Genomic DNA, 72,089 nt, shown 5'->3' with positions numbered 1-72,089 from the left:
GTGGAACCCCAAGTCTGCTCTTCTTGGCCATGCTCTGTTTCTGTTTTTTGTTTGTTTGTTATTTTTAGATAGGATCTCCTGTTCCATATTTTAGATTCAACCAATAATTGATATCATATGGTTTATGTCTTTTTCTTTCTGGATTACTTCACTTAGTATGAGAGTCTCTAGCTCCAACCACGTTGCTGAAAATGGGATTATTTTGGCTTTTTTATGGCTGATTAATATTCCATTGTATATATGTACACATTTTCTTAATCCATTCATCTGTAAATGGATATTTAGGCTGTTTCCATGTCTTGGCTATTGTGAATAGTGCTGCATTGAACATAGGGGTGAATGTATCTTTTTCAATGAAAATTTTTTCTGGATATATGCCCAGCAGTGGAATTATCCTTCTATTTTAAAAGATATTCTTGCTGGGTAGAGTATTCCAGGCTGAAAATTTTTCTTTTTAGAACTTTGAATATATCTTGCCACTCTCTTCTGGCCTGTAGTGTTTCTGTAGAGAAAACAGCTGATAGTATTATGGGGGTTCCCTAATAAACAAAGCTTTGGTTTTCTTTTGCTGCCTTTAGAGTACTCTCTTTATCTTTAACTTTTGCCATTTTTATTATAATATATCTTGTGTATGGGCCTGTTTGGGTTCAACTTATTTGCCCCCCCCGTACTTCCTGTATCTTGATATCTGTTTCCTTTAGATTTGGAAAGTTTTCAGCCATAATTTATTCAAATGTATTTTCAATTACCTTTATTTTTCTTTTCCTTCTGGAACCCCTATTATGTGTAGATTGGTGTGCTTTATATTATCCCATAGATCTCTTATATTGTTTTCATGTTATTATTATTATTATTATTATTTGGTTTTCTGTCTGCTGTCCTGATTGGGTGATTTCCATTATTCTATCTTCCAAGTCACTAATTCTTTCCTCTGCATTATTCATTCTATTCTTAAGTGCCTTTAACTCAATTTGTTTCTCTGAAAGTGAATTTTCTAATTTTTCTTAGCCCCTCATTATATTTTATAGTTCCCTTATAAAGCAATCTGTATTACTATTTATATCTGTTCTTAAGTCCTTAATTTTACTCTTAATTCCTTCAGTATTTTCACTATTTCTTTTTTGAACTCAGTGTCTATTAGACTGCATTGGTCTGTTTCATTGTTTGCTGCTTCAAGTGAATTCTCTCTCTCTCTCTTTTTTTTTTAAACTGGGAATGGTTCCTGAGCTTCTTCATGTTTCCTTATATGTTTTCTTATTCTGTGAGTTTAGGGAAACCAACTACTATAGTTCTAGATGGCTATTTGTATGCAAGAGTGTCCCTTTGTATTTTGTGGGGGCTCACTATTTATTTCTGGTGTGGGAGTTTGGGTATTTGCTATCTCTTTCCTCAATGTGAGGGAACTGTTTTCCCCTTGATAGGATGCTGAGTGTATTTCCAGGGAGAAGAATGCAATGTCCAGGCCTAGTATTGTGTGCCTGGTTGCTGGTTTCTTGAGAGTGGCAAGGACCTGCAGGAAGATGGCACAGGCTACTCCTAGCTGCATGGCACTGGGAAGTGTAATGAACCTCAGGCAGATTTGGGCAATGCCCGGAGCCTTTGGCCCTGGCAGCAACAGGCCATGTGAATTCCCAAGTGAGTGAGAACAACAAGAGTCAGCACTCAGTTACAATGTCTTCCTACATGGTGCTCTCTGAGGTGATTGGGTCACAAGTGGTGCCTGTTCACAGACTGCTAGCAGTGGCAGGCTATGCCCACTTCTGTAGTCAGAGATAACCATGGTGGTTTGCCCCCACCTCCTATAGTCCACACACAAACACTCTGTCCTCCTTAGCCACACAGGAGGTGATGTACTGGCTGCACTTAGTCACAGGGTACTGGGATATGACAATGATCAGGCATGTGTAGGAGGTGCCCAAAGTGTTTGGCAGTGGCAGCAGCAGGGCAGGTGTGTTCCCAGGGGAGTGAGAGAAAAAACAGGTGGTGCTTGATTTCAGTGGCCTCTTCTTTGCTGACCAGTGAGGTGACTGGGGCCACAAGTGGTGCCTGTTCAGAGACCTCTAGTGCTGACAGGCCATACACACATCTGGTCCCTGAGATGACTACAATGGTTTGTCCCCACTGCCTGTAGATCACACGAGAGGCACCTCATTGTGCCTAGCACCCTGTTGCCATTAGCCCACATAAGAGGTATCCAACCACCCATTGCCTGGACAAGAGGTGCCCAATTGCCCATAGCCTGAGCAATTGGAGCCTCACCACCTATAGCTTGTGCCAGAGGCCCCCTGCCTTCTGAGAGTCCATGCATGTACAGGGAAAGAGATTCCTACAGTGGTATTCCCCTCCTGCTCTTGCCCTCCCCAACAGTGGTGCCTTGTTTCTCCTGTGGGCCTAGACCTCCTCCTGGGTTCCCTTGGCTCTGGTGTTTCACTCCCCAGCCCATGGCTCACCACTCCCTAACCCCTTAGGCTGTCTGCAAATAGCCAACCCTAGTCCTATCCTTGGAACTGACCTCTGGAGCCTGAATCTCAGTACCCAGCCCCTGCCCAAGCATCTCAGGCTGTGGTATATGAGGGCAGTGGTACGGATCATCTGTGTGGCTCTCACTCTGCTCTGCCCACTTCAGTCCAGCTGCTGCACTTTTCTCCACGACTTTGAGGTCCCTCTGTCTCAGCTGATCTCCCTGTCAATTAGGTGGCTTCCCAGAGTTTGCATTCCTTTCCTCTTCAACAGCTTCCACTCAGGAGTGCTAGTCCCATCCTGATTCCTTTTCTCTCTTTTTTTTTGCCTTATGTTCTCACCAGTTACATGGCTAGTTTCTTGCCCTTTTTGGAGGTTAAGTTCTTCAGCCAGGGTTCAGTAGATATTCTGTGGGAATCATTCTAAATGTAGAATTTTTTATGTTGGTGGAAGAAAGTGAGCACCATGACTTACTCTGCCATCTTGATCCATCTACCTAGCTGGCTTTTAATCACTGATCTCTATCTTCATTCCAGTACTTAGAGGAAATCCAATAATTGGATGAACATAGCCAAATCCTAAACACCCTTGATAAAGCCAAAGTTTTTATTCAGAATATATATAACTGGTCAACTCACAATTTTACTCCTCTTAACTGTATGAAACTTGCAAAAATATTATATGTCAAGTTTAAACTTTAAGAGGCAATTTAGCAGCTCCAAAAATCTCTGTACAATTCCCAATAGAGAAAACAAAAATCTTGATTTGTTGATTTAAACGTACTCTGTCAGTTGGCCTTCAGCTTACCTAATTGCATTTCCTCCTTATAAAAATTTACATTACTGGATAACTATATCCCAAACTCATTTCTTCAACCCAGCTTTCTTTTCCAACTTTCCATTTTCATTGAATCATAGAAATTTGGAACAAGAAAAGACTTTAGAGATGAATTAGTCCACATTTCTTATTTTTTGTCTAATTAAATGGAAGAAAATTGAGATTAAATGACTGGTACGAGTTGTATATTATTTTTCCTGTTCATTAAAACACCATTAGCATTTAATTTAATAATAAATATTATCATATTATATAATTGTATGCACATATTTTTTATTCATATATATAAATAACTTTCTTATCTATTACATATTACAGTTTTACCTCTTTTTTTCTTTTTTAAAAAAATATTTTAGGAGAAAGAGAAGATGGTGGCATGCACATCTACTGCCAAAAATAAATCAAGAATGCAACTACATGTGGAACTACTCACACAGAAAATTTACTGAATGCTTACAAAAGACCTCAGAATTCTAATAGACCAAAAATACTTCACTATATCTGGTAGGACAAAAGATAGAAGAAACAGAGAGAGAGAATGAGAAAGAAATAAAAAAGATTATAACAGAAATAAATGAAATAGAGGTAAAGAAAAAAATAGAGATCAATGAAACCAAATGTTGTTTCTTTGAAAAGATCAACAAAATTGATAAACCTTCAGCCGTACTCATCAAGAAAATAGCAAGAGGACCAAAATCAATAAAATTAGAAATGAAAAAGAAGTTACAACTTACACCACAGAAATACAAAGGATCATAAGAGTACTAAAAGCAATCACATGCCAATAAAATTGATAACCTAGAAGAAATGGACCAATTCTTACAATGGCACTATCTACCAAACTGAACCAGAAAGAAATAGAAAAATATGAACAGACCAATCACAAGTACTGTTATTGAAAATGTGATTAAAACACACAAAAATAGTCCAATGCCTGATTGCTTCAACAGCAAATTCTATCAAACATTCAGAGAAGAGTTAACACCTATTCTTCTGAAACTCTTTCAAAAATTGCAGAAGAAGGGACAGTCCCAAGCTCATTCTATGAGGCCTCCATCACCCTGATACCAAAATCAGACAAAGATACAATAAAAAAAGAAAAAATTAAAGGCCAATATCACTGATGAATATAGATGCAAAATTCCTCAACCAAATACTAGCCAACCAAATCCAATTTTATATTAAAAGGATCAGACACCATGATTGAGTGGGATTTATCCCAGGGATGCAAGGATACTTCAATATCTGAAAATCAATCAGTGTGATACTTACATCAAAAAATGAAAAATAAAAACCTTATGATCATCTCACTAAATGCAGAAAAAGGCTTTTGACAAAATCTAACACCCATTTCCAATAAAGAAAGTGGGCATAGAGGGAAACTACCTCAACATAATAAAAGCCATATGTGCCAACCCACAGCTAACATCACATAAAACCCACAGCTAACATCATTCTCAATGGTGAAAAACTGGAAGCATTTCTGCTAAGATCAGGAAAAAGACAAGGATGTCCAATTTTACCAGCTTATTAAACTTAATTTTGGAAGTCCTAGTCATGGCAATCAGAGAAGAAAAAGAATTAAAAGGAATCCAAAATGGAAAATAAGTAAAACTATCACTGCACATGACATGATACTACACCTAGAAAATTCTAAAGACATTACCAGAAAACTGCTATAGATTATCAATGAACTTTGTAAAGTTGCAGGACACAAAATTAATACCGAGAAATTGATTGCATTTCTATATACCAACAATTAAAGATCAGAAAGAGAAATTACGGAAGCAATCCCATTTACGATCATATCAAAAAGAATAAAATAACAACAAATAAACATACCTAAAGAGACAAAAGATGTCTCTGATAACTCTAAGACACTGATGAAAGAAATCAAAGATGATGAGAACATATGGAAAGGTATACAATGCTCTTGGATTGGAAGACTCAATATTGTCAAAATGACTATAGTACACAAAGCAATCTACAGATTCAGTACAATCCCAATCAAGTTACCAAAGACGCTGTTTATAGAACTAGAACAAAATATTCTAAAATTTGTATGGAAACACAAAAGACTCTGAATAGCCAAAGCAATATTGAAATAGCAAAATGGAATTGGAGGAATCAGAATTCCTGACCTCAGAATATAATTCAAAGCTACAGTCATGAAAACAGTATGGTAGGTACTTGCACAAAACAGAAATATTAGTCAATAACATACAAAGCCCAGAAATATACCCAACACCTATGGTCATTTAATCTATGACAAAGGAGGAAAGAATATACAGTGGAGGAAAGACAGTCTTTTCAATAAGTGGTGATGGGAAAACTACTCAACATGTAAAAGAATGAAATAGGGAACTATATCCAAACTCTTGTGGTAGAACATGGTGGAATATGCATATGTGTGTGTGTGTGTGTGTGTGTGTATAAAACTAGGTCACCATGCTGTACAGCAGAAATTAACTCAATGCTGTAAATCAACTATATTGTAATAAAAGTAATATATACATATATTTTAAGATAATTTTGGGTCCACATGAAATTGTAAGCAATAATAGAGATATTATGTGTACTTTTTCCCCAGTTGACTCCAATAGCAACATCTGGCATTACTATAGTACAAAATCACATCACGGGAAATGACATTTATAAAATCTATCAAACTTACTCAGATTTTGCCTGTTATACATGGACTTTTTGCTATTTATTGGGCCGCTCCCACAGCATATGGAGTTTCCCAGGCTAGAGGTCGAATCGGAGCTGTAGCTGCTGGCCTATGCCAGAGCCACAGCAACGCTGGATCCAAGCCGCGTCTGCAACCTACACCACAGCTCACAGCAATGCTGGATCGTTAACCCACTGAGCAAGGGCAGGGATTGAACCTGCAACCTCATGGTTCCTAGTCAGATTCGTTAACCACTGCACCACGACGGGAACTCCTATACATGGGCTTCTGAGTGTGTATTTAGTACTATGAAATTTTATCACATGTATAGACTAGTGTAACTATTACAAAAGTTGAGACGAAAAAGATTTCCATCACGAAGATGCTCCACACCACCCATTTTTAACTACAGCTTCCTCCTTCCCATTTCAGGTACCTAAACCTTGGAAGCCATTAAAATATAATTTTGTAATTTCAAGTATGTTACATAAATATAATGATCTAGTATGTAAATTTTTGAAAATGGCTTTTTTAACTCAGCAAAATTCCTTTTAATGCAAATAGAAAACTTGGCTTGTATCAATAGCATGTTCCTTTTTATTGTTGAGTGATATTCCATGGTATGGATGTATTATTGATTTTTAGTCAGTCACCATGGAAGACATGTGGTTTGTTCCTAGATTTTTAAGAATTGTGAATAAAACTTCTATGCTCTATTAGCATAAGTTTTTATTTTTCTGAGATACATATCTAAGATTATAATTGCTCAATTAAACAGAATTTCCCTGTTTATTTTTGTAAGAAACTGTCAAATATATTCCAGAGAGACAGCATTGCTTTATATTCCAGCCATCAATGTACAAAAGAACCAGTTTCTTTGCATCTTGGCCAGCATTTGGTAGGGTCACTATTTTTTAAATTTTAGCTATTCCAATAAGTATGTAATGATATCTTATTACAGCTACAATTAAAATTTTCCTAATGGCTAATGATCTTTTTGTGTGCTGATTTTCTGATTGTAAATCATTTTGTGAATTGTTCCTGCCTTTAACCATAATTAAAATTTTCCTAATGGCTAATGATCTTTTTGTGTGCTGATTTTCTGACTGTAAATCATTTTGTGAATTGTTCCTGCCTTTAACCATTTTGTTGGCTATTTTACTGTTGAGTAAATAATTTTACTTTATATTTTTGAGATACAAGACTTTTGTTAGATATATAATTTGCAAGTATTTTTTCCCTTTCTGTAGCTTTTCTATTAATTCTCTTAAGAGATTTGTAGAGCATATTTTTTTTAAAAATTTAATAAGGTTAAATTTACCAACAGTTCCTATTTAGAATCCTCTTTTTTACCACGTATAAGAATGCTTCAGCTGATAAAAGATTCCAAAGATTTTTCTATTTTTGGTAACAGTTTAATAGCTTTATATTTTACATTTTAGTTAAGTTTTCATTTTGAATTAATTTTTGTGTAATAAAAAGGTTTAGGTATAGGTCATTTCTGTGTGTGTGTGTGTATGTATAATGTGTGTATAAGTGCCTACCATTGGATATCAAACACCCCCAGCACCATTTGTTGAAAAGGCTATCCTTTCTCTATTGAATTGTTTCTGAGAAGTGGGGTAAAGATGGTGAAGGAATAAGATATGGCACTCATCTTCTCCCACAAAAACTTCAAAAAAACCCATCTACATGTAGAACGACCCACACAGAATGTCTACTGAATTCTGGCAGGATACCTTAAACCTCAAAAGGGAAAAACTCCCTCCAAATTACAGCGTAGAACAAAGGAAAAGGAAAGAGAGAGAGAGAAGAGAAAAAAGACATAAGTACAGGACCAGCACTCCTGAGAAGGAACTGTGAAAGAGGAAAAGAATCTGTACCTTGGGAGGCCACCTACCTGACAGGGAGATCAGCAAAGATGGAGAGGGAGCCTCAATGTCTTGGGGAAAAGCACAGCATCTGGACAGAAGAGGCCAAAGCAGAGACAGAGATGAACAGACCATTGGTGCCACCACCCCTGAACAACACAGCCTGAGATGCTCAGGCAGGGCCTGGACATTGAGACTCAAGCTTTGGAGATCGGTTCCAGGGAGAGGACTAGGGTTGCCTGTATGGATCAACCTGAGGGGCTCAGGAGTGGTGTGCCATGGGCTGGAGAGTGGAGAGCCACAGGAGTATGGGATGAAGCTTGGGCCCATACAAGAAGCAAGCAACATTGTTGGAGATGGTTAGAGGAAGAGGAGTGGGGTCACCATAGGAATATGTTTCTCTGCACCTGCATGAGTTTTTGGGTAGTAGGATCCCTCTTACAAAGGCTAAGGGAAATAGGGAACCTCTTGCATGGGCTCTCAGGTGGCAAGGGCAAGCCTTGCCAACCATATCAGAGGTGGGTGTGACCTGCCACCACTAGGGGCCCATGAAAAGCCACCACCTGTGTCTCCAATCACCTCAGGGATGGCACAGAGGATGGCACTGCAACCGAGTGCCATCAATTGTTGTTCTCGCTCCCCAGGAATGCACCTGCCCTGCTGTTGCCACTGCAAAAGTCTCTGGGGTCCACCTACACCTACCTGAGGATCACTGCCTCTTCCCAGGGCCCTGCAACCAGGACCAGCCTGTACCAACTGCCTGCAGGTCCTCACAACTGTCAAGTGAATAGCTACTGGCGGCTGGCTACAGGCACTGCCCATCACTTTCATCTCCCAGGAAGCATGCACAAGAAATGCACTAGCATATCCCTTATCAAGGGGAATAGAATAAGAGCTTGTACACACTGAGGAAAGAGATAGCAAATATCCAAACCAAAAGCAGACTTTATGCCACCCAGGGGCACTGTCACATATACATAGCCCTCCAAGACTACAGTAGTTGTTTCCCCTAAACTCACAGAATAAGAAAAATATAAGCAAAATGAAGATGCCCAGGAACCATATCCAGTAAAAAGAAAAAGAGAATTCCCCTGAAGGAGCAAACAATTAGACAGTCCTCTGTGTCTAAAAGACAGCAAGTTAAAAAAGGTGATAGTCAGAGTTCCTGTCATGGCTCAATGGAAATGAATATGACTAGCACCCATGAGGATGCAGGTTCAATCCTTGGCCTTGCTCAGGGGGTTAAGGATCTGGTGTTGCTGTGAGCTGTGGTGTAGGCCAGCAGCTACAGCTACAATTTGACCCTTAGCCTAGGAACTTCCACATGCTGCAGGTATGACCCTAAAAAGGTAAAAAACAAAACAAGACAAAACAAAAAGTTGATACTGAAAATTCTGAAGGAATTAAGAGCATATATTAACAGTAATGCTGATTACTTTAGAAAGGAACTAGAAAATATAAGGAGGAGCTACAAAAAAAAATAGAAAATTCATTTCCAGAGTCACAAGTTGAGTTAAAGGAATTAAGGAGCAGAATGAATAATGTGGCAGAGTGAATAAGTAAGTTGGAAAATAGAGTAATGGAAATCACCCAATCAGGAAAACAGACAAAATAACAAATGAAAAAAAATTTATGAAAGCAATATGAGAGATGCATGGGAATATATAAAGTAGGGCAATCTACACATAATAAGGGTTTCAGAAGGAGAAGAAAAAGAAAGGGGGGTTGAAAATATATTTGAAGAAGTTATAGCTGAAACTTTCTAAATCTAAAGGAAAACACAGAGACATATTATAATAAAAATGGCAAAAGTTAAAGATACGGAGAGGATTCTAAAGGCAGGAAGAGAAAAACAAAGAGTTAATTATAAGGGAACCCCCATAAGGTTATCAGCTTATTTTTCTACAGAAACACTACAGGCCAGAAGAAAGTGGCAAGATAAATATTGTTCTAAAAGGGGAAAAAAAAATTAGCACCTAGAATACTCTATCCAGCAAGAATATCATTTAAAATAGAAGGGAAATAAAGAACTCCAACAATAAAAATAATAATAATAATAAAGGAATGCAACAACACAACATATTCTAAACATAATCCTGAAAAGTCTCCTCTAAATAGGAAAGAAGTAAGAAGACATAGGTTGGAGTAAATCAAAATTGGAAAATATACACTGAAATAAGCCAGTATACAGACCTAAAAAGAAAAAAAAATAAAGAAAAACCTATTTGTAAAAGTGAAGATAAACATAAGAAACAGGAAAGGATAAACATGAAGTTGTGAAAAAATCATAAAATGTGGGGAAGAAAAGTAAGAAAATGTGCACAATTTCTTAAGAATTTGTTTGAGCCTATGTGACTACCAAGCTGAAGCAAGCAGCTGTGGGAAGGGGTTAACATACTCGAACAACAGACCGCCACAAATCAAAATTAAATAATACATTCACAAAAACTAAAAGTAAGAGGACATAAGCATAAAATAAATTCATCCAACCAAAAAAAAAGGAAAAAAGGAGAAATGGATCAAGTGGAAACCGAGCCTTAAAATGGCAATAAATACATATTTATCAATAATTACCATAAATGTAAATGGACTGCAGGCTGCAATCAAAAGACATAGAGTAGCATACTGGATTTTTAAAAAAAGGCCTAAAATATGCTCCCTACAAGAGACTCCCCTTAGGGCAAAGAACATTTATAAATTGAAAGTGAGGGGATAGTAAAAGATATGCAAATGGAAAAAGACAGGAAAGCTGGATTTTATATACACATAACAGACAAAATAGACTTTAAAACAATGGCCATAAAGATAAAAGGACACTATTTGATGATAAAAGGATCAAGTCAAGAAGAGGATATTATACTCATTAATATCTATGCCCCAATATAGGAACACCCAAATAAATAAAAAAAATATTAACTGGCATAAAAGGAGGAAATGATGGAAATAAAATATTAACAGATTTTAAAAACCCACTCACATCAATGGACAGATACTATAGACAGAAATTCAACAAGGTAACATAGACACTGAATGACACAATAGAAGAGAGATTTGATATTTTTGGAACTTTATATCCAAGAAAACCCCAGAGTATACATTATTTTCAGGTGCACATGGAACATACTCAAGGATTGACAACATACTAGGGCACAAAAATAACCTCAACAAATTTGAGAGTATAGAAATTATTTCAATCATTTTCTTTCACAACAATGACATGAAACTAGAAATTAAACATGGGAAAAGAAATGAGAATAAACTGACTATGAGGAGACTAAACAATATGCTATTAAAAAGAATGGGTCAACAAGGAAATCAAAAGGGAAATTAAAATGTACCTTGAGACAAATGATAAGGGAAACAGAACTATTAAAAATCTACGGGATTCTGAAAAATCAGTTCTTAGGAGGAAATTCACAGCGAGAGAAGCCTTCCTCAAAAAAGAAGAAAAATCTCAAACCAACAACTTAACCTACCAGGTAAAAGAATTAGAAAAACATGAATAAATACAACCTAAAGTCAGCAGAAAGAAGGAAATCATAATGATCATAGAGAAAATCAATAAAATAGAGATAACAAAAATAATAGAAAAAACAATAAAATTAACAGCTAACTCTTCAAAAGGGTAAACAGAATTGCAAAACCTCTGGCCAGACACAAAGAAGAAGAGAGAAAGCACCCAAATAAAATAAGAAATGAAAAAGGGGAAATCTCAACAGATACTGCAGAAATGCAAAAAAAAAGACAGAACACTCTATGATTATATGCCAACAAATTTGAAAACCGAGAAGAAATTTAGAACTTTCTAGAGATATACATCCTACTGAAACTGAATCATTTGAACTGATCAAGCACTAGAAATGAAATTGAAAATGTAATAAAAACATTCCCTACAAACAAAAGTCCAGAACCAGATGGCTTCACAGGCAAATTCTAACCAATATACAAAGAAGAACTTATACCCAACCTTCTTAAACTTTTCCAAAAGGTTGAAGAAGAAGGAATAATCACAAGGATGTTCTATGAACCCACCATCACCCTAATACCAAAACCAAACAATGATACTAGCAAAAAATAAAAGTATAAATCAATATATTTGATGAATATAGACACAAAATTTCTCAACAAGAATTTAGCCAACCAAATCCAACAACATGAAAAAGATCATACACCACGACCAAGTGGGATCCATCCCAAGTTCACAAGGATGTTTCAACATATGTAAAGCAAACAATGTCATGCACTACATTAACTGAAAAAAGTAAAAAAAAAAAAAACCCACAAACAAACAAACAAACAAAAAAACCCACGATCATCTCCATAGATGCAGAAAAAGCATTTTGACAAAACCCAACATCCATTCATGATAAAAACACTTACCAATGTGGGTATACAGGGAACATATCTTAACATAGGTAAGCCATTTATGACGAGCCCACAGCAAATAAAATATTCAATGGAGAAAAGCTGAAATCCTTCCTGCTAAAATCTGTAACAAGAATGCACATTCTCACCACTTTTATTCAATATAGTTTTGGAAGTCCCAACCACAGCAATCAGACAAACAAAAAAATGAAAGACCCCCAAATTGTAAAAGAAGAGGTAGATCTGTCACTCTACACAGATGACATGATACTATATATAGAAAACACTAAGGATGCTGCACAAAAAATTACTCGAACTGATCAAAGACATCAGCAAAGTAGCAGGATATAAGTTTAACATTTAGAAATTGGTTGTATTTCTATATACCAACAATGGAATATTAGAAAAGAAGTCTAAAAAACAATACCTTTTAATATAACACCCCCAAAAATTAAATACCTAGGAATAAACCTGACCAAGGAAGTGAAGGAATTATATGCCGAGAAGTATAAAACATTAATCAAGGAAATTAAAGAGGTTTCAAATAAATGGAAAGATATTCCATGCTCCTGGATTTGAACAATTAATACTGTTAAAATGGCCATACTACCCTAAGCAATCTACAGATTTGATACAACCCCTATCCAGTTACCCATGACATTTTTCATAGAACTAATATGATCCAAAAATTTATATGGAATCATAATCCTGGGGCAGGGGAGACAAGCAGGAGGTATAACTCTCCCAGACCTCAGACAATATTACAAAGCTACAGTAATGAAGACATGTGGTACAAGTACAAAAACAGACATATGGACCGATGGAACATAATAGAGAACCCAGAAATAAACCCAGACATCTACAATCAACTAGTCTTCAACAAAGGAAGCAATAATATAAAATGGGAAAAAGACAGTCTTTTCAGCAATCAGTGCTGGACAGCTGCATATAAATTAATGAAACTAGAACACTCACACTATGCACAAAAGTGAACTCAAAATGGCTTAAGGACTTAAACATAAGACAAGACACCATCAAACTCCTAGAAGAGAACATAGGCAAAATATTCTGTGACATCAACCATACAAATATTTTCTTAAGTCAGTCTGCCAAGGTAATAGAAATAGAAACAAAAATAAACCAATTGGACCTAATGAAATTTAAAAACTTTTGCTCAGCAAAAGAAAACATTAAAAAAAGACAACCTATGGAAGGAGAAAATAGTTGCAAACAAACAATTGACAGGGGTTAATCTCCAAAATATACAAACAACTCATACAACTCAACAGCAAAATACAAAAAAACCCGATTGAAAAGTGAGAAGAAAAGCTAAATAGACATTTCTCCAAAGAAGACATATGGATGGCCAATGGGCATATGAAAAAATGCTCAATGTCACTTATTATTAGAGAAATGCACAATGCTCAAAATCACAATGAGGTACCACTTCACACCAGTGAGTATGGCTATGATTAATGTCTACAAATAAAAGCTGGAGAGGGTGTGGAGAAAATAGAACCCTCCCACACTGTTAATGAGAATGTAAATTCATAAACTACTATGGAAAACATTATGGAGGTTCCTCAGAAAACTAAATATAGAACAACAATATGATCCAGCATTCCAACTCTTGGGCATTTATCAGGAAAAAAATTCATTAAAAAAATACAGGCATCCCTATATTCATTCCAGCACTGTTCACAATATCTAAGACATGGACACAACATAAATGCCCATCAACAGATGAATGGATTACGATGTGTACATATACATGCTGAAATACCACTCAGCCATAATAAAAGAACAAAACAATGCCATTTGCAGCAACATGGATGTAACTAGAGACTCTCATACTAAGTGAAGTAAGTCAGGAAGAGAAAGACAAATACCATATGATATCACTTGTATGTGAAATCTAATATACAGCACAAATGAACATTTCTACACAACAAAAACGAACTCATGGGCATAGAGGACATATTTATTGCCAAGCGGGTAGGGAAGGGATTGGGATTGGCTGAGAGATTGGGGTTAGTTTATGCAAACTTTTGCATTTGGAGTAGATAATGAATGATGTCCTGCTCTGTAGCACAGGGAACTATATCCAATCACTTTTGATGGAACATGATGGAAGATATTATGAGAAAAATGTATATATATGTATAATGGGGTCACTTTGCTATACAGCAGAAATTGATAGAACATTGTAAATCAACTATGATAAAATTTAAAAAAAATTGCTTTTGAATAGCTGTCAAAAATCAGTTGGACATATTTTTGTAAATCAATATATGAATTTCTTTTCTGTGTCTTTGACATATATGTATATTGGCCTGTAAACACCACACTTTAATGATTTCTGTGGCTATATACATTTAAGGTAGAATAATTCTTTCTATATATACTTCTATTACAAAGTTTTTTTCTGGGGGGAGGGCTGCACCTGGGCATATGAATGCTCCCAGGATAGGGATCAAATCAACTGTGCAGTTGCAGCCCTATGACAAAGCCACAGTAACCCACTGAGAAAGGCCAGAGATGGAACCCACTGAGAAAGGCCAGAGATGGAACCCACTGAGAAAGGCCAGAGATGGAACCTCATGGACACTATGTCGCATTCTTAACCCACTGAGCCACAACAGGAACACCTCAAAATTGTTTTAGATATTCTAGATACCATTCATGTCCTTATAAATCTAAGAAAAATCCTATGTATTTCTATGAAAAAAAACTTGCTCCAATTTTAATAGAAATTGCACTAAATTTACAGATTAATTTGGAGAATTAACATCTTTTTCTTGTTGAGTCCTCTAATGCATGAACACAGTATATCCTTTGGTTTAATCTTTTTAAATTTTTTCCATTAACATTTCCAATTTCCCAAATGCATGTCTTGTACATGCTTTGATAGATCTATATCTAATAATTTTAATTCATTTATAATATTATAAATTTTAGCTCTTTTATTATTGTTGTGAAGCACCACAAATAGCAACTATGTAAGATGACAAACTTAATGGATAAATGTGTGTGTTTTTCTGCTTCACCAACTGGCCAATCTCTTGTCTCTCTCCATTTCCCTGGACCTCCCTATCTCCTGAGACATAACAATATTGGATAGGCCAAACAATAACCCTGCAATGGCCTCTAAGTTTTTGAGTGAAAGGAAGAAATATATCTCTCACTTTAAAACAAAAACTGTAAATGATTAAGCTTAGTGAGGAAGGCATATCAAAAGCTAAGACAGACCAAAAGCTAGGCCTTTTGAACCAAACAGCTGCATTGTGGTTGGAAAGAAAAACTTTTTCAAGGAAATTAAAAGTGCTACTCTAGTAAACACACAAAAGGTTAGAAATCAAAGCAGCCTTATTTCTAGTATTGCGAAAGTTTTAATGGTATGTATAGAAGATCAGACCAGTCATAACACTTCCTTAACCTAAAGCCTAATCTAGAGCAAAGCTAACTTTCTTCAATTCTATGAAGGCTTTGAGAGATCAGGAAGATGCAGAAGAAAAGCTTCAGGCAGCAGAATTCAGTTCATAAGTTTTAAGGAAAAAGCCAACTCCAAAATAACAAAGTACAACATTAAGCAGAAAGTGCTGATGCAGAAACTGTAACAAGTTTTGCAAAAGATCTAGCTAAGGTAATCAATGAAGGTAACTACACTAAACAACAGATTTTCAATGTAGACATAACAGTTTTACATTGGAAGAAGATGACCTCTACGACTTTTATAGATAGGGAGAAGTTAAATGTCTGTCTTCAAAATTTCAAAGGACAAAATTTCTTATTAGGGGCTAATGCAGCTGAAAACTTTAAGCTGAAGCAAATGGTCATTTATTATGAAGAAAATTCTAGGGCCTTTAAAAATATGTTAACTCTACTCTTCCTGTGCTCTATAAATAGACTAGCAAAGCCTGGATGATAACACATCTGTTTACAACACGATTTACTGAATATTTTAAGCCCACTGTCGAAATCCAAAACCTGGTAAAACATTCCTGATCATTGACAATAACCCTTATCACTCAAGAGCGCTAATGGAGATGTAAAATAAGATTAATGTTGTTTTCATGCCTGCTAACACAAAATCCATTCTGTAGCCCATGGATAAAAAAGTAATTTTGGCACTCAAGTCTTACTCTTTAAGAAATATATTTCACAAGGCTATCTATACCCGCCATGGGTAGTGATTACTTTGATGGTTCTGGGCAAAGAAAATTGAAAATCTCTTAAAAAGATTTCACCATTCTGGATGCAAATTAACTACATTCATAAGTCATGTGAAAAGTTCAAAATACAAATATTAACAAGGGTTTGGGAGAAGTTTATTCAATCTTCATGGATGATTTTGAGGAGTTCAAGACTTTGGTGGAGGAAGTAACTACAGGTATGGTAGAAATAGCAAGAAAGCTAGAATTAGAAGTGTAGCCTGAAGACATGACTGAATTGGTACACCCTCATAATAAAACTTACACAAATGAGGAGTTGCTTCTTGAGGATGGTAAAAAAGGTGGTTTCTGGAGATGGAATCTACTTCTTGTGAAGATGCTGTGAAGATTGTTGAAATGACAGCAAAAGATTTAGAATATTTCAAAAACTTTGTTGATAAAGGAGTGACAGGTTTTGAAAAGATTGACTACAATTTTGGAAGTTCTGCTGTGGGTAAAATGCTATCAAATAGCATTGCATGCTACAGAGAAATCATTTGTGAAAGGAGAGTCAATGGATGCAGTAATCTTCATTGTTGTCTTATTTTAAGAAATTGCCACGGCAACCCGAAACTTCAACAGTCACCACCCTAATCAGTCAACAACTATCAGCATCAATGCAAGATCCTTCACCAGCAAAAAGATTGTGACTTTTAAAGGATCAGATGATGGTTAATATTTTTTACATATATAATGATTTTTATTTTTTTCCATTATAGCTGGTTTACAGTGTTCTATCAATTTTCTGCTATACAGCATGGTAAGTCAGCTACACATACATGTATACATATACAGTATAATATATACATTGTTTTTTTAAAAACATAATGTTATTGCACACTTAATAGATTATCTCATAATGTAAACACAATGTTTATATGCAATTAGAAACCAAAATATTTATTGCAATATTCACTTTATTGAAGTGGTCTGGAACTGAACCCACAGTATTTCCAAGGTATGCCTGTGTTGTAGTTGATGGTGTTCTCCTTATCATTTTGAGACTTATGCACACATATTCACAGGGTCAGTAATCTAGGTGTTTGGAAAGGATAAAGAAAACTGCTATGGGAGATTTAAAGTAACCAGGACTATAGTCTTCAGAGGCTTGTATATGACTACTTGTTTCATTTTGAAGGAGTTCTTTGGATTGGAGCAGGACAGCTGAAACCACTTATTTATTCATTTAACAAATACCTACTCTTTGTAAGGTACCTGAGATAAAAGATAAAAGTCCCTTCTTGGATGGGTTTATAGTCTAGTGCGAAGACATACAAAGTAAACATTATATCTTAGTGTGGTAAGGCCCACTGAATCCATAATACTAGGGAAAGACTTAAACATCAGAATAATGGTTTTAGAGAAGACAGGATATTAGAAATTCTTTGTCTTCTCAGGCTGCTTTGTAAGGTTGTGAGCAAGAATTCCATTGAAGTATATTACCAAAGAGCTTGAGTAAAATGTGTGCCCTGCATGTGTGTGCATGGTAGGTGGTCTTATCCCACCCCTCAATTGCTTTTCTAAGCAAAAATAACTTGGAACATCTTGGTTAGGGGAATTTCTGGGGGGCATTATTTGTGGAATATAATGACAATATTTACACATACTCACCTGACTTTCAGTGTGTAGGTTGTGTGTGTGTAAGTAGGATATATATATATATATATGAATATGTGTACACCACATTATTCTAAAGAGTTTGGAAATGCATGTTAGTATGTGTAGTTTTCTTGCTTCCTTGAAATTGCTTCCTTGGAATTACTTTCTTATAATATATTATTGGATAGTTATCCCATCTCCAAAGTCTTTGGCCTGGGAAATATGGGGAATTGAAGGATTCACACATATTCTGCCCAATCAGTTATTAAATGGTATGAAGACTAAGTTCTTCTGTCCCTGCCTTGGAAGGTAATGAAATGTGGAGGTAGACAGTATTGCTACCTTTCACATCTCTTCCCTACTTTCCTATATTTCCAGGTGAATTAATGGCCTTTTTAAATGATATGAGGCCATGTCTTCTCACCAGTGAAGAGAAGAGGGATAAGAATGAGGAGTCTAGACATCCTCTGTTTTTATTGCCATCTTGTAAGTAGGATACAGGGATAAACAATTTACAGACATTTTCATTTAATCCTTGTACAGCACTATAACTTGATATAGGTGACATTATGGACACTTTCTTTATCTTTCAGATTTTCCATATGTGCATGTAGCAGTTTTTAAATCAGAAAACCCACAAATATATACTACAAAAAACCTTTCATTTTTTTCTCTATCTACAAAATTGGAATCACCACACATTGTTCTTATATGTAGATCTCCATGTCATTAAATATTCTCAAAAATGGTTTAACTAGGTCAATAAATCCATATATGAGGGTAAACTAGTTTTATTTGTTGTCACAGACCATTTAGGATAAAAAATGTAAGATCTATACAGAGGAACATTATGTAACCATTAAGAATAACATTTTCAGAGTATTTAATAACACTGGAAAATGCTCATGGTATGAATTCAAAAAGAAGCTATAAAGATATGAATTCTGCTCCCAATTTTTTTTTTTTTTGTCTTTTTGCTATTTCTTTGGGCCGCTCCCGCGGCATATGGAGGTTCCCAGGCTAGGGGTCAAATCGGAGCTGTAGCCACTGGCCTATGCCAGAGCCACAGCAACGCAGGATCCGAGCCGCGTCTGCAACCTACACCACAGCTCATGGCAATGCCAGATTGTTAACCCACTGAGCAAGGGCAGGGATTGAACCAGCAACCTCATGGTTCCTAGTCGGATTCGTTAACCACTGCGCCACGACGGGAACTCCCCCAATTTTGTTAAATACAAGCACAGATTTATTGAAAGAGAAATCAGGACTATTAACATTTTGGTGTATATGGTAAGATTAAGGTTAGTTTCAGTTTTTATTTCACTAAACTTCAGAAAATCTTCACAGCGTCAGTACATGTATTTTACATCCAGAAAAAAAATATGTATATATATTTTAAATCAATGGACATGATCAGATATAAAATATAAAGGAGAGTTTGGATCAAGATGGTGGGTTATACACTGCTTTTACTTACCATGTCTCATAATCCTTAAACTGAAAAAAAATAATTTGTACGTACAAACTCCGTGTATATATATATGGGTGTGTTGAATATTATTTTTTAAAAGGCTTTGGGAGGAATTCCTGGAAGATAGAAAGCAGATGGAGAGGCTGTGAAGGAGCCTGGCGGGCGACAGGCGGCCAGAGAGAAGGAGGAGGGGAGCGGGCCAAGCTGGCTTGGGTTTGAGGGAAGCGGGGGAGGAGGGGAGGAGAGGGGCGTGAGGAAACGAAGGAGTGAACGTCTTTGTGGACAGAACGGAGAGTGCACACTAACCCTCCCAGCTGCTTGGCTGAGCGGAAGGCAGAATGGCGGGGGCGGGGCCGAGGCTCTGGCGGGTTTTGAGGAGTCGGGTTCCTAAAGCGGCAAAAACCCTGGCGCCAGAGCTAGGCGGAGCAGAGCAACATTGCGGCTTTGGCGCTGCAGCAATCCCTTTTATCCCTTTCCCGTCGTCTCCTCCTCCGTCGCAGTTCTGCAGCCACAGCACGATTGAAAACAGCTAAGTGGTCAATTCCGGGACCTGGGGTTGGGAGTCCGGGCGGGCGCAAGGCAGCGGGCAGTACACGCGAGCCCGCCATCTCCTGTGGCAACTGCCACAAGCTGCAGATACCTCTCTCAGCGGGAGAGAAAAATACTGTCAAGAGGCCCCCGCCGTCCTAGTGCCCACGGAGTTCGAGCGTTTCTGCCAAGCCTTGGTGAGAGCCTTGCCTTTGAGAAAGAGAGGAGAACAGACAGGAACTCGGAGATCACGAAAAAAAGATCGCATATTGGATAGTGTTGACGTTTTGTCAGCTAAATCTAGCAAGTGGCCACGTTGCAGAGCCTCCTTAAACCCGGAGCCATGTCTCCCCCAACTGTGCCTCCCATGGGCGTAGATGGTGTGTCCGCCTACCTGATGAAGAAAAGGCACACCCACAGGAAGCAGCGGCGCAAGCCCGCTTTCCTCACCGGTCGGAACATCGTGGGCTGCCGCATTCAACACGGCTGGAAGGAAGGCAATGAGCCTGTGGAACAGTGGAAGGGCACCGTGCTGGAGCAGGTTTCCGTGAAGCCCACTCTCTACATCATCAAATATGATGGTAAAGATAGTGTGTATGGATTAGAACTGCACCGAGATAAAAGAGTTTTAGCGCTAGAGATCCTTCCTGAGAGAGTGCCAACTCCTCGCATTGACTCACGTCTGGCAGATTCCCTAATTGGCAAGGCTGTGGGCCACGTGTTTGAGGGTGAGCACGGTACAAAAGATGAATGGAAGGGCATGGTCCTGGCGCGAGCCCCCGTGATGGACACTTGGTTTTACATCACCTATGAGAAAGATCCAGTCCTTTATATGTACACGCTGCTGGATGACTACAAAGATGGTGACCTGCGCATCATTCCAGATTCCAGCTACTATTTTCCTGCAGCAGAACGGGAACCTGGGGAAGCTGTCGACAGCCTCGTGGGCAAGCAGGTGGAGCACGCCAAAGATGATGGGTCCAAGAGAACTGGCATTTTCATCCATCAAGTGGTGGCCAAACCATCTGTCTACTTCATTAAGTTTGATGACGATATTCACATTTACGTCTACGGTTTGGTGAAAAGTTCCTAATTCATTGTGCTCTTGCAAAACTTGTGGAACTATTAAATGTAAAATATGTCGTGTGAACTTTTGAGAACAGTTTTGGTGTCAGAGATTAAAGAACCTATTATTACTTACTGTGCCTCCAGATCTTGCATTGACTAGTTCCACAGTTTTGCCCCAAGTATACGTTGGTACTTTATTGGTACTTTTGTTATTGCCTTGTTTTGTAATCAAAATTTTAAATCGGGTGCTAATAGAAAATTGAAAAGCGCTCACAAACTTTGGAGCAATGAAAAACTAAAGAAAAATGTACACACACTATATCCTCCTCCTCATTTCCTTTCCTTACCATTTTTTTTTTCTCCCCAGGTAACAAGTGTAAGAACATAATGTATATCCTTCCATGATTTCCCTATCCTCTTAAAGTTTGTTTCAGTCTTTTCTGTAGAAATGGCAAGTCATATTTCTCTGTAATTTCTTTTCTCACTTGACATAGCCTACTGATCAATAGCTACAGATATGTTTCCCTCTGGAATTTACTTTTGTAAATGGTATAAAATAGAGGGCCAACTATACATTTTATTTGCATTTGGATACCTGATTGTGCCATCACATTTATTCAATAAATCACCCATTTCTCCTCTCCCTCTATCTCTCCTTCTCGTCCTCCCTTCTTCTAACAGCTGCATACACAGTACATATTTATGTACCAAAAAGGTACCATATATGTATCATTCCATTATTGATGGTCTTTATTTTTTTCATCATGGCACTGCTACAATACATACTGGTGCTGTTATTTCTATAGGGTAGCTTCCAGAAATGGATGCTTAGTAGGTCTGTATTTAATTTTAAAAGATACTACAAAATTATCATCCAAAATAAAAACACTCATTTTCCAGCATCCTCTCCAGCACTCTTTAATGTTTACAAATATGAATGGTGAAAAATTACATAGTATTGTTTCTTTAACTGACAAACTCAATGATTTTTTTTGTTTGTTTTACTATTTAGATTTTTATCTTTCATGATTTGCCATTGCCTGTACTTTGCTCAATTATCTATTGAGTTTTTGATCTTTTCCTTATAAGTTTGTGGGAATTGTAACTGTATATACTATGTGGTGAATATTAATCAGTTGTAGCCCATATGCATTGTGATTTTCTCCATTCTATCATTAATCTTGACTTTACTGATGATGTATTTTACTTTACAGGTTTTTAAAAAATTTTAAATAGACTTCTATTTCCTTTTCGGTTTTTTGGCTCCCTGTCTTTTTCAGCTGAATGCCCCCACCCCGAGTCATACAAATATTTGCCTATATTTTTCCTAAACATTTTTATTAATTTTAAGCTTTAACTGTTTGACCCATCAGGAGGGATTTATTTTTTAATTTTTTATTATACTTTATTTACAATGTTCTGTCAATTTCTGCTATACAGCAAAATCCAACTATACATTTTGTTCATATTGGATACCTGATTATGCTATCACATTTATTAAAGCACCCATTTTCAAGTTCCTGAACCAGTATCACATTATTTTAATTGTACTGGCTTGACCATAAATTTTGGACTCTGGTAAAGCAAGTTTCTCCTCATTTGTTTTATTTTTTTTTCTTTTCTTCTTTTATAAAACTCATCCTAGACATTTTTTCTTTCATATTAAAATTGGAAGCATTCCTTCAATGTTTAAAACATTGTGATGTCTTAGAATTATATTAAATTTCTACATTTTTACTTAGATTATTTTAATATTAACATTAATCATTAATACTCAAGAATTTTGATACATCGTTACAATCTTTTGGTTTTGTTTTTATAATGTTCCTTATATAAGTCTATAGCATCTGATTAAATTTATTTCTAAGTATTTTTACCGTTTTTGTCACATTTTGACATTTTAAATTGGGTATTTTTTTCTCCTCATTCATACTTTTGGCAATATAGAAAAACTACAGGGTTTTTTCCCTTCTATTTTCAGCTTACTAAATCCTCTGAATTACACTGAGTTTCTAAAATAGAATGTTTTGGACTTTCTAGCTATACAGTCATCTCACCCACAAATATAGATAATTTTATCTCTTATAATGTTTATATTAATTGTGATTACATGAACTGGGTTCTCCAAAACTATATTGAATAATGATTATGACACACATGCCTGTCTGGTTCTTAATTTTCATGGAATTGTCTTTAGTATTCTCTATTAATATGATATTTTCTCTTGGTTATTGATAAATAGTCACTAACCTTTAACATGTTTAGGGAGTTTTCTTCTACTCCTGTTTTACATAACATCATTACTAAAAGTGGCTCCTGAATTTTATCATATATCTTCTCAGCATCTATTGATAAAATATTATGATTCTTTTCCATTAATTTGTTGACATAATGAATTAGAGTGGTAGGTATTTGATGCTGAACCAGACTTGTGTTTCAGAAATAAATCCTACTTGGTCATGGTATAATAATCATTAGATATTAGTTACCAATATTTTATTTTGTATTATTACATTTATATTACAAAGTGAAATTGTATTTTTAAAGTTTTGTTATTAAAATTGTACTATCTTTAAAAATGAATTGGTGAATTTTCAATCATTTTACGTGTTTTAGAATAGTTTAAATAGCATTAGAATTGTTTGTTCTTTAAAAATTAGCTAGTAATGAGGTGTAAAAATAGTCCATTCCTGGAGACAATTTTGTTGATAGATCTTTAGTCAGCTTTCTTATCTCTTCAATGCTAATTGCTTTATTCAAGCTTTCCAGTAAAAAATAATGTATATTCCATGTGAAATACAAAGCTTAAAGTTTTTATTACCAAGCTTCTTGATTGTATTACTCAGATGCTTTATGTCCTTGTGTGTTGCAATGCATATGTCCTAGATATGTTCAATTCTTAAAACATTATAATAAAATCATCTTCCATAACTATTTAAATTTTCTTTATATCTTATTTATTTTGAAAAATTAAAGCATGATATGGAAAGCATGAATGATAAAACAAACATCTGCTTACATTTACTCAAAATTAACAAATGTCAACCTTTTTGGCATATTTGCAAAACATGTTTCCTTCCTCTTTAGAGGCAGATATATCATTAATTTAGTGGGAATCTTGCCTATGTTTTATTTTTTTATTTTTAAAGTTTTTTATTTTTACTTTTTTGTCTTTTTAGGGACACTCCTGTGGTGTATGGAGGTTGCCAGGCTAGGGGTCAATTCGGAGCCACAGCTGCCAGCCTATGCCACAGCCACACAAGATCCGAGCTGTGTCTGCAATCTATCCCACAGCTAACAGCAATGCTGGATGCTTAACCCACTGAGCAAGGCCAGGGTTTAAACCTGCAGTCCTCACAGATACTGGTTGGATTCCTTACCGCTGAGCTATGATGGGAACTCCTTTGCCTATGTTTTATATATTTAATGCAAATATAACCTTAGTCAATAATAGTATTGCTTTTTGTGCTTTAAAAAAATTTCAACATGAAATCATGTGACATTTTTTGTAGTTTTTGTGGTAAGGATTTTTTTTCTTCCAATTGAGAAATGGACTGCAAAAAAAAAACAACCAAGAACACTGATCTTAGAATCCAAATTGCTATTCTAGGTATTCACCATTCATGACACTCAGGGAGGCTTGGCCATAGCCACAACACAGACAATTGATTGAAAAAGACAAAATTTCAGCTCCCAAAGAAATTTTATCCTAACTGTGGAGAAATAGATATCCACCACCCTCTCCTGACCTCAAGAATGGAAATAATCCTTATATCTTCTTGTGATAATGTTGGAACTATCTCACTTTCTGACACTCAGGACTAGGACTGGCTAGCCCTAATCCCCGCACTGTTTTAAGAGCTTGGGACATAGCAGCAGACAAAACAAAAATTTCCTTTCTTAACACATGGTCTTTTATCTTTCGACTAACATTCAGATAAATAACAAAGATATAAGGTAGCTATAAAACTCTACAAAGCAAAGTAAAAAGAATGTGATAATACCACTAAAGGGTAAGAAGTGAATATGTATCATAAAGCAAACTATATAGTTTGTCTTCAGACAATATTTAGACAATAAAAACAAAATTTTACATATATATATATATGCTTCGAGTTCCTGCTCTCTCACTAGGCCCCAAATCCTGAATCAACATTAAATTCTTCCATGATCACATTGGTTTTTAACATACAGTAATAGAGAGAGACTTAACCCTGGCCTAGAACCTAGAGATAGAAAATTGAACAATCTAAACAAAATCCCTGCTCTCTTAGAACATATATCCTAATGTGAAGGAATAGCCACTACCACTTTTATATCCCTTAGGCCTTATATTATCTCATCATGATTTGGAAATATCCCACAGCTTGTTAAATGAAGCAAGGTTTCACTCTGGTTCTAACTTTGTTTTAGCAGTTAAGTAAACAGCCATGAGCAAAATATAAAATTATGTCTTAGTAGGAGGAAGGCAGAAAACAATCTTTCTATTCTCTTGAAACTTATATTCTATTGGGAAGAGAAGGACAGTCATCCCCACCTCCTTGGGCCACCAGTCTAGAATTCAGTCTTATATTGTTCCATGGTGATATCAGATTTCTCTCACATTCTGGCACTAAATCAGAGGCTGGACAACACAATGATTATGATACTATTTTAGGAGACAGAAATAACCATAAACAAAATCCTTGATCCCATAATGCTTACAACTTAACATCATGCTGGGTGGAGACAGATTCCCATCTTCCTCCTCCCAACATACTTTATACATATACAAGGCTATGGAGATTGTTTTTAAAAAACATAAAGCAGGTTAAGTAAAATGGCAGAGTAAGGTATTGGGCATGCTATTCTATATTTGAGGATAGAGAAATCCTCTCAGAACAGATGGCATTGAGTAAACACCTGAATAAAGTGAGGGTGCAAACCATGATGCTGATGCCTTGAGACAGAATGTGCCTAGAGGTTTGTGATAGCAGCCTAGTGTGGCCAGATTGGAAGTTAGCAAGGAAAAAACTTGGAAGAAACAAAATTGGAGTTTATTAGGGGCTAGATCCAGGTACACTCTTATGAACTATTGTAAAGGATTTAGATTTTAATATGAGCAAGATGGGAAGTTGTGTGTTCTTTGCAAAAATGTGACAATTGTCTCTGTATCACTCATTAAAATACCTCCTTCATCATCAGACAATATTTCACTTGTGGTTGGTCTCCTTTGCCCCACTGGACTATGGGGCATTTTTTTCTCTCTGATATCCCTAGAGAGCTCTTCGCCTCTGATGTATCCACACCCTGGCTCTGCCAGCTTGCTAACTCTTGACTCCTGGCTTTCTTCAGATAAGGAGATTTAAGAGACATGAAGTCAACTGAATATTCAAGCTTCCATACCTCTAGAATTCCACCATATACTCTTGAATGATGTGGTGGAAATACAAGATACTGGGACAAATAATTCTAGCTGAGAGGTTGCAATAAAAATTCATACAGAAATTTGTAAGCTAACAATTTTAGAAATGACTATTGAGGGGCATTGTGAAGAGAAATTAATACAGTGGCTGATTAACTATGTAAGGAAAGACCTTCAGGATTATGAGTTATCTGTGAGGAGTTAAGGTGTGGGAATGGACAATATTTTGGGCTAGTCAATTTAAAAGAAAAGAAACCATAAAATAAAGGCTAAAGTTATAAACGTAGGTGTAAAATGATGTTTTTTTTTCTCTTTTAGTCTGTATCTGAACAGGCTCCAAACACATGAATGAGATACAGAATGTCTATATTATCCATTTTTTGACAAAGAATTTTTTTATAAAGATAGAAAAATGTTATCAATAAATTGGTTGATTATTTTACTGAACTGCTTAATTCTAAGTATGTTTCTAGATTTATTCATTACTGCTTAAGCTCTATTCAGGGCTTTTGAAAATTAAAAGAATTCAATTTCTTTCTTTCACATATTTTCCACATTCACCCTTCATTTCTTGTTAAGCACTCATACCATAAAATGTATAGACTCATTTTTAAAGACATCTTCTAGCTACATACATGCATGCCTCTCACAAATCAGGCTTTCTGCTATAGTTGCTTTGATTAGTACTTGTTTACTTTACATTTCATTTATTCATAGAATGAAGCAAAATGTGCAAGACACTTTTCTAGAGGCTATGTTGGGATACCATGATGAATAGTTTATGATATTTTATCTTTCAAGTATCCTTCAGACCAATAACAAAGACATAAGGTGGGTATAAAACTCTACAAAACAATGTAAGGTGATATATGTTATAAAATATCATGACAGGGTTAGAGGCGTGCATATGTACCATGCGAATTCAGCTGTATTAGTGTATAGTCAGTGTTCTCCAGAGAAACAAAGACAACAAGATTCATTCATTCATTCATTGTAGGAATTATCTCATGTGATTATGGATGCCAAGAAGTCCCATGACTTCTCTAGGTTGAGGAGGTCCATATGCAATCATTTATCCTGCACTTTAGCAAGTAGAGGATCCCTGAAAAAAAAAAAAATATATATATGCTTTTTAGTGCCACACATGAGGCATATGGAAATTCTCTGGCTAGGGCTTGAATCAGAGCTACAGCTGCTGGCCACAGCCACAGCCACAGCAATGAGGGATCTTAGCCACGTCTGTGACCTACACGACAGCTCAGGACAATGCCAGATCCTTTAACCCACTGAGCAAGGCCAGGGATTGAAGCAACATCCTCATGGATGCTAGTCAGGCTCCTAACTGCTGAGCCACAACAGGAACTTCCAGATCCCTGAATTTTAATTGGGTTTGTTTTTCACCCTCTTACATGTCTTATTAATGAGTGTAGAGAATTTGCTACTTCTTGATTACTAGTTCAAAGCCACATAATGTCATCAATGTAATGGACTACTATAATATTTTGCAGAAGGAAAAGGTGAACGAAGTTACCTGTGAACAAAATTATGACAAAGGGATGGAAAATTGTTATACCTCTCAACAGTATTCTGTAATAACCTATATGGGAAAAGAATCTGGAAAAGAATGAATATATGTATATGTAGAACTGATTCACTTTTTTATACACTTGAAAATAACACAACATTGTATAATCATTCCTGATCTTAGTGTAAAAGCTTTTGGTCTTTAACCATTGAGTATTATGTTGGCTATGTGTTTCCCTCATATGATGGCATTTATTATGTTCAGATTTTTTCTTTTGAAATTTAATTTGTTCAGTGGTTTCCATGAAAAGGTGTTGAATTTTGTTGAATGCTTTTTCTCAATGAATCAATTGTATGTTTTCTCCCTTCATTCTGTTAATATGGTATATTACCTTAATTTTTGTATATTATACCATTCTTCAATTCCAAGAATAAATCTCACTTGGTCATGGGGTACAATCCTTTTAATATGCTGCTGAATTTGGTTTGCCATCATATTGTTTAGGATTTTTGCTTCAACATTCATAAGGTATATTGGTCTATAGTTTTATTTTCCCTTTTAGTGAATTCGTCTAGTTTAGATATTAGAGTAATGCTGACCTCATAGAATGAGCTATAAAATCTTTTCTCCTCTTCAATTTTCTGGAGAAGTTTGAGGAGGATTTGTATTAATTCCTCTTTAAATTAATTCTTCATTCAATTAAACCACCAGGTCCAGGACTTTTCTTTAGGGGGATTTTTTTTTTTTACTACTACTAATTCAAACTCCTTGCTTGTTATAGGTCTATTCAGATATTTTTCTTTTTCATAACTGAGTCTTTGTATGGATTCTGTTTCTAGGAATTTTTCCATTTATTCTAAGTTTCCCAATTGTCAGTGTACAATTATTCATAGTACTGATAATCCTCTGTAGACATATGGAATTGGTAGATAAGTCCCAGTTTTTATTTTATTAAGGTTAATGTTATCTTTTTATTTTAGTAAGATTAATGTTCTCTCTTTTATTCATAGTCTAATAATTTATTTTTGATCTTTCCAAAAAGCAATCTTTTTTTTTTTTTACTAAATTTCTCTACTGATTTTCTATTCTTTCTTTTTTATATCTGCTCTCGTATTTATTTCCTTTCTTATGCTATATTTTTTTCTATTCCTTTAAATTGTAAGGTTGGGTTGTTGATCTGAGATCTCTCTATTTTTGTAATTAATCTAAAAACATTTTTTAGCATCATTTTCACTGTGTCCCATAAGATTTGTTATATTCTGTTTTCTTATTAGTTTGTCTTAAAATATTTTCTAATTTTTTATGATTCCATTTTTTGATCCATTAGTTGAGTGTTTTGATTAATTTCCACAAATTTATGAATGTTTACATTGAACTTCTCTTACTCATTTCTAACTTTATCCTGTTGTGGTTGGAGAAGATATTTTGCATGGTATGTATTTTTAAAAATCTATTGAGACAACTTGTGGCCTAACATACAGTATCTCCTGGGAAAAGTCCTGTGTACACTTGATAATATTGTATATGCTATTGTTGCTGAGTAGAGTATTCTCTATATATCTGTTAGATCTAGCTAATTGTGTTAATTCTTGGACTCTCTTAATATCTCCTGTCTGGTTCTTCTAATATTATGAGTGAAGTATTGAATTCTCCATTTTTTAAATTGTAGACCTGTGTATTTTTCCCTTCCATTCTGTCACTTTTTGCTGTGTATATTTTTATGGTTTGCCTAAATATATTTATTTATGATTTTACATACTCTTGCTGTTTCAAACCTTTTAAAAATATATGATATCCTTTTTCTCTTATCATTTTTGACTTAAAGTCTGTTTTATATAATATTAGTAGAGCCCCCTGCTTTCACTTCTTTAATAGTTGCATGAAATGGCTTTTTCCATCATTTTAATTTCAATTTATTTTTGCTTTGGATCTCAAGTAGATTCCACTTGTAGATGGAATTTAGTTGGATCATGTGGTTTAAGGCATTATTTTAATCTTTGTCTTTTGATTGAAGAGTTACAGCCATTTATATTTAAATTACTAATAGGGAAAGACTTAGTTCTTTCATTGTTCTGCTTGTTTCTTAGAGAGTTTATAGCTTTTTGTCCATTATTTTTTGCATTACAGTGTTCTTTGGATTTAGTTGATTTCTGTTAGTGAAGTGTTTAAATTCCTCTCTCATGTTATTTTGTCTATATTGTTTTTTGTTTTGGTTACCATGAGGATTACATTTTAATATCTTAAAGTTATACTTATTTGAATTTATACCAACTTAACTTCAATAATATACAAAAACTATGGCCTTTTAGAGTTTTATGCCTCCCCTTTTGGTGTTTTCTATCACAAAATTACATCATTATCCATTGTGAGCCCCAAAATATAAATTGATAATCATTTTAACTGCATTAATCTCTTAAGTAGGAAGCAAAGTGTGAAGTTACAAACCAAAGTTACAGTGATACTAGCGTTTAGAGTTATATCTATTTGTTTTTATATGTATTAGTTCTTTATGACATGTAGAAAACAAAAAGGAGTTACATATCATTGTTACAATAATACTAGTTTTTACTTTTATTTATATACCTTTCTTTATTCATTCACCTCCAAGTTACTATCTAATATCCTTTTATTTTACACTGCAGGGCAAGCAAGTATAGTGGTAACAAACTCTCTCAGCTTTTGTTTTCTGGGAATCTCTTAAATTCTTCTTTATTTTTGAAGGAAAGTTTTTACCAGATAGATATAGGATCCTTGGTTTACTTTTCTAGCACTTTGAATATATCAAGCCACTGCCTTTATGTCTCCAAAGTTTCTGATGAAAAATCTGATGATAATCTTATGGAGGATCCCTTGAATGTTATGATTTTCTTTTCTCTTGCTGCTTTGAAGAGTCTCTATCTTTGTGTCATGAAGTTCAATTATAATATGCCTCAGTATGGGTCTCTGTGAGTTTACCTTACTCAGAAATTGTTGAGCTTTTCCAATGTTTATATTTATGCATTTCATCAGATTTTTCAAGTATTTATCTGTTATGTCTTCAAATAGTCTCTTCTCTTTTCTTTCTTGCTTCCCTTCTGGGACTCCCACAATATATGTATTGATTCCCTTAGTAGCCTCCTATAGTGTCCTTAGATTTTGTTCATTTTTCTTCAATCTTTTTTTTCTTTCTGTTCCTCAGACTTGATAATTTGCACTATCCTATCTACAACTTCATGAATTCTTCCATATGCTCAAATTGGCTTTAGAATCCCTCTAGTGAATTTTTAATTTCAAGTATTGTATATTTCAGCCACAGAATTTCCTTTCAATTTTGTTTTTGTATTATATCTTTACTGATATTTCCATTTTGTACTTTTTTTTAAGGCTGCACCCATGGCATGTGGAAGTTCTCAGGCTAGGGGTTGAATCAGAGCTACAGCTTCTGGCCTACACCACAGTCCCATAAATGCCAGATCTGAGCCATATCTGCAACCTACACCACAGCTCATAGCAATGCTGGATCCTTAACCCACTGAGGCCAGGGATTGAGCCCTCAACCTCGTGGTTACTAGTTGGATTCATTTCTGCTGAGCCACTACAGGAACTCCCATTTTGTTCTTACATTGTCTTATTGACTTTCTCCACATCTTCCTTTATTTCTTTGATTGTCTTTAAGATAATTATCTAAAATCTTTGTTGAGTATATCTATCATCCAGACTTGTAGGAACAGTTTTATTTTTTCCCTTTGAATGAGTAATATGTCCCTGCTTTTTTATACCTGTGATGGACTTGTTGAAAACTGTACATTTTAACATGACAATATGGTAACTCTAGAGATCAGATTATCTCCTTTCAAGGTTTTCAATTCTTCTGTTTTTCTTTATCACTGGCTTTAAAAAAATATAGGCTATCTCTGTGCCAAACATCAGTGTGAGGTGCACATTTAAGGTCTTCTTAGATCTTTTATGAGCCTTTTACTTGGCATGCATGGTAACATTCTAATTTTATTATATATGCAGTTGTTTATGATGTTATAGTTTTTAATTTCTAGATCCCAAGGGAAGAAAAAAAGGGGAAGTGTTTTAACACTTTAAATATCCTGGAAGTCACTCAGCTTAATGGGAAGGAGCTTGCAACAATGAATGGAGGTTCAACAACCATTGTCATCTATATTTTTGTCTTATCTCCATGATCACCAGCAGCAATCAGAGTACAGTTCCCCAATATTTGAAGGACAGGGTCTTTTTTGGCCATTCTGAATTTCACAACCTGCCTATAAACTGGATCATGCACATCATCCTTCCATGGGGCTTGGGGTGGATTATTGGTGGTTTCTCCTATGCTAAGAGTTCTATTGAGCAAAAAGAACCACATGTCACCATTCAAGACTTCATCTGGAGATCTCAGTCTTTCCAGATTTTCCACCGTTCCAAAATAGTTATGTCAGAGTGTGTCAGTGAAAGTGTTTTCTTGGTGGAGTCAGATTCCTCATGCATCCTATACTACTATCTTCCCAGAAACCTCATATTAATGCTTCCTACATTTTTAGCCTGAGTTCCACACTGGATAAACAGAGATTTAGCTATGTGCTAGTTCTCACTATAATGCCCAGAAACTTTAGAACAAGCAGGTACAATAATTTTTATTATGTTTTACTTTTATTGAGAACCAGTGAACTAGTCCCCACACTGGCAATGCAAGATATTTGGCTTCCAAATTTAATCCACTCTTGTTCCTGAAAGGGGGTGTGTCAAGGGGGAAAATAAAATAAATATAAACATTTCTGAAGTTTTAAGGAGATTTTTCCTTTTTTTTTTTTTGTCTTTTGTCTTTTTAGGGCCATACCCATGGCATATGGAGGCTCCCAGGCTAGGGGTCTAATTGAAGCTGTTGCTGCCAGCCTATGCCAGAGCCTCAGCAATGCCAGATCTGAGCTGCATCTGCAACCTACACCACAGCTTATGGGAACACCAGATCCCCAACCCACTGAACAAGGCCAGGGATTGAACCCACAACCTCATGGTTCCTGGTCGGATTTGTTTCCACTGCACCATGACAGGAACTCCAAGGAGTGTTTTTCTTGATTCAGCTTCACTTGATTGTAGTAAAGTTTCACTGTTTTCAAGAGTTCTAATGAAATTGCTTCTCAATTTCTATTTGTTGCTCTCTTTCCATGGAGGAACTAGACATTTGAGCTCCGTTCTCTGCCACATTGTTGATGTCACATTCTCATTTGGTTTTAATTTACATTTCCCTGAGAACTAATCATGTTGAGCATATTCTCATATGATTATTGACTCCTTTTTGTCAAACAACTCCTTCAAATCTTTTTCTCCCACTTTTATTGAGTTCTTTGTCTTATTACAAATTTATTGTAAGATATTTTTATATATTCTGAAGACAAATTATTTATGAAATAGACATATTGTCAATTTTTACCCTTGTCTTTGTGTTATTTATTTTGTAATGCTGTATTTCAAGTGGGAAATGTTTAAATTGGATCAACTCTGGAGTTTGCATCGTGCTGCTCTCCATGCATTTTCGAGATTTGAAGTGATGTGTATATACTGAATTGTTTGCCATTATATAATGCTCTTCTTTGCCTACAGTAGTATTTTTTTTTGTCTTAGGTCACTTTTGCCTCTTACTAATGCAGCTAATCTCATTATATTTGGGGTACTGTATATATTTTCCTATTCTATTTCTTTCAACCTGTTTGTGTCTTTTAATCTAAAGAATACTTGATATAAATAGCATATGTTTGGATAATTTAAAAAATCAATTCTACCAAACTTTGCCTTTAAATTGGAGTGTTTATTTAATTTTTATTGCAGCAATATTTATGATAGCCAAGATATGGAAACAACCTAAAAGTCCATTGACAGAGGAATGGATGAAGAAGATGTGTTACATATATACAATGGAATATTATTCAGCCATAAAAAGAATGAAATGATGTAATTTTCAGCAACATGGATGGACCTATAGATTATCATACCATATGAAGTAAGTCAGACAAAAAAGGCAAATATCATATGATAGCAATTATATGCGGAATATAAAAAATGATACAGATGAAGTTACTTACAAAACAGAAATAGTCCCATAGACTTCAAAAGCAAATTTATGATTACCAAAGTAGAGAAATTGGTGAGAGGAATAAATTAGGAGCTTGAAATTAATATATACAAACTACTGTATATAAAATAATCAATAAGGACCTAGTATGTAGGGAACTCTACTCAATATTCTATAATAATCTATATAGGAAAATAGTCTGAAAAATAATGAATATATGTATATGTACAACTTAATCACTTTGTGGTATACCTGAAATGAACACAATATTGTAAAACAACTATAATCCATAAAATAAAATTAAACAAAATAAAATAAAATAAGATAAAATAAAAAGTTAATAACAAGAATCTACTGTCTAGCACAGGGAACTATACTCAATATTCTGTAATAACTTATAAAGGAAAAGAATCTGGAAAAGAATAGATATGCATACATATGTAACTGAATCACTTTGCTGTACGCCTGAAATTAACACATTGTAAATCAACTATACTCCAATATAAAATAAAATTTTAATTTAATGTAATTATAGGTAGGATAATATTTATCACCGTTTTTCTATTGAATTTGTAAATATCTTATTTTTTAAGATTCACCTACACCTTCATTAATATATTTTGGTATTAAAAAGATTTTCTAATATTTTTTATTTCCTTGTAACCTTATTTATTATGTATTTTCTTTAGCTTTATTGAATTAATATTGATGAATAAAAGTTGTATATATTTTACCTGGTCAAGCATTTTATTACAAAAATAATATGGAAAAATATGGCCTATTTATCTAAGTCAATGTATTTTTTACATTATTTGTGTCTCTCAATCACACAAATATATGTTTTTTGTCACAGTTGGGAAGGTGGGGCTGAATAAATGTTCTTTCCACTATATTTGTTGTACATGGGCTCTAAATCACACTTAAACGATTCATTTGCCAGAGGTGAAGCAAATCTTCCAGAAATTTCCCTCTGATGAGCACCTTATTCCATCCCTTCTTCCAAGGCTTACTGCTAAGTAATGTCTAAACTGCCATTCTAGATATGTTAATCAGATGGCACAGACCTTCAATTTCTGTATTTTCCCCAGGGAAATATATCATTTGGGAAAAGGAAAGAAAAATCTATTAAAATTTTATCCATTTTGAATGGTTAAGAATCATATAGTTGTTTTACCAAAACTAGTGTAAATATGTAAGATGTACAATGTGATGTTTTGCTATATATATATATATGCATTGTAAAATGATTGCCACAATCAATCTACCATAATCCATTACCTCATATACTTACCTTTGTGTTTGTATGTGTAACATTTGAGATCTGTTCTCCTAGAAACCTTTTTGAAACTTAGTAAATATATTATTATTAGTTATAGTCATGCGATGTACAATAGGCCCTCAGAAATTATTCATTTTATAATTAAAACTTTATAAACTTTGACAAGTATCTCCCTTTTTACCACAACCTGCTCACATACTGGTAACTACCATTCTACTCTCTATTACAATAAGATCAACACTTTTTTTTGACATTCCACATATAAGTGAGATTATGTAATATTTGTCTTTCTATATGTGGTTTATTTCACATAGCATAATGCCCACCAGGTTCATTCATGTTGTTACAAATGATAGGGTTTTCTTCTTCTTAAGGCTGAATAATATTTTATTGTAGATATATAGATAAATAGAAAAAGATATGGATATCTGTTTCTATTGTTAACTGAATGCAAGTTTGTGTGCCTGACAAAATGTTAAGTTTGGAGCAGGGAACGTTTTATTGCATGGCCATACAAGGAGGCAGGTGGCTCATACCTTAAAAACCTGAACTCCATGAAGGATTTCAACAAAGCCCTTTTATAAGAAAAGTTAGAGAAGAGTGTGGTTAGTTTTTACAAACCTCATGGTGTCAGATCTTTTGTTCTTGAACCTGTACATGTAGGTCATGTCATAGTCAGGTAACAATGTTCCTGTAAACTTCCATGAAAACAAATGCTCTTCTCTGTTCTGCAACTTTTTATTTAAAGGTATAATAGACAAGAAAAAGAAGAGGAGACATTAATTCTGTCTCCATGCCTCCTTGTGGCTTTTAACACTTAACAAGTCGCATAAGCAAAGTGACATCATTAACCCTCAGCTTGTTCAAGGTTCAATGCATTGATTTTCAGTCTCCAAGTTCTTGGCCATGGCTAAGAGGAAGGTGGCTGGGGCATGGGCTGGTCACCACACCTGGGAGTGTTCATCCAGAACCCAGTCCCACCAGCACCCAGGCCTAGGTGAAGAGACAGATCTCAGCTAGTGTTGGATTCTGGACCAGGCCTCCAGACCTTGGTCAGATGTCATCCCTGAGGGAAAAAGGCACTGGGATGGAGCCAGCCCTCAAGCTCCTTAGGCCAAACAAACAGTAGCTGGGTTCATTAGAATGGGGAAGTAAGGCATGGGCCCAGCCAGGACCACTTCCTGATCACTATTGGCAGAGTAGGCCCACTAACAGTTATGCACTGATCTTGTGCTAACAACTACCTGCTAATGTCTACATGCCAGTCACACTTCTAGTACAATACCATACTTTCTTTATCCATTGATTTGTATACAGACACTTAGCATGTTTACTAAGCTCTCATGACTCACTGTCTCTGTCACTAGTGGGCCTGTAACTAAGCACTAACAACTGCCCCTGACTCCCTTGGAGCATTCCTGGATAACTACAACCCCTGATGATTTCAAAACTGGGATCATGTGCCAGCAAGCAACCTGTGACTGGCCATTGACCTCTGCCCATGCTTCCAGGTGCCAACCACTGGTCACCTCTGGGATCCAGGAGAGATCACATAAGCCAAGGCACCATCCTCATGGACTACAGTTTTAGCTGCTGCCTGGCTTTGGATGTGTGTGAGAGCTGCTATGACTACCAAGAACGTCAGAATCAGGCACCAGCTGTTGCATCTGCACACCTACTACCAAGGAGATAATGGCCAGCACATGCTAAGGAAAGAGACAAAAGGCACCCATACTAAAAATAGCACTGCAATTAAGGAGGATGAGCTGAAATATCTCTTTTCAACTGGGGAAATTATGGATTTACACCTACATTTATGGCCTTAAAAATTCAGTGCTAGTGGAACATCTGAATGGAAAAGTGCTCCCATGCATAAGACAGGTTATGGCTTGAGCAGTGCTGGGATTTGTGGACACATACGCATTAAGATTGGACACAGTCTGAACTGCCTTCATACATCCCACAGTGGGCTCAGAAGCATGAATACTGCAATCCTGAGTCCTGGTCTCAGTTGATCTCTACTGACATAGTGAAAACAATGCCTGAGAGAAACCTGGACCAATTAAAGACATACCCACAGTTAAGGTGGGGCCAAGAGCAGTGCCAACAACCATGTGTTTTATGAGCCCACACAAGGTAAAGATGATACAACAGAGCATACTCATAGGTGAACATCTCTAGCTGAGGAATATTAAGTGGCTTATTATCCAGTGGGAGTGCTACAGTCCCACCTACCTCAGACTGTGGGTCAAAACCACAGATCATAAACAGATCTGTGGGCTCCTACAAAAACTAGGGAGAAGACTCTGCTTCCCACAGGAAAATGACAACCAGAGAGTAAACAGAAAGCCTGACATAATATCCAGGACAGATTCAACTCATCACACCATAATGCACACCTCCTAAAAAGGGGGTAAAGGCCAGCATACGCTGAGGAAAGATGTAATAGGCTACCTAAAGTTGTACCAAGCCACTAGCCCCCTATAAACACACCCCTTGACATATCCCTGATCACCAGAAGGACAAGACACCCCTCCACCCACCAGTGGGAAGGCACCAGTCCCTCCAACCAGAAAGCTTGAACAAAATTGTGGGCCAAACTCATCCATGGGAGGAAAGACACCATAAATAAGAGGAATTAAAAAAAAAGCAGCCTGTGGAAAGAAGACCATAAGCAAAGAAAATTAGACAAAATGAAATGACAGAGAAATATGCTTCAGAAAGGGAAAAGATAAAAAACTCACAAAACAACTAATGAAAAGGAAATAGGTAATTGACCTGAAAAGAATTCAAAGTGATGATAGTAAGGATGATCCAAGATTTTGGAAAAAGAATGGATGTTCAGATCAAGAAGTTATAAGAAATGCTTAACAAAGAGATAGAAGATTTAAAGAATAAGCAAAATAAGATGAATAATACTATCTCCTTAAATGAAAAACACACTAGGCAGAATGAACAGTAGAATAACTGAAGCAGAAAAACAAATTAGTGAGGTGGAAGACAGAGTCAAGTAAATCACTGCCACATAAAAGAATAAAGAACAAAGAAGGAAAAGAAATGTGTGTAGTCTAAGAGACTTATGGGACAACATCAAATGTACCAACATTATCATAGGGGTCCCAGAAGGAGAAAAGAGAGAAAGAACCTAAGAAAATATTAAAAGAGATTATAGCCAAAAACATCCCTAATATGGGAGAGGAAACAATTAAGTAGAGGAAGCATAGAGAGTACAGTACAGGATAAACCCAAGGGGAAATGCAGTGAGACACACACAAATAAAACTCACAAAAAATAAATAAAAATAACAAATATTAAAAGGATGTAACAGGCTACCTGAAGTTGTACCGAGCCACTAGCCCCCTCTAAACACACCCCTTGACATATCCCTGATCACCAGAAAGACAAGACACCGCTCCACCCACCAGTGGGAAGGCACCAGTCCCTCCAACCAGAAAGCTTGAATACTGCAAAAAATAACATACAAAGGAACCCCAAGAAAGTTAGTTGATTTTTCAGCATAAACTCTACAGAAGGGAGTGACAAGATATATTAAAAGTGATGAAAGGGAAAAAACTTTAACCAAGAATACCCAGAAAGGCTCTCATTCACATTTGCCAAAAAAAAAAGAAGTTTTACAGACCAAAAAAAGCTAAAATAATTCAGCACCACCAAACCATCTTTAATACAAATACTAAGATAACTTCTCTAGGTTGAAAATAAAAGAAGGCCACAACTAGAAACAAACAAAAAATGATAAATGGGAAAGCTCACCAGTAAAGACAAACATAAAATCAAAGTAGGAAATCAGCAACAGACTATTATGATATCAAAGGCAGCAATCATGAGAAAAGTAGAGCGTGAATGCAGAATATTAAAAAGGTATTAGAAATTAAAAGACCAGCAACTTAAAACAATTATATATATATATATAATTGTTTATATATATATATATAATGCTATATCAAAACCTCATGGGAAGAAGCAAAACAGAAAACTACAATATAAATACTCAAAAAAATAAAAAACAATTCAAATACAATGTTATAGATAGTCATAAAGTCACAAGAGAAGAGAAAAAAAGAGGAGGCGAAGTAAAATGCCCAACAATAACAAGTCCAAAACAATTAAGAAAAAGGCAATAAATACACATATATAATTAATTACCTTGAATGTTAATGGATTAAATGCTCTAATCAAAAAACACAGATTGACTGAATAGATACAAAAACAAGACACATATATATGCTGTCTACAAGAGACCCACTTGAAGCCTAGGGACGCATAAAGACTGAAAGCAAGGGGATGGAAGAAGATATTCCATGTTAATGGATATCAAAAGAAAGCTGTAGTAGTGATACTCATATCATAAAAAAAGAAACTTGAAAATAAAGAATGTTACAAGAGACAAAGAAGGACACTACATAATGATCGAGGGATCAATCAATCCAAGAAGATATAACAATTGTAAATATATGTGCACCCAACATAGGAGCACCTTAACGTACAAAGCAACTGATAACAACCATAAAGAGAAATGAAAATAACACCCCATTTATATCAATGGACATATCATCCAGACATAAAATCAACTAGGAAATGCAGGCCTTAAATGACAAGATAGACTTAATTGATATTTATATAACATTTCATCCTAAAGTATCAGAATACACTTTCTACTCAAGCACACATGGAACATTCTCCAGGATAGACCACATCTTGGGCCACAAATCAAGCCTCAGTAAATTTAAGAAAATTGAAATCATATCAAGAACTTTTGCTGATCAAAGAGCTAGAAATCAATCACAAGAAAAAAAAAGCTACATAAAACAGAAACATGTGGAGGCTAAACAACGTGCTATTAAAGAAACAATGGATCACTGAAGAATTCAAAGAATATATAGAGACAAATGACGATGAAGACATTTGAAGATTCAAAACCTATGGAACACAGCAAAAGCAGTTCTCAGAAGGATGTTTAAGAGCAATGCAATCTCACCTCAGGAAACAAGAAAACAACCTGACCTTACATTTAAAGCAAGTAGAGAAAGAGGTATAAACAAAAGCAAAGTAAGCATAAGGAAATAAATCATAAATATAATAAATTATAACTAATCATAAATTAGAGATGAAGAAAACAATAGAAAAGATCTATGAAACTTAAAACTGGTTCTTGGAAAATATCACCAAAATTGTTAATTAAATCTTTAGCTAGACTCATCAAGAAAAAAAAGGATATGACTCAAGTCGCTAAAATTAGAAGTGGGGATTCCCCATCATGGCTCAGAGGTAATGAACCCAGCTAGTATCTGTGAAGGTGTGGGTTTGATCCTTGGCCTTGATTGGCGGGTTAAGGATCCAAAGCTGCCCTGAGCTGTGGTGTAGGTCACAGACACAGCTTAGATCTCACATTGTTGTGGCTGTGGTGTAGGCCGGCAGCTTCAGCTCCTATTCAACAGCTAGCCTGTGAATTTCCACATGCCACAGGTGCAGCCCTTAGAAGACAAAAACAAAGTAGAAATGAAAAAGAGAAATTACAAGTGATGCTACAGACATACAAAAGATCATAAGAGATTACTAAAAGCAACTATATGAAAATAAAATTGAAAACCTATAAGAAAATGACAAATTCTGACAAAGGTACAACCTTCTAAGGGTGAACCAGGGAGAAATACAAAATAATGATAGACCTATCACAGGTTCTGAAATTGAAACTGATTTTTAAAATTTCCAAAAAGGAAGTCCAGGACTGGATGGACTTACATAAAACATTTAGAGAAGAGTTAACTCCCATCCTTCTGAAACTCTTCCAAAGAACTGCAGAGGAAAGAATGCTCCCAAACTCATTCTTCTAAGGTCACCATCACCCTGATACCAAAACTATCCAAAGTCATCACCTAAAAAAAAAAAAAGAAAATTATAGGCCAATATCACTGATGAACAAAGATGCAAAAATCCTCCTAAAAAATAAAATCTTTAGAAAGTGGGCATAGAAGGAACCTACCTCAACATAATAAGAACATATAATATAAACTCACAGCTAACATTACTCTCAAAGGTGAAAAGCTGAAAGATTCCTTGCTAAAATCAGGAATAAGATAAGGATGTCCATTCCCATCACTTTGCCAATCACAGAAGAAAAATATATAAAAGGAATCCATATTTGAAAAGAAGTAATAAAACTGTCATGCTTTGCCAATGATATGGTAATATAACTAGAAAATCCTAAATGTACTACCAGAAAACTATTAGAGCTCATCAATTATTTTGGTAAAGTTGCAGGATAGAAAATGAATACACAGATTATTTTGCATTTATATAAATAACAACAAAAAAAAACAGAAAGAAAAACTAAGGCTACAATCATATTTACTCACATCAAAGAGAATAAAGTACCTAGGAGTAAATGTCTCTAAAGTAGTAAAAGAAAAAAAAAATCTCTACTCTAAAATCTATATGGCAATGATAAAGGAAATCAAAGATAACACAAACATTTGGAAATAGATACCATACTCTTGGATTGGAAGAACCAATATGGTTAAAAAGACCCACTACCCAAAGAAATCTATAGGTCCAGCACATTCCTATCAAATTACCAGTAACATTTTTCACAGAACTGGCATAATAAAAACCTTAAAATTTGTACAGTAACACAGATGACATTTAATAGCCAAAACAACCTTAAGAAAATAAAATGAATCCAGAGGAATCCGACTACACTACAATGTAATCAAAACAGTATGATATTGATCCAAAAGAAGAACTATAGATCAATGGAACAAGTAAGTGGTGCTAGGAAAACAGGACAGCTATATTTGAAAGACTAAAATTAGAACATTCTCTAAAACCACTCACAAAAATAAAATCAAAATCAGAGTTTGCGCTGTAGCATAGTGGCTTAAGAATCCAACTGCAACAGTTCAGGTTGCTATGGAGGAGCAGGTTTGATCTCCGGCCCTGCCCAGGGGGTTAAAGGATCTGGTGTTGCCATAGCTGCAGCATGGTCACATGCATGGTCACAGCCATGGCTTGGATTCAGTCCCTGGCCAAGGAACTTTCATGTCACAAGTACAACCATAAAATAAATAAACAAAAGCTCTAACTCAGTTAAAAAAGTAAAGACCTAAATTTAAGATCAGATATTATAAAACTCCTAGGGAAAATCATAGGCAGACATAAATTACAGCAGTATCTATTTGGATCCATCTGCTAAAATAAAAACAGAAAGAAACAAATGGAACCAAATTAAACTTAAAATCTTTTGCACAACAAAGGAAATCATAAATAAAACATAAATACAATCTACAGAATGAGAGAAAATATTTGCAAATGATATGAGAGACAAGAAGTAATCTCCAAAATACAAAAACAGCCCATACAGATCAAAACCCAAAAAACATAGAACCCAATCAAGAAATGGACAGAGTTCTAAATAGACATTTTCTCCAAGAAGATATAAGATGTCCAATGGGTATATGAAAAGATGCTCAACATTTCTAATTATCAGAAAAATATAAATCCAACCATAATGAGGTATCACCTTACAGACCAGTCAGAATGGTGATAATCACAAAGTGTACAAATAATAAATGCTGGACGGAGTGTGGAGAAAAAGGTACCCTCCTACCCTGTTAATGGTAATGCAAATTAGTATAACCACTATGGAGAACAGTATGGAGTTTTCTCAAAACTTTAAGATGGAGTTACTATATGGTCCTGAAATCACACTGCTTGGCATATATCTAGTGAAACTCAAATTTTGAATATATACACAAACCCCAATGTTCATTGCAGCACTTTTATAATAGACAAAAAAAAATTGTTTTTTATGGTTGTGAGGATATTTCTGTTTTGTACGAAAATTCATTTGTATATAAGTTCATTTGTCTTACTCTGCCTGGTTTATTTCACTTAGTATGATAATCTCTAAGGCTACCCATCTTACTGAGAATGGAGTTATTTAATTTTGTTTTATGGCTGAATAATATTAAATTTTTTATATAAATATACAACATCTTCTTTCATTGGACACATAGGTTGTTTCCATCTCTCTCTCTCTCTCTCTCTCTATATATATATATATATATATTTCAATTATAGTCATATATATATATGACTATAACTGAAGTATTTGCATGGATGAGAAGTTGGAACTCTTGCACACTGTTGGTAGGAATGCAAAATGGTGCAGCCACTATGGTAACATTCTATAGGCTCTTCAGAAAATTGGAGAGAGAACTACCATATGATCCAGCATCCACCCACCATCCACCTCTGGTTATCTAGGAAAAATAATTGAGATCATGATAGTGAAGAGATATCTGCACTCTGATGTTCATTACAACATAATTCACAATAGCTAAGATATGAAAACAACCTAAATTTCCATCAAGAGATGAATGGAGTAATAAAACTTGACATATGCAACAATGGAATACTATTCAACCTTAAAAAGAAGGAAACTCTACAGTATGTGACAACATAAATGGATGCTGTGGACATTATGCTACATTACATAAGACAAACTCTGAAAGGTAAATACTATGATTCCACTTGTATAAGGCATCCAAAAGAGTGAAATTATATAAAAAAGTCAGAAATAGAATGATTGTTACTAGGGGTTTGGCAGGGGAGGGAAATGAGAAATTACTATTTAAACAGCATAAAGTTTCAGTTAAACAAGGTAAATAAGCTCTAGAGATTTACTGTACAACCTTCCATCTATACTCAACAACAATGCAGTAAAGACTTAATTTTTAAGGAGATAGATCTCATGTCAATTATTCTTACCACAAAGGTAAATGTAAAAAAATATTACCAAGTATCCACAATCTATTTCACTAATCAGAAGCATAGAATTCATTTCCTAATGTATTCTTTGAGGCAATAGATGACCTTATACTAAGCTTAATAAATTACCAGAGTGATATCAGCAACATGGTCATGTAAGACATTCTTGTTTGTGTCCCCTTTGAATCAGCAAATTAGACATCTATACAGGAACAATAGTGATTAGTGGGTGTTTTGGGACCTATCAGCTTACTCCAAGGGAGCCAGGAGGAGTCTCATCCACCAGTGCAACCAGTAAGAGATAGGTTCCAGAACTAGTGGAGACAGCAAAACTGCCTAGACCCCTTTCACCATTGTCAGACAAAAATTGGGTGAATATTGACCAGGGAAGGCATTTGTGTAGGAAAGAACTTGCAGAAATCCAGCCTTCTCAAAGAGACACTCCAGCACATCATTGGAGAAAAAAAAAAAAGAAAAAAGAAAGAAAATTTCTGTTGCAGCAGAAGTGATAAGAGAAACTTTCATGGTTCCACCACTCTCCCAAGGAAGCACAACTCAGCTGATTTATCTGGTTGAGGCTACCTCTCCTACAGAGAAAAGAAAAGTGATGGGTGAGTGCCCTGGTACTTTAGCTGGGCACAATGCAGCTGGCCAGAACCACCAGCACCTGGTGGCCCTTTCCCCTCCACCAGCACCTTGAGTACTGAGGTAGGAACTCTCCACTGTGGGAAGGAAGGATATTGGGAAATACGTGAGCACGAATTTCAAAGGGCATTATAGAAATACTACACAGCAGGAGGTTCAGCTACAAGCTTCTGGGAATACCAGTCCTGGGGCTCTCTCTATCAGGTCCACGGGCTTACACAATGCACCAAGTGATAAACTCAAATCTCCCCTCACTCTGCATCCAGATCCTTGTGCACGCCCCTGAGTGGATCCACAAAAGCAACTTCTGGTAGTCAGGGAGCATGCTTAGAATAAAGGCCATGGTCAGTGGCCAAAGGAAAAACCATAACTTTCAACTATGGTGCCACTTTCCGGAAAATAATTTTCTGCCTCATGAATTTTAAGAACAAGAAAAGACATAAAAGCTTAAAATTCCAACCACAAGAGAGAGCATGAAGAGTCATGCAAGTATACTTTCACAAACACAAAGGAAATATCAGATGCTAACAATTCCATAGAACATGGAGTTCCCTGGTCATTCAGTGGGTTAAGTATCTGGTGTTGTCACTGCTGTGACATGGGTCTAAACCCTGGCCCATGAAGTTCCACATGCTGCAGAAGTGACCCCCCAAAAATGACAATACCATAGAACATAGAACTATGAGAATACAATAAAAACATAGAACTACATGTGCCAAAGGTGGTGAGCAAAGAGTTAAGGCAGTGTCTGCCACTTGAAAAGCAAACCATCAACACATAACTACAAAGAACATGAAAAATATGCAAGGAAATATGGAATCATAAAAAGAAAATATAATTTCTAGTCACTAAGCTTGAAGGCAAGGAATATAGCAAACTAACTGGTGAATAATTCAAAATAGCAGGTATGAAGAAACTGAAAATTTTATGAGAGAACTCAAAAAAACAATTCAATGACATCAAGAGTAAAATATATGAACAAAATGAGTTATTTACCAAGAAATTGAAATTATAAAAAAGAACCAAAACAAAGAACCAAACAAAAATTCTGGAGCTCAAATCTCAATTAATTAGATGAAATATTCAACAGAGAGCATTTTTTTCAACAGAAAAGAGAAAATTGAAGAAAAAACTGACTAGGAGGTTTGAAATTCTAAAATAACACAGAAGAAGAAAGATGTTAAAAGAGCCAAGAAAGCCTGTGTAATCTCTGTGAAAACATAAAAAGACAAATATCAAAATGATCACGTAACAAGGAAAAAAGCAAAGAAAAAGAGTGGTGAATTTAAGCCTGAGGGATGTCACCTGCACTAGACTTGCCTTGCAAGAAATGCTGAAAGCAGTTCTTCAAACCAAAATGAAAAGATATTAATCAACAACATGAGATATGAAACACACTGGTAAAGCTGAAAAATAGAGTCATATTTAGGAAGAAAAGTCTATATTAGGATGGTGAATTAGCCATTCAACTGTAGAATAAAAGATAAAGGAAACTAACTAGTAGTTAAAATAACTACACCTAACATAAATTGTTAAGAAATATATAACATTAAAAAGAGGAAAATTGTGAAATCAGTATTTTAAGGAGTAAAATGTTGAAGCCTTAACATGTGAAAAAAGATAATTTTCAATCATCATAAAATGGGCTGTTTAATCTGTGAGATATTTTGAGTAAGCCTCATGGTATCCATAAAGCAAAAATCTGAAGTATATTTGCAAAACATAATAAAGGATAAGAATCTTACCACCATGGGAAACTACCAATTTACAAAGATATGTAAAAGAAACAATGGAAACACAAAACAATCAGAAAGTAATTAATAAGGAGGCATTAGTAAAAACTAACAAATCAATAATTATTCTAAATACATATAGATTGAATTCACCAATCAAAAGTAACAGGGTGGCTGCATGGATTAAAAACAAAACAAAACAAAACAAACAACCAAAAAATAAGACTCAAATACATACGGCCTACAAGATACCCACTTCAACCTTAGGATGCAAGCTGATTCATAGTTAGAGTGCTTGGATAATTCATAGCAGTTGGATAATTTCCTTTTATTTTATGCTTGTGTCCTGTTTCTTTTAGTTTTGTGAATGTATTGTTTGGTCTTTTTAAATGATTTTTATTTTTTGCATTATAGTAGGTTTATAGTGTTATGTCAATTTTTTACTGTACAGCAAAGTGACCCAGTCATGTATACATATATACATTCTTTTTCTCACATTATCCTCCACCATGGTCCATCACAAGTGACTAGATATAGTTCCCAGTGCTATACAGCAGAATCTCATTGGCTATCCATTCCAAAGGCAATAGTTTGCAACTCCAAATTCCCAGTCCATCCCAATCCCTCCCCCTCCTCCTTGGCAACAACTCTGTTTTCCAAGTCCATGAATTTCTTTTCTGTGAAAAGGTTCATTTGTGTGATATATTAGATTCCAGATATAAATGATGCTATGGTATTTGGCTTTCTCTTTCTGACTTACTTCACTTAGTATGAGAGTCTCTAGTTCCATCCATGTTGCTGCAAATGATATTATTTTGTTATTTATTATTGCTGATGAGTATTCCACTGTGTATATATACCATATCTTCTAAATCCACTCATCTCTCGATGGACATTTATGTTGTTTCTATGTCTTAGCTACTGTGAATAGTGCTGCAGTGAACATACGGGTGTATGTATCTTTTTCAAGGAAAATTTTGTCTGGATATATGCTCAAGAGTGGGATTTCTGAGTCCTATCGTAGTTCTATATTTAGTTTTCTGAGGTACCTCCATACAGTTTTTCCATAGTGGTTGTAGCAACTTAAATTCCCACCAACAGTGTAAGAGGGTTCCCTTTCTCCACATCCTCTCCAGAATTTATTTGTGGACTTATTTACGATGGCCATTCAGACAGGTGTGAGGTGGTACCTCACAGTAGATACTCAGTTCTTTTGAACATTTTTTCATGTGCTTGTTGGCCATCTGGATATCTTCTTTGGGAAAATCTCTATTCAGGTCTTTTGCCAATTTTTCAATTGGGTTGTTGGTTTTTTACCTGTTGAGTAAAGTTGTTTGTATATTTTAGAGATTAACCCCTTGTCAGTTGCATCGTTTGAAACTATTTTCTCCCATTCCATAGGTTGTCTTTTTTTATGGTTCCTTTTGCTGTGCAAAAGCTTGTCAGTTTGATTAGGTACCACTGGTTTATTTTTGCTTTTATTTCTGTTGTCTTGGGAGACTGACCTAAGAAAACATTTGTACGGTCGATGTCAGAGCATGTTTGCTTGTGTTCTCTTCTAGAAGTTTGATGGTGTCTTGTCTTAAGTTTAAGCCTTTAAGCCATTTTGAGTTTATTTTTATGCATGGTATGAGGGTGTTTTCCAGTTCTATTGATTTACATGCAGCTGTCCAGTTTTCCCCACACCAATTGCTGAACAGACTGTCTTTTTCCCATATTATATTCTTGCCGCCCTTGTCAAAGATTAATTGATTGCAGGTGTCTGGATTTATTTCTGGGTTCTCTACTCTGTTTCACTGGTCTGCATATCTGTTTTGGTACCAGTCACAATGTCTTAATTCCTATGGCGTTGTAATATTGCCTGAAGTCTGGAAGAGTTATGCCTCCTGCTTGGTTTTTTTCCCACAGGATTGCTTTGGCAATTCTGGGTCTTTTATGGTTCCATGTAAGTTTTTGGATTGTTTGTTCTAGTTCTGTGAAAAATGTCATGGGTAATTTGGTAGGGATGGCACTGAATCTGTAGTTTGCTTTGGGTAGTATGGCCTATTTTTACATTTTTTCCAACCCAGGAGCATGGAATATATTTCCATTTCTTTGAATCCTCTTTAGTTTCCTTGATTAATGTTTTATAGTTCTCAGCATACAAGTCTTTTACCTCCTTGGTCAGGTTTATACCCAGGTATTTTATTTGGGGGCTGTGATTTTAAAAGGTATTGCATTTTTGTATTCCTTTTCTAATATTTCATTGTTAGTATACAGAAATGCAACCAAATTCTGAATGTTATTCTTGTGTCCTGCTGCTTTGCTGAATTCGTTGATCAGTTTGAGTCGCTTTTGTGTAGAGTCCTTAGGAATTTCTATTTATAGTATCATGTCATCTGCAGTATTGTTTTGTTTTGTTTTGTGGTTGCCCTGTCTTTCAATTATGTTAACCCCTTCCGATGTCTACTTGCTTTAGCCTGAAGGTCATATAGGGTCAAATAATTTTTAGAAAAATAAGAGTCTAGATTTCCTACTTTCCTTCCCCATATTTTATCATATTGATGTCCTTTTTTCATCATCTTCATGGTTATCCTTTTGCTTTTCTTTTTGTTTATCATTGCTTTTACAATAGGTATTTTTCCCCTTTTAGTTCTGTATACTGTCTTAAGAGATTACTTTCCCACTGTGATTTCCTCCATCCTGTTTTTTTTTTTTTTTTACTTCGTCTTTATTCAGAGGAGGCCTTCAGTATTTTTTATGAATAGGTTGAGTATTTCTGTACTCTTTGTTTTTGTTTGTTGGAGAGATTCTTTTTTTTTTTTATTTTCCCACTGTACAGCAAGGGGGTCAGGTTATCCTTACATGTATACATTACAATTACATTTTTCCCCCAGCCTTTCTTCTGTTGCAACATGAGTACAAAGTTCTCAATGCTATTCAGCAGGATCTCCTTGTAAATCTATTCTAAGTTGTGTCTGATAAGCCCAAGCTCCCGATCCCTCCCACTCCCTCCCCCTCCCATCAGGCAGCCACAAGTCCCTTCTCCAAGTCCATGATTTTCTTTTCTGAGGAGATGTTCATTTGTGCTGGATATTAGATTCCAGTTATAAGTGAGATCATACGGTATTTGTCTTTGTCTTTCTGGCTCATTTCACTCAGGATGAGAGTCTCTAGCTCCATCCATGTTGCTGCAAATGGCATTATGTCGTTCTTTTTTATGGCTGAGTAGTATTCCATTGTGTATATATACCACTTCTTCCGAATCCAATCCTCTGTCGATGGACATTTGGGTTGTTTCCATGTCCTGGCTATTGTGAATAGTGCTGCAATGAACATGCGGGTGCACGTGTCGTTTTTAAGTAGAGTTTTGTCCGGATAGATGCCCAAGAGTGGGATTGCGGGGTCATATGGAAGGTCTATGTATAGATTTCTAAGGTATCTCCAAACTGTTCTCCATATTGGCTGTACCAGTTTACATTCCCACCAACAGTGCAGGAGGGTTCCCTTTTCTCCACACCCCCTCCAGCACTTGTTATTTGTGGGCTTATTCATGATGGCCATTCTGACTGGTGTGAGGTGGTATCTCATGGGAGTTTTGATTTGCATTTCTCTTATAATCAGGGAGGTTGTGCCTTTTCTTCATGTGTTTGTTGGCCATCTGTATATCTTCTTTGGAGAAATGTCTATTCAGGTCTTTGGCCCATTTTTCCATGGATTGATTGGCTTTTTTGCTGTTGGGTTGTATAAGTTGTTTATATATTCTAGAGATTAAGCCCTTGTCGGTTGCATCATTTGAAACTATTTTCTCCCATTCTGAAAGTTGTCTTTTAGTTTTCTTTTGGGTTTCCTTTGCTGTGCAAAAGCTTTTCAGTTTGATGAGGTCCCATGGGTTTATTTTTGCTCTTATTTCTGTTGCTTTGGGAGACTGACCTGAGAAAATAGTCATGATGTTGATGTCAGAGAGTGTTTGGCCTATGTTTTCTTCTAGGAGTTTGATGGTGTCCTGTCGTATATTTAAGTCTTTCAGCCACTTGGAGTTTATTGTTGTGCATGGTGTGAGGGTGTGTTCTCGTTTCATTGCTTTGCATGCAGCTGTCCAGGTTTCCCAGCAATGCTTGCTGAATAGACTTTCTTTTTCCCATTTGATGTTCTTGCCTCCCTTGTCAAAGATGAATTGACCATAGGTGTCAGGGTTTATTTCTGGATTCTCTATTCTGTTCCATTGGTCTGTCTGTCTGTTTTAATACCAGTACCACACTGTTTTGATGACTGTGGCTTTGTAGTATTTCTTGAAGTCTGGGAGAGTTATGCCTCCTGCTTGGAGTTTGTTTCTCAGGATTGTTTTGGTGATTCTGGGTCTTTTGTGTTTCCATATAAATGTTTGGATTGTTTGTTCTACTTCTGTGAAAAATGTCATGGGTCATTGGATAGGGATTGCATTGAATCTGTAGATTGCTTTGGGTAGTATGGCCATTTTTACAATATTGATTTTCCCAATCCAAGAACATGGAATATCTTTCCATTTCTTTACATCTTCTTTGATTTCTTTGATGAAAGTTTTATAGTTCTTGGCATATAGATCCTTTATGTTGGAGAGATTCTTTATTTCTCCTATTTTAAATGATATTCTTACTGGATAGAGTATTTTATGTTGCAAAATTTTCCCTTTGACAATTTTGAATATATCTTTCCACTCTCTTCTGTCCTCTAGCATTTCTGTAGAGAAATCAGCTGATAGCCTTATGGGGCTTCCCCTATAATTAACTCTTTGTTTTTCTATTTCTGCCTTTAGAATCCTCCCTTTAACTTTTGCCATTTTTGTTAAAATATGCCTTGGTGTGGGCCTATTTGGGTTCAATTTGATGGGGGCCCTCTGTGCATCTCTATCTTAATATCTGTCTCCTTTTGATTTGGAAATGTTCAAGTCATAATTTTTTCAAATATATTTTCAACACCCTTTTCTTTTTCTTCTCCTTCTGGAATCCCTATTATGCATAAATAGACCCTCTTTATATCAACCCAATAGATCACTTAAATTACTTTCACTGTTTTTTAAACTGAAGTTGTGATTTTTATTTTTTAATTTTTCAATTACTCATTGAATTGTATTACATTTATATTTGTTGCAACGATCATCACAACCCAATTTTATAGCATTTCCATCCCAAAGCCTGAGCACATTCCCCCACCCCCCAAACTGTCTCATTTGGTAACCATAAGTTTTTCAAAGTCTGTGAGTTAGTTTTTGTTCTCCAAAGAAGTTCATTGTGCCATTTTTTTTAGATTACACATGTAAGTGATAGCATATGATGTTGGTATCTCACTGTTTGGCTAAGTTCATTTAGCATTATAAGTTCTAGGTCCATCCATGTTGCTGTAAATGATGTTATTTCTTTCCTTTTTTTTTGTCTTGTTGTTGTTGTTGTTGCTATTTCTTGGGCCGCTCCCGCGGCATATGGAGGTTCCCAGGCTAGGAGTTGAATCGGAGCTGTAGCCACCGGCCTACGCCAGAGCCACAGCAACGCGGGATCCGAGCTGCGTCTGCAACGTACACCACAGCTCACGGCAACGCCGGATCATTAACCCACTGAGCGAGGGCAGGGACCGAACCCGCAACCTCATGGTTCCTAGTCGGATTCGTTAACCACTGCGCCACGACGGGAACTCCCTATTTCTTTCCTTTTAATGGCCAATTAATACTCCATTGTGTACCACATCTTCTTTATCCTCTCCTCTGTTAATGGACATTTAGGTTGTTTCCATGTCTTGCCTATTGTATATAGTGATGCAATGAACATTGGAGTACATGTATCTTTTTGAGTTTTCATTTGGTTTTCTGCCTGCTCTCCTTATTTGGTGATTTCCATTATTCTGTGTTCCAAGTCACTAAATCATTCCTCTGCATTATTCATTCTGCTCAGTTTGCATCTCTGCAAATGAATTTTTTAATTTTTCTTGGCTCCTTGCTTTCTAATTCCTTTCTAAATTAATCTGCATTTCTGTTCATATCTGCTCTTAATTACTTTATATTTGTTCTTAATTGCCTCACTATTTTCACTCCCTTTTTGAACTTGGTGTCTGTTAGATTACGGAGGTGTGTTTCATTGTTACTCCGTCAGAAGAATTCTCCTGTTCTTTTAACTGGGAATGGTTTCTGAGCTTCTTCACTTTTCCTTATATTTTTCTTATTCTGTGAGTTTAGGGAAATCAACTACCAGTCTTAGAGGTCTATTTATATGCACAAGCTCCCCTGGGTATTTTATGAGGGCTTACTACTTATTTTTGGTGTGCTTGCTGTTTCTTTTCTCAGTGTGTGCAGGCTGTTATCCCCTTGATATGGTGCTGTTTGTGCTTCCAGGGAGATGGAGGCAATGGGTGGGGCTAGGAGCCAGTGCCTGCTTTCTGGGCCCTTTATAGTATCAAGGACCTGCAAGAAGGTGGTGCAGGCTGATACTAGTTGCAAGGCCCTTGGAAGTGGCAGCAGCCCCAGGCAGGTTCATATGGACCCAGAACATTTGGTAGTGGCAGCAGCATGGTATGTAAATTCCCAGGGGAATGAGAGCAACAATAAGTGGTATACAGTTGCAGTGCTCTCCTCTGTGCTCACCTTTTGGGTGACTGAGGCCACAGGTGGTTCTTGTTCATAGACCCCTAGTGTTGGTGGGCCATGCCCACCTCTGGAGTCAGAGATAACTGTGGTGTTTTATCCCTACTGCCTGTAGACCATGCAAGATGTGCCCCATCATGCTTAGCCTGTGAACCAAGTGCCACCACCTGTAGCCAGTGGAAGATGGGCTGTTGCTCATAGCCCTTTCAAGAAATAACTCACCACGCATAGCCCTGCCCTCAAGGGTCTGCACATGTGCACAGAGAAAGATATGTATATGGTGGTCCACCCCTCCTCCTCTTGCCTCTCCAAAAATGGCACCTTGCTTCTCCTGAGGGCCCAGACTTCCTCCTGGGTTCCCTTGGCTCTATTGCTCCACTCCATAGCCCTTGGGATACTGCTCTGTTACTCCCTCAGGCTGTCTCCACACCACCAACCCCAGTCCTCTCCCCAGAACTGACCTCCAGAGTCTGAGTCTCAGACCCCATCCCCCATCTGTGCATCTATGGCTGTGGTGTTTGGGGGCAGTGGTAATGATGGTCTTTTTGGCTCTTTCTCTGTTTTGCCCTCCTCAGTCTAGCTGTTGCACTGTATCTGCTGCTTTGAGGTCCCTTCATCTTGGCTGATCTCCCCATCAGTTAGGTGGCTTCCCAGGGTGTGGTTTCCATTCCTCTGTCATAACTCCCTTTCAGGAGTGCTGGTCCTGTCCTGAATCCTTTTTTAAGCTTTCCCTCTCTCTCTTCTTTTCTTTTCTTTTCTTTTCTGTTCTATCCAGTTTATGGAGGGTTTGTTGCCCTTTTGGAGGTTTATGTTCTTCTGCCAGTGTTCAGTAGATGTTCTCTGTGAATCATTCTACCTGTAGATTTGTTCGTGGGAGAAGGTGAATGCCATGTTTTCCTCCTCTGCCATCTTGATTCATCCTCCCCAGCATCTTTTCTGACTAGAGTGGCATTTAACTACAAAACTACATGAAGAAAACTAAGCAATCCTCAAATACATGGAAACTAAACAACACACTCCTGAGAAACCAATGGGTCAAAGAAGAAATAAAAAAAAATCTCAAAAAATTGAAATTTGAAAAGCAATATACCAAAACCTATTGTTGGCTGCAAAACAATTACTGAGAAGGAAGTTATAGTAATAAATGCATATATTGGAGAAGAAAAAAATAACCTGACTTTACAACTCAAAGAACTAGAAAAAAGTAACAGATTAATACTAAATTTAGTGTAAAGATCAGAACAGAAATAAATAAAATAGTGACCAGAAAAACAATAAAAATGATTAATGAGACAGAGATGGTTTGTCAAAAGATAAAATTAAACAAGCCTTTAATGAGACTAAGAAAAAGAGGAAAGCTCACATAAAACCAGAAACGAAAGTGGTGAAATTACAACTGTCACTGTAGAAATAAATGAGATCATAAGAGACTACAGTGAACAATTATACACCCACAAATTAGATAGCCTGAAAGAAAGATATGTTCCTAGAACCATAGAACTTAACAAACTGAACTAGAATGAAATAGAAAGTCTAAACAGGTCAATGATTAGTTAAGAGACTGAATCATTAAGCAAAAACTTACTAACACAGAAAACCCCAGGAAACAGATGGTTTCACTGGTGAATTTTACCAAACATTTTGAGAAGATTTAATACTAATCCTTCTCAGATTCTTCTAAACACCTACAGACTCATTCTACAAGGCCAGCATTACCCTTTTACCATAGTCAGAGAAAGAAACTATAGACTAATGTTCCTGATGAATATAGATGCAAAAATTCTCAACAAAATATAATCAAACTGAATTCAAGAACTCATTAAAATTTTTCAGAAAACTAGAACACATAATTTTAAAATTTGTATGAAAACACAAAAGACCTCAAATAGGCAAAAAATTTTGAGAAAGAACAGAGCTGGACTAAACATGCTCTTTGACTTCAGACTATACTACAAAGCTACAATAATCAAATCAGTATGGTATTGACAGAAAACACGCAAATCTAATATCCAGCACAAATGAACATCTCCACAGAAAAGAAAATCATGGACTTGGAAAATAGACTTATGGCTGCCTGATGGGAGAGGGAGGGAGTGGGAGGGATAGGGAGCTTGGGGTTATCAGACACAACTTAGAATATATTTTCAAGGAGATCCTGCTGAGTAGCATTGAGAACTATGTCTAGATACTCATATTGCAACAGAACAATGGGTGGGGAAAAATGTATACATGCAAGGATAACTTGATCCCCTTGCTATACAGTGGGGAAAAAAAAAAGACAAATCAATCAATGGAACAGACTAAAAGTGCCCAAAAAATAAACCCATGCATATATGATCAATTAATCTATGACAAATTAGTCAAGAATTTGCAATGAAGAAAAGACAGCCTCTTCAATAACTGGTGCTGGGAAAACTGGAGAGCTACATGTAATTGAATAAAATTAAGGCATTTTCTAATACCATATACAAAAATAAACTCAAAATCAATTAAAGACCTAAAAGTAACACCGGATAATATAAAAATCATAGCGTAAAACATGCGAAGAACACTCTTTAATATAAATTGCAGCAATAATTTTTTTGATCCATCTCCTAAGGTAAAGGCAATAAAAACAAAAATAAACAAATGGGATCTAACTATACTTAAAAGCTTCTGAATAGAAAAGGAAACCATTGACAAAATGAAAAGACAACCTACTGAATGAGAGAAGGTATTTTCAAACTATATAACTGATAAGGGGATAATATCCAACATATATGAACAGCTCACACAACTCAACATCAAAAAAAAGCAACCTGATTAAAAAATTGGCAGAAGAACTAAATAGATATATTTTAAAAAGGAATGCATATGGCCAACAGGAACATGAAAAGGTACATAACATCCATTAGTAATCATCAGGGAAATGTAAATCAAAACTGCAATGATATTTCACTTCATACCTGTCAGAATGGCCACCAGCAAAAAGAACACAACAAATATTAGTAAGGATGTGGAGACATGGGAAACTTTGTACACATCTGGTTGGACTTTATGTTGTGCATCCACAGTGGAAAACTAAGAAGGTTTCTCAAAAAACTAAAATTAGAACTATTATATGGCCCAGTGGGTATATACCACTTCTCTGTATATATCCAAAAGAAACAAAAACACTCATTAGAAAAGAGGCATGCCCTCTAATTGTCTTAGCAGCAGTACATACAATTGCCAATATATAAAAGCAACATGTTTCCATCAACAGAAGAATGGATAAAGAATATGTATATGTATATACAATTGAATACTACTCAGTCATATAAATGAAAGAAATTTTGCTATTATGGATGGACCTGGAGGTAATTATGATAAGTGAAATGTCAGAGAAAGATAAATACTATATAATATCACTTAGGAGAGGAATCTAAAAAATATAGCAGACTAGTGAATAAAACAAAAAAGAAGCAGACTCACAGATATAGAGAACAAATTAGTGGTTATCAGTTGGGAGAAAGAAGGGAGAGAAGCAATATAAGGGTCAGGGAAAAAACAATGTTATTATGGGATTATACAAAATCATGCTTGTAAAATATTGAAAATTGTAAAGCACTATATAATTTAAATAATTTTTAATTCAATTAAAAAAAAGAAAGAGTGGCCAGAAATGTAGGCAGCAAGTCACCTTTCACTATACTGGATCCAGGTAAAGAAAATGTTTTTATAAAGAATAAGTGATCAACTACATACTATATTGCTGAGTGATGGAGAAAGATAAGAATTTGCAAATGTATTTTGCGGATGGGACATCATGAGTGACTGACAAATGCTACTTCAGTGAAACGATGGGGAGATAAACCTGACTTAAGTGAGTCCAGGAAAGAATGAGAAAATGGGGAATCTTGGTAATAGACTACTCCTTAGATGAGCTTTGGTAAATGAGGGGGGAAATAGGTGGGAATAATCAAATAAGGATAATGATCATATTTATCATCAAAATTATTTTGAATATTAAATGAGTGAGTGGACACAGAATAGCTTTATAAATGTTAAAGCACTATATGAATGTTATTTTGTGGTAGGAAGGGTGTATAAGGAAAGGGAATGAAGCATCTTTGACAGCACCCTTTAAAGCACTGAATCTATTTCCTCTATTCTGAATGTTTTAAAGTAGATGTTTGCTTTACTTATCTATAATAATCATCTGGTGGAATAAAATAATCTGGAAATGTTTGAGTAAATGATCCTTCTAAACATGTAAAGAACAATTATATATTATAAGTTTTGGGAAAACTCCTGAAGTTTAGAAAAAAATATTTCAAATAATTATATACAAGATATTTTTATGAAAAACTTATTTTAAGAAAGGTGTTTGGATCCTACTTGTAAAAATCAAAAATAAAATATCTTAGATAACTCACAGGACATTACAAAAAAATTTATGTCAACTAAATCTGATCTCTGCAACTGCTACAACATGTCTTTTGGTATCATATTTAAGGCCATACAGCTAGCTTGATTTAAACCAACATAAACTCTGAGTTCCCATTATGGCTCAATGGAAATGAATCTGACTAGGATTCTTAAGGGCATAGGTTCAAACTTTGGCCTCAGTCAGTAGGTTAAGGATTAAGCATTGCCATGAGCTGTGGTGTAGGTCACAGACAGGGCTTGGATCTGGTGTTGCTGTGGCTATGGTGTAGGCCAGAGGCTACAGCTCAGATTTGATCCTTAGTCTGGGAACCTCCATATGCCATTGGGTACAGCCCTAAAAAGATAAAAGAAAGACAAAAAAATTAACTCAAAAAATATAGAACTGAAAAGAAAGGAATAGGCTCAGATGTCAAAGTGAATATGCTATTTATGCTATAAGACATATTAATCACAAATTCAGTTTAAGAAAAAAGATCTTTGGTTATAAATAAATTGTGCATACAGCATCTGGATCATAGATGGTACTCAAAAATTTTCAATGAAGGATAATACGGGTTTTATGAATGGATGAATGTTTATTTGCTTGTTGATTGTTATAAATAAATAACTTTTCATATATGGTAATCTTTACAACAACAAAAAGAACACCATGAACAAGAGGGATTTTTCTCTGGGATACAAGAATGGTTTAATATGTGGAAATCAGTAAATGTGATATATCACATTAATAGAGTGAAAGATTAAAAATCACATGATCATCCCAATAGATGAAGAAAAACCTTTTTACAAAATACAGCATACTTTCATGATAAAAACCCTCAAAAGATTGGGTATATGTGAGACATGCCTCAATATAATAAAAGCCACATATGACAAACCCACAGCTAATATTATGCTCAATGGAGAAAATTAGGAAGTTTTCCCTTCAAGATCAGGAAGATAAGGGTACTCACTCTCACCACTCTTATTTAAAGTAGTACTGCATTTCCTATCTAGACTAGTCAGGCAAGACAGAGAAATAAAATGCATCCAAATAAAAAAGGAAGAAGTAAAATTTTCATTATTTGTAGGTGATATGAACTTTTATATAGAAAATCCCAAAAACTCCACTGGAAAAAAAAATCACTATTTGATCTAATCAATGAACAGTAAATTTTCAGGATATACAATCAATACACAGAAAGCAGTTGCCTTTCTATACACTAATAATGAACTAGCTGAAAAAGAAATAAAGGAAACTATCCTTTTCAGAATAGCATCAACAACAATAAAATACCTAGGAATGATCTTATCCAGGGAAGTATATAATGAAACATATACAATGAAACCTACAAGTCTTTGATAAAAGAAATTGAAAAGGACACAAACAAATGCAAACAAATGCAAAGAAATCCTGTTAATATTGTTAAACAGTCCATGATACCCAAAGCCATCTACAGATTCCATACAATGTCTATAAATCCTCCAATGTTTTTTTCATAGAAAATAGAAAAAATAATCCTAAAATTTGTATGTAACATTTATGAAAAGCCAAAGCAATAATGTGAAAGCAAAACAAAAATGGAGGCATTCCACTACCTGATTTCCAGCTATAATACAAAAGCTAGAGTAATTAAAATAATGTGATGCTGACATAATAATAGATACATGGAGCAATGCAACAGAGTAAAGAGACCATAATTAAACCTCCACATATATTGTCAACTAATATTTGAATTGGGAGCCAAGAACATCTTATGGAGAAAGGAGAGTCTCTTCAACAAATGGTGTTGGTAAAAGTGATTTACACTTGCAGAAAAATGAAATTAGATCACAGTTCCAAAAATTACGCAGTTAACAAAAATTGGCTTGACATGGATCAAAGACTTAAAAATGACTGATGCTGTAGGCAAGAGCTGCGGAGCCGGAGGGTGATGCGTGTGGGTTGCAGGCCTAGGCCAACGCGCCGAGGAGGAGGAGGTGGAGGTAGGGGAGGCCATGGCTGCCATGGCGGTGGCGGCAGGGTTGTGCTAGCCCCGCAGTCCTGCAGGTGGCCGGCCTCTACCACGACCTGTGAGTGTTGCGCAGCCGCGTCCTGGGCCTGAGTTGGTGTCACCCACGCAGATGCTTGTATTCCCAGTGCGCCAGGACTCCAGCCGCCCGGCGGTGGGGGGATGGCTTTGATGGCAGCGGAGTCCTGGCCAACCCTTTCTATTACCTCTACCGCGACAACATCCAGCAAGTGCGCAGGTCTGACCCAGCGGTTTCTGGGTCCCCTGTGGAAGCAGCCAGTGGAAGAGAAGACAGACACACTGGGAAAACAGCCTATGAGTAGAGGATTTGCCAAAGACAAGACTCTCAGTTCAATCATTAACATTGAGATTGTGGAAGACAAAACTGCATAAGAAATAAAACAGATATGGCTGCAGTATGCAGCAAAAAGATACAGTCTATGCAGTTATTCCTAAAGAGAAATTTGATTTGATCTGGACCCAGGCTCAGTCCTGTCCAACATTTCTGTGTGTACTACCAAGAAGAGAAGATTATGAGTTTTTTGTTGGATAACGGACAGGTACTGAACTGCACTTAACTGCACTTATTAATATTCAGATCCGAGGGGAAGCTGCAGCCAGTCAGCTGATTTTATAACTTAAGGAAGAAAAGGGCATAGTGCTGATTACAGCAGAATTGGAGTCCACATTTCTGAATGTTGCTGAGCACAGTGCATTGCCAACTGAGTTCAGCTCTTCTGTGCCATTGATCAGAAAGAGACCTATGGCTTACTGGAGACCTTTAACTTCAGACCAAATGAATTCAAATGCATGTCTGTCATCACCGAATTGGAGCAAAGTGGACTTGGAGCAGAATGGAAATCTGCTAAGAACCAGGATAAGACTTAGACCTGTAAGATCAGCTTATAGAATCTGCTCAGCCCTGGATAGTCCTGAGCCTACCCCACACTTGAACTCTCCCAAGCTCAGCATATACAATGAGAAGTCTCTAGTAAGTTGTCCTGAGCCCTATTACTTGATATTCAGGAATGAAGGTACCCAAACATTCTGATAATTATCTTCAAGCATACCTGAAGTTTCCTTTTTAAATGTTTGAGGTCTAAGCAGACACAGCCAAGGAGCCACAAGATGGTTGACTTCATTGTACTCAGTGTAATAATGCATTTGTATTCTGGCCATTTTGACTACATAGCTCCCAGTTGATTAGATCCTCATGTTTATAAACTGTGACAGGCTAATAAGCTTGAAGACCTTCTATAGTTAGATATGGGCTTTACATACTTTTCCCACCTGGCTGACCAGAGGCATACCCTAATTTTAGACTCTAGTATAACTAGATACTGCCATCCGTATTAAGGCTTCATCTAGATGCCCGCAGAGTTGCCTTTAGTGTAGTTTGTTTGGAATATCAGTAGATTTCAGATATAGTTAAATACATAGGTACAGTGCATACATATTTTAACCCATAGTTTATGGCATCTGCTTCTCTAACTTTGCCTGTTTGAATTTGTCTATTGGAGGGGCTGAATTAGTGTGGTGTAAATATATCAACACTTGTAAAGAGAGGATCACTCCAGATTTGTATTTTTTAAAATAACTCTATACTGTGCCAGTATTATAGAAAAAGTGGGTAGAAGCAGATGTTCTTATATTGGGTATGGGGAAAATGTAGCAATAAAATAAAGTCTGGCTTACAATATTTGTTACACTAAATAGTGAAGTCTAGGCTATGCCTGTAGGGGCAGTGCTGGGGGCCAATTTCATCAAAACTCATCTTTGGACTCAGTAGTTGCTTGAAATGCCAAAAATGAGAAAGAAGCTCTCCAGCACTGGAAACTCAAGTTTGGTTTGTAGTGTCAGTTTTGCGGCTCCAAGCTCAGTGACAGAGAGTGTGGTGGTTACACGCCAGCCTTCTGAATTCGAAGTACACAGTATTGTTGTCAACATCTTTATTATGCCTTTCCTTCTCTTCCTCTAACATGCTCCACTTCGCTGCTCTCGATTCTGATCTGGTGAATGCCACTGAACATGGTGAGTGGGAACATAACCTGAATTTGCAGTTGTGTGTGTTTTCTTTATTACCGTTTCCCTAAATTCTTTAAATGGGATTGGACTTCCCATTATTTCCTGAGTTATGTCTATTTTGTTGTACTTCTGAGGCTATGTGTAGAGAGACAGATATTGTTTAACCTGGAAAATTTCTGGTCTTTCACAATTTCTCTAAAGGTTAAGCTGTTTCCTAGTGCAGATTCAGGACTCTGGTCCTGACAGTTCATTTTTTTGAGAAACTTGAGTCTAGATGTTTTGAGTCCAGGAATTTTTAAATATTTGGTGAGGTTACTTTCATGGATATGTTGCTTTTTCCTCTAGATGTACCCAGTCTTTAGCCATAATACATTTCATGACACCTCCACCAGGGAGTTTCCTGGTGGTCTAGCAGTTAGGATTTGACGCTTCACCTCTGCTGCCCAAGTTCAATCCCTGGTCTGGGAACTGAGATCCCACATCAAACTGATGTATGCGATGGCAAAAGAAAAAAAAAAAAAACAAACACAACAAACAAACAACACCTCCACCAGAGGATGAGAAAATGATGGGAAAAGAAATCAGAACTGGCTACTCATTTTATTGTTCCTCCTGGCTTTGCCCTAAATCACTACTCACCAGAGAAGGGAGAGTTATGTTGGACATGATCAAAGTACCATCTGGCTGTTCTTTATATGTACCTAGTAAGATCTGGCAAAGAACTAAAAGAAAATCATAACATTGATCAGCCAATGTGGACAGGCTTTAGTGTTAAGGGAACCTGGGTTCAGTGTTGGGATTCACTAGCTCTTTAATGTCGAACAAGTTACTTAAACTCTCTAATTTTGTTTCTTCATCTGGAAAATGGGGATAATAATATCTACCTCATAAGACTACTGTGAGAATTAAATTAATTTATATAGAGACTATCATAGAGCTTAATAACTGTTAACTCCCTTTCTCTTCTCTACTTCCCCTGCCTCTCACTAAAGGCCAACAGAAATGAGATGTGAAGATCATTTTTCATTCCAGTTTTCATAGCAAACCTTATCTCACAGCTTTTCAAAACTTTAAATTGTGATACAATTACCTAGAGCAATTTAGAATTCAGAATGCCAGGCCCAAAGCCCACCTGGCGAATACCGGGAATCTTACTTTTTAATTTGTTCTCCAGATTCTGATGTAGATAATTAGCCAGCCACACTTTGAGAACAATTGCCTTATCTATTCTTCACAAAAAATACCCATTAGCCAGGTCTGTCTTTCCTGTGTACTTTAATCATAGAATCAAGTTCCTCTGCTCTTTGTCTTCCACAGTGGCCCCTCTGCATACTCTGTATTATATTTATTTATGTATGTATATTTTTCCCCATAAGACTGTGAGCTCCTTGAGGGCCAGGGTTTATCTCCATTCCCAGTACCAAAGACATGCCTGGAACATAGAAGATATTCCGTTTTCTGTTGAATAAATAAATGACATCGATTTTAGCCAAAACATTAAAAAAAGACTGATGCTGTAAAACTCCTAGAAGAAAACATAGGAAAGAAGCCCCTCAGTATTGGTCTTGGCAGTGATTTTTTAAAATATAGTGCCGAATGAATTAACAACAAAAGAAAAAAGACAACTAGTGGGACCACATCAAACTTGAAAGCTTCTGCACTACCAAAGAAACAGCCTATGGAATGGAAGGGAATATTTGCAAACCATATGTCAGATAAGGGGTTGATATTCAAAATTTGTAAATAACTCATATAACTCAACAACAAACAAAAGTAAAAACAAGCACTTTGATTTTTATGATGGACATATGACCTAGACATTTTTTTCCAAATAATATATTCAAATGGTGAAAAGCCTATTTAAGTTTGCTCGACATCACTATTCATTAGGGAAATGCAAATCAAAACCCCCAATGATATCACCTCACATCTGTCAGAATGCCTGTAATTGAAAAGACAAGCAATAGCAAGCAGCTAGGATGTGGAGAAAAGGTAACCCCTTTGCACTGTTGATGGGACTGAAAACTGGTTCCAACACTATGATGAAGAGTATGGAAGTTCCTCAAAGAATTAAAAACAGAACTACCATATGGTCTAGCAATCCCAATTCTGAGTATATATCCAAAGGACATGAAAATAGTCTATGGAAGAAATATAGGCATTTCCATGTTAATTGTAGCATTATTCGCAAGAGCCAAGATATGAAGACAAACTGTGTCCATCAGTGGATGATGAATAGATAAGGAAAATATGGTTATATATTAGATATGGATATATGTAGATGGCTTTTGAAGAAAATATGCCATGTGAGATAGATCATAAAAAGACAAATATTGTATGAAATCCCTTATATGTGAAATCTAAAAAAAAAATCTGCACTAAAAAAAAAAAACAACCAAACAAAACCAGAATGGAGTCTCAGTTACCAGGGGCTTGAACTGGGGAAATGGGAGAGACATTATATAAGGGTGCATACTTGCAACTAGTAAAAAATAATTCCTGGAGATAGAATACATTGTGTCATGATTACAGATGACAGATTTGTATTATAAACATTAATCTGGCTAAGAGGCTAGAACTTAATTGTTCCCATGACTAGGACAAATTATATGTCATGATAGAGGTGTTAGGTACAATGGTGATCATACTGCATTATAAAAGTATCTAATAAACACAATGTGCATCTTAAACTTACACAATATTATACATCAAATATATCTAAATAAAAATGAAATTACCAGAAAATAAAAATTCAGACCAGTATCTTTATTGAATATAAATTGAATATTTTTGCTTTTATTTCTGTTGCTTTGGGAGACTGACCTGAGAAAACATTTGTAAGATTGATGTCAAAGTAAGCTTTGCTTATGTTCTCTTCCAGGAGTTTGATGGTGTCTTGGCTTATATTTAAGTCTTTCATCCATTCTGAGTTTATGTTTGTGCATGGAGTGAGGGTGTGCTCTAGTTTCATTGATTTGCAGGCAGCTGCCAAGGTTTCCCAGTAATACTTGCTGAACAGTGTCTTTTTCCCATTTGATGTTCTAGCCTCCTTTGTAAAAGATTAATTGACCACAGGTGTCTGGGTTTATTTTTGTGTTGCCTATTCTGTCCCATTTGTCTATCTGTCTGTTTTGGTACCAGTACCACAATGTCTTGGTGACTGTGGCTTTGTAATATTTCTTGAGGTCTGAGAGAGTTGTGCCTCCTGCTTGGTTTTTGTTTCTCAGGATTGTTTTGGCAATTCTGGGTCTTTTGTGGTTCCATATGAATTTTTGGAGAGTTTGCTCTCGTTCTGTGAAAAAATGTCATGGGTAATTTGATAGGGAATGCATTGAATCTGTAGATCGCTTTGGGTTAGTATGGCCACTTTTTTTTTCTTATTTTCTTATTTAATTTTTTCTGCTGTACAGCATGGGGATCGAGTTATTCCTACATGTATACATTTTTTCCCCCACCATTTGTTCTGTTGCAATATGAGTATCTAGACATAGTTCTCAATGCTACTCAGCATAATCTCCTTGTAAATCCATTCCAAGTTATATCCAATAACCCCAAGCTCCTGATCCCTCCCACTTCCTCCCTCTCCCCCTGGGCAGCCACAAGTCTATTCTCCAAGTGCATGATTTTCTTTTCTGTGGAGATGTTCATTTGTGCTGGATATTTGATTCCAGTTATAAGTGAGATCATACGGTATTTGTCTTTGTCTTTCTGGCTCATTTCACTCAGGATGAGAGTCTCTAGTTCCATCCATGTTGCTGCAAATAGCATTGTGTCATTCTTTTTTATGGCTGAGTAGTATTCCATTGTGTATATATACCACTTCTTCCAAATCCAATCCTCTGTTGATGGACATTTGGGTTGTTTCCATGTCCTGGCTATTGTGAAGAGTGCTGCAATGAACATGCGGGTGCATGTGTCTCTTTTAAGTAGAGTTTTGTCTGGATAGATGCCCAAGAGTGGAATTGCGGGGTCATATGGAAGTTCTATGTATAGATTTCTAAGGTATCTCCAAACTGTTCTCCATATTGGCTATACCAGTTTACATTCCCACCAACAGTGCAGGAGGGTTCCCTTTTCTCCACAGCCTCTCCAGAACTTGTTATTTGTGGATTTATTAATGATGGCCATTATTAATAATACCACCTGACTGGTGTGAGGTGGTATCTCATGGTAGTTTTGATTTGCATTTCTCTTATAATCAGCGATATTGAGCATTTTCTCATGTGCTTGCTAGCCATCTGTATATATTCCTTGGAGAAATGTCTATTCAGGTCTTTTGCCCATTTTACCATTGATTGATTGGCTTTGTAGCTGTTGGGTTGTATATGTTGCTTATATATTCTAGAGATTAAGCCCTTGTCGGTTGCGTCATTTGAAACTATTTTCTCCCATTCTGAAAGTTGTCTTTTTGTTCTCTTTTGGGTTTCCTTTGCTGTGCAAAAGCTTTTCAGTTTGATGAGGTCCCATGGGTTTATTTTTGCTCTTATTTCTGTTGCTTTGGGAGACTAACCTGAGAAAATATTCATGATGTTGATGTCAGAGAGTGTTTTGCCTATGTTCTCTACTAGGAGTTTGATGGTGTCTTGTCTTTATTTAAGACTTTCAGCCATTTGGAGTTTATTTTTGTGCATGGTGTGAGGGTGTGTTCTCGTTTCATTGCTTTGCATGCAGCTGTCCAGGTTTCCCAGCAGTGCTTGCTGAATCGAATTTCTTTTTCCCATTTTATGTTTTTGCCTCCCTTGTCAAAGATTAGTTGACCATAGGTGTCAGGGTTTATTTTTGGGTTCTCTATTTGGTTCCATTGGTCTGTCTGTCTGTTTTGATGCCAGTACCACCCTGTTTTGATGACTGTGGCTTTGTAATATTTTTTGAAGTCCGGGAGGGTTATGCCTCCTGCTTGGTTTTTGTTTCTCAGGACTGCATTGGCAATTCTGGGTCTTTTGTGGTTCCAGATAAATGTTTGGATTGTTCGTTCTAGTTCTGTGAAAAATGTCCTGGGTAATCTGATAGGGAGTGCATTAAATGTGTAGATTGCTTTGAGTAGCATGGCCATTTTTACAATATTGATTTTTCCAATCCATGAAAATGGAAAATCTTTCCATTTCTCTATATCTTCTTTGATTTCTTTGATTAAAGTTTTCTAGTTCTCGGTATATAAAAGTCCTTTACCTCCTTGGTCAGGTGTATTCTGAGGTATTTGATTTTTTGAGGTGCAATTTTAAAAGGTATCATATTTTTGTATTCCTTTTCTAATATTTCATTGCTGGTATACAGAAATGTGACAGATTTCTGAATGTTAATCTTATATCCTGCTACTATACTGAATTTATTAATCAGTTCGAGTAGTTTTTGGGTTGAGTCCTTAGGGTTGTCTATGTATAGTATCATGTCGTATGTACACAGTGACAGTTTTATCTCTTCTCTTCCTACATGGATGCCTTTTATTTCTTTTGTTTGTCTAATTGCTGTGGCTAGGACTTCTAATACTATGTTGAAGAGCAGTGGTGAGAGTGGCATCTCTGTCTTTTTCCAGAATTGAGTGAGAAGGCTTTCACCTTTTCTCCATTGAGTATGATATTTTCTGTGGGTTTGTCATAAATGGCTTTGATCATGTTAAGGAATGTTCTCTCTATACCCATTTCGGCATAGTTTTGATCATGAATGGATGTTGGACTTTGTCAGATGCTCTTTCTGCATCTATTGAGATGATCATATGGTTTTTGACTTTTCTTTTGTTAATGTGGTGTATGATGCTGATTGATTTGCGTATGTTGAACCATCCTTGTGAACCTGGGATGAACCCTACCTGGTCATGGTGTATGATCTTTTGGATATGTTGTTGGATTCGGTTGGCTAAGATTTTATCAAGAATTTTTGCATCTATATTCACCAAGGATAATGGCCAATAGTTTTCTTTTTTGGTGGTATCTTTGTCTGGTTTTGGAATTAGGGTAATGGTGGCATCATAGAATATCTTTGGAAGTGTTCCTTCTTCTTCAACCTTTTGAAAGAGAGTTTAAGGAGGATGGGCACCAGTTCCTCCTTATATGTTTGATGGAATTCGCCTGTGAAGCCATCTGGTCCTGGACTTTTATTTGTAGGGAGTGTTTTTATGACCTCTTCAATTTCATTTCTAGTGATCGGCTTGTTCAGTTGGTCTGTTTCTTCTTGATTCAGTTTTGGCAGGCTGTAAGTCTCTAGAAAATTGTCTATTTCTTCCAGATTGTCAAAGTTGTTGCCGTATAGTTGTTCATAGTATTCTCTTATGGTTTTTTGTATTTCTGCAGTATCTGTTGTGATGTCACCTTTTTCACTTATAATTTTGGTTATTTGGGTTCTTTCTCTCCTCTTTCTAGTGAGTCTAGCCAGGGTTTTGTCGATTTTGTTCACCTTTTCAAAGAACCAGCTCTTGGTTTTATTAATTTTCTGTATTGTTTTTTGAATCTCTATTTTATTGATTTCCTCTTTGATCTTTATAATTTCCTTCCTTCTGCTGACTTTAGGTCTTTTTTGTTCTTCTTTTTTTTAGGTGGAGGGTTAAATGGTCAATTTGAGATATTTCTTCTTTTTTGAGGAAGACCTGTATTGAATTTCCCTCTGAGCACTTCTTTTGCACTGTCCCATGGATTTTGAGAGGTTGTGTCTTCATTATCATTTGTGTGAAGGTATTTTTTAATTTCCTTCTTGATTTCCTCATTGACCCATTGTTTTTTTAGTAGCATGTCATTTAGTGTCCATGGAGTAGCTTTTTTCTCAGTTCTTTTCCTGTGGTCGATTTCAAGTTTCATACCATTGTGGTCAGAGAAGAAACGTGAAATAATTTCTATGCTCCTAAATTTGTTGAGGTTAGCTTTATGTTCCAATATGTGCTCGATTCTTGAGAATATTCCATGTGCACTTGAGAAGGTGTATTCTGATTTTTTTGGATGTAGTGTCCTGAAGATGTCAATTAAGTCTAACTTTTCTAATGTTTCCTTTAGGATCTCTGTTGCTTTATTGGTTTTCTGTCTAGAGGATCTGTCCATTGATGTGAGGGGGGTATTAAAGTCTCCTACTATGATTGTATTCCCATCAATTTCTCCCTTTATGTCTGTTAATATTTGTTGTATGTATCTGGGTGCTCCTGTATTTGGGGCATATATGTTGACGATAGTAACATCCTCTCCTTGGATGGATCCCTTAATCATTAAATAGTGTCCTTCTTTGTATCTTTTGTTTTAAAGTCTATTTTGTTGGATATGAGCGTTGCGACTCCTGCTTTCCTGTCATGTCTATTGGTGTGAAATATTTTTTTCCCACCCCTTCACTTTCAATCTATATGTGTCCTTTGTCCTAAGGTGAGTTTCTTGTAGGCAGCATATTGAAGGATTTTGCCTTTTTATCCACTCAGCCACTCTGTGTCTTTTGATTGGGGCATTCAGTCCATTGACATTTAAAGTGATAATTGATAGGTGATTATTTATTGCCATTTTGAACCTCGTGTTCCAGTTGATTCTATGGTTCTCCATTCTTCCTTTCTTTTTTTGGTTGGATGGTCTCCAGTGATTTTCTGCTTGAGTGTTTTTTTTTTTCATTTTTTTGTGAATGCAATGATTGGTTTTGGTTTGTGCTTGCCCTGTTTTTTAAGTATGCTAACCCCTTCCTATAATTTTGTGTTTTAGCCGATGGTCCTATAGGTTCAAACCATTCATTACTATACTAAAATTAAGGAGAGAAACAAACAAAAATTTTTTTAACAAAGAGTCTATTCATTTCCTTACTTCTCTTGCCCACATTTTGTGATTTTGATGACTCTTTTTTTTCCTTTTAATTTTATTTGGTTTTGAACATGTTTATGATTAAATCTGTATGCTGGCTTATTTGAGTGACTGCTCTCTGATTGTGGTTTCCTCAATCATCCTTTCTTTTTCGTTTAGAGAAGCCCTTTCAATATTTCTTTTAGCCTGGGTTTTGTATTGCTGTATTCTTTTAGCTTTTGTTTGTTGGAAAAAATTTTATTTCCCCTTCTATTTTAAATGATATTCTTGCTGGATATAGTATTCTAGGTTGCATATTTTTTCCTTTTAGCACTTTAAATATCTCTTGCCATTCCTTCCTGGCCTATAGTGTTTCTGTAGAGAAATCAGCTGATAACCTTATGGGGGTTCCCTTGTATGTAACATTCTGCTTTTCTCTTGCTGCCTTTAGGATCCTCTCTTTATCACTAACTTTTGCCATTTTTATTATGATGTGTCTTGGTGTGGGTCTATTTGGGTTCAACTTTTTGGGGCCCTCTGTGCTTCTTGTATCTTGAACTTAGTATCCTTTATGTTTGGGAAGTTTCCAGTGATAATTTCTTCAAATATATTTTCCATCCCCTTATCTTTTTCTGCTCCTTCTGGAATTCCTATTATGCATATATTGGCCTGCTTTATATTATCCCATAGGCCTCTTATGTTGCTTTCATGTTTTTTCATTTGATTTTCTGTCTGCTGTCCTGTTTGGGTGATTTCCATTATTCTATCTTCCATATCACTGATTTGTTCTGCTGCATTATTCCTTCTGGTTTTTACTGCCATTAGTTCAGTTGGTATCTCTGCCAATGAATTTTCTAGTTTTTCTCAGCTCCTCCTTATATTTTCTAGCTCCTTACTCAGGGCGTCTGCATTACTGTTCATATCTTCTCTTTATTCCTTCAGTATTTTCACTATTTCCCTTTTGAACTCCAAGTCCGTCAGGCTGCAGATGTCTTTCATTTTTGACTGCTTTAGGTGAGTTCTCCTGTTGGTTTAACTGGGGGTGGTTTCTCAGCTTCTTCATCTTGCTTGTTGTTTTCTTTTATTGGTGGAGTTGTACTCCCGTGGCTGGGCAGTGTTTGCTTTGGCACTGATATGAAATGTTTCCCAAGGGCTGGCATTGTTGTGTGGTCTTCTTTGAGGCAGCATGGCTTTTTATGAGGGTGGGCGGGGCTGACAAGGTCTCTCTGAGGCAAAGGAGGACTTCCTGAGGGCAGACAGGACTGGGAGGTCTGCACTGAGATGGAAGCAGATTTCACGTAGCTGTGCAGAGTTTGATCTAGTGTTTTTGGGCTGTGGGGCTCTTCCAGGTGGCTGGTACTGCTGGACAGCTGCTCCACAGGAGTGCAGCACCCCCCAAGGGTGGAAGCAGCTAGCTGGCCCGCTGAGAACCCAGAGACTTTTCCCCAGGGCAGCTGAATTGGGAGGACTGCCTGGGATGGAGGCAGATGTTGCATGGTCAGGACAAGCTTGTTCTGGCTTTTCTGGGCTGCGGTCCTTTTCCAGGGGGCTGGTGGTTCTGGGGGCAGGCAGGCCAGGGCAGGGAAAGCCCCTGTGGTGGTCAGCTTCCCACAAATGGTGAGGCCAGCCCTCTGGGATGTCAGGCAGTCTCAGGTCCAGTGCACGAGCATGGGGTAGGGGGAGGAGGGATGCACAGCTTTCTGATAGCTGGTGGGCAAGTGAGCTCGCTGTGGTGTGGGGGATTATTCTATGGTGGCTCACCCCTTCTCCTCTACCCTCCCCAACACTGGCACCTTGTCTCTCCTGCAGATCCAGCTCTTCTTCCAGGTTCCCTCTGATGTGGCTTTCTGCTCCCCAGCCCTTAGTGTATTGCACCCTCCACCCAGGACAATTGGTTTTCTAGGCTCCCAGGCAGTCTCTGCCCCGACAATCCAACAGACCGCTTCCTAGACCCCTGGGGTAGTCTGTTCCTTGAGAACCCAACTGACCAGTTTCTAGTTCCCCAAGCAGTCTACGCACCACCCACCCCAGCCTGTCCCCAGGGACTAACCTCAGGAACTGAGGTCTCCTTGCCCAGCCCCCACCCAAGTGTCTCCGTTTTTGGTGACTGTGCCAGTAGTTTGGATGATCTGTTTGGTTCTCACTTTGCTCTTCAGATCTCAGACTTATTGCTGTACTCTTCTCTGCATCTGGAGATCCCTCTGATTCGGTTGATCTTTCTGTCAAGTAGGTGACTTTCCAGGGTATTGGATCCCTTTCTCCTCCACAGTTCCCTTTCCGAGCAACTGTCCAGCCCCAATTCCCCTTCTCTCACTCTCCTCTCTTCTCTTGTTTTACCCAGTTATATCTTGCCGTTATTGGAGTTTAGATTCTTCTGCCAGTGATTACTGCTGTTCTGTGTAAGTTGTTTCACTTGTAGAAGTGGTTTTTTTTGTTCGTGTTTGTGGGAGAGGGTGAGCATGTCCCCATACTCTTCCGCCATCTTGTCTCTCTAGAATGGCCATTTTTATGATATTAATTTTTCCAACCCAGGAGCATGGAGTATCTTTCCATTTCTTTACATCTTCTTTAATTTCCTTGATTAATGTTTTATACTTCTTGGCATATAAGTCCTTTAGCTCCTTGGTCAGGTTTATTCCCAAGTATTTGATTTTTCAAGGTGCCATTTTAAAAGGTGTTGTGGTTTTGTATTGCTTTTCTAATAGTTCATTGTTAGTATACACAAATGTGACTGATTTCTGAATGTTGATCTTATATCCTGCTACTTTGCTGAATTTGTTGATCAGTTCAGGTAGTTTGTGGGTTGAGTCCTTAGGGTTTTCTATA

General features: G+C 36.4%; 1 protein-coding gene and 2 pseudogenes across 1 annotated transcript; all 3 read left to right on the top strand.

Moving 5' to 3' along the window:
- Positions 1–15,344: 15,344 nt before the first annotated feature.
- LOC125118457 (tigger transposable element-derived protein 1-like) lies at positions 15,345–17,065 on the top strand (annotated as a pseudogene).
- A 2,885-nt stretch (positions 17,066–19,950) lies between these two features.
- On the top strand, positions 19,951–21,405 carry SPIN4 (spindlin family member 4). Its single transcript, XM_047765390.1, has one exon. It carries the CDS (start codon positions 20,357–20,359, stop codon positions 21,104–21,106), a length of 750 nt encoding a protein of 249 aa, XP_047621346.1. The 5' UTR covers positions 19,951–20,356; the 3' UTR covers positions 21,107–21,405.
- Positions 21,406–36,253: 14,848 nt separating this feature from the next.
- On the top strand, positions 36,254–60,390 carry LOC125118033 (ATP synthase mitochondrial F1 complex assembly factor 1-like; annotated as a pseudogene).
- Positions 60,391–72,089: the final 11,699 nt, after the last annotated feature.

Source organism: Phacochoerus africanus, chromosome X, assembly GCF_016906955.1.
Source record: "Phacochoerus africanus isolate WHEZ1 chromosome X, ROS_Pafr_v1, whole genome shotgun sequence".
Classification (NCBI taxonomy): domain Eukaryota; kingdom Metazoa; phylum Chordata; class Mammalia; order Artiodactyla; family Suidae; genus Phacochoerus; species Phacochoerus africanus.
The sequence above is the reverse complement of the archived record's forward strand: the minus strand, read 5'-3'. Positions and strand labels throughout refer to the sequence as shown.

What these genes read in the sequence shown, in the direction of transcription:
- SPIN4 (XM_047765390.1), top strand. Translation starts at nt 20,357, where the DNA reads ATGTCTCCCCCAACTGTGCCTCCCATGGGCGTAGATGGTGTGTCCGCC.